Source organism: Pristiophorus japonicus, chromosome 17 (genome assembly GCF_044704955.1).
Source record: "Pristiophorus japonicus isolate sPriJap1 chromosome 17, sPriJap1.hap1, whole genome shotgun sequence".
Classification (NCBI taxonomy): Eukaryota; Metazoa; Chordata; class Chondrichthyes; family Pristiophoridae; genus Pristiophorus; species Pristiophorus japonicus.
Window position 1 is genome coordinate 84,824,522 of NC_091993.1, and position 72,089 is coordinate 84,896,610.

At 49.3% G+C, this 72,089-nt stretch overlaps 1 long non-coding RNA gene across 2 annotated transcripts; it reads right to left on the minus strand.

Moving 5' to 3' along the window:
* Positions 1 to 285: 285 nt before the first annotated feature.
* LOC139228221 (uncharacterized) lies at positions 286 to 33,274 on the minus strand. Of its 2 annotated transcripts, none has more exons than XR_011587529.1 (4): positions 33,138 to 33,274; positions 31,668 to 31,813; positions 23,226 to 23,436; positions 286 to 588 (listed from the first exon to the last, which is right to left on the minus strand). It is a non-coding gene; the product is annotated as an uncharacterized lncRNA (long non-coding RNA). The 2 variants fall into 2 exon arrangements; XR_011587528.1 differs by lacking the exon at positions 286 to 588 and adding an exon at positions 20,847 to 21,926.
* Between the last annotated feature and the right edge of the window lie 38,815 nt (positions 33,275 to 72,089).

Below are 72,089 nucleotides of genomic sequence, written 5' to 3' on the forward strand. Positions count from 1 at the left end.
AGTCCCCCTTGGGCTGCAACATGATATGAACCAGGGCAGCAAAGGGGCAAGCTGCTCGCAGAGGAAAGAAGAGGAAGCAGAAAGTAGGAGGCAAGCCAGACAGACCCTTTCTGGCCATGATATCCGATTTATCCATTTGTGGTATGTTTGAACACAACTCCAGTTACCCCTTTCAACATTTGTCCCACACCATACCTTCCCTCTGTTAAATACGATCACAACATCCTCTTGGCCACCATGTTGAAATAAAAGCCACCACAAAGCAAACTTTCCAATCTAACTTTATCCATATATGCATCCAATATTACATCAAAAAATCAACTCATCATCTTTGTGCATTCCCTTAGTGATAGTCTCATGTGTGCCTTTGCCTATCCTAGTGATGTTATGCAGTGCTACCCCAATGGCTGCAGCATGGTTGGTGGAAGGCTGCCGACTTTCATTGGAGAACACAGCAGATGGCCTTGCAGGATGACCTTAAGGGGCTGGTGACTGGGAGTGTGAAATCGAGTGACGGTGTTTCTTATTCGTCTTCACTGTCCTATCCTTGTTCAACCACTGGTTAGGCAGGCTGGAAGTCTTGGGTATCTGAAATTAAGAAGGCATGAGGGTCGGATTGTGGTGAGGCAAAAAGGGAAAACAAGAGGTGCATGCTTACACCATGTGCAGCTTGTACATCAGAAGAGACTCCCCTAAGCCTTCACATCCTTCCCAGTGTGTGGTGCCCAGAATTGGACACAATACTCCATATGGGGCCAATCCAACGTGCCCACCAAGCATGGCTGTGCAGCTGTCTGGAGGTCCCGTGCAGGCTACTTACCGGCTTTTCAATGGGAGATTGTGTGCATGCGCGAACTTTTGAATGGGCCGCATAGCCAGTTAAAGGGACCGTGCACCCAAAAAACAATTAGGGGGAACATTGGGCAGAACTAGTGTTTTATACAGGTGTAGCATAACTTCCTGGCTATTGTACTCTATCTCTCTCTTTAAAATTGGTCTCAGTTTATACACCACAAGCTGCAGTGAGTCTCAGTACCCCTGGACTAATGAGGGGGAAACATTTACACAGCGTTCCTCAGCCCACTTTACAATCCAGCGACGCTCCTGCTGGAAATGTGTGCATCAGGTAAAATGATTGGGACTCAGCTGTGATGCACTCTACAGATGAATAGTCTGATAACTCTCAGTGTTTATGAAGAAAAGTCACTTAGATGGGCTACTGCCGGGCGGCCAGTGACCATGGTAGTGCACTGCAATGACAGTCAGTTCCCTGAAGAGAGGAGAGGAGAAAAATCTAAAAACAAAGAAAACATTTTGCATTTAAGTATCATAATTCATGACCTCACTGTGTCTCAAAGTACTTTACAGCCAATGAAGTACTTCCAAAGTACAGTCACTGTTGTAATGTAGGGAAAAGCAGTGGTCAATTTGTGCACAGCAAGGTCCCACAAACAACAATGTCATAAATGACTAAATAATCTATTTTACTGATGTTGGTTGAGAGATAAATGTTGGCCAGGACACTGGGCGAACTCCCCAGCTCTATTCTTCGAATTTTGTTCTGTGATCTTTTACATCCACCCAAGAGGGCAGGCAAGAGTCTCTGTGTAACTCGTCATCTCAAGACAGCAGCTCAGACACTTCAGCGCTGAACGGTCAGACTAGATTATGTGCTCAAGTAGATTGGAGCTTGAACATAGAACTTGACTCAGAAGTGTGTGTGTTACCGAAGTGCAGGAGTTAGTTAGCGAAGTGCAGAGGTTTCTGGAGGATGTGCGGCTGCAGGAATGGATGGTCGGTAGTCTTGTGTCTGACAAGTCCCTGCAGTACAGACTTACACAAGCCACATGCTGAAGTCAAGGTCACTCAGGACCTGCACCTTTATTACACAGCTCTCGAATGCCACACTTGCCTGAGACCTGTCCTTATATACCTGTCTGGGACAGGTATCCAGTGTCTCTTGCAAGTGCACCCCTGGTAAGCTTGTGGTTACAGGTCATCTCTAGTTACAGTCATGCATAGCATGGTAAGATACAGTTATGTACAGTAGTGTGAGATACATGACATCACCCTCCCCCAAGGTCTTATTGTCTTTATAGGTTCAGTCTCTCAGGTGGTCTACGCTCCCGCGTGGAGCGTCTTAGTTGTGGTTCAGTTGTTTGCCTTGGTGCTTGTTTTTCTTTCGGTGTGATTGCTGGTATCTCGTCTGGGCTGTCTGTTTTGTTCAGTATGATTGTTGGTGTCTCGCCTGGGCTGTCTGGGATTGCCCTTTCCTCAGGTTGTTCCCTCTGTCTGTCCACCAGGTGTGGTGTGAGTTCCACATTGTAGTCTGCCTCTGGTTCAGCAGTGTTGTTGGTAAATCTACTTTTGACTTGGTCTGCATGCGTCCGGCAGGTTTGGCCATTGTCCATTTGTACAACCAATAGCCTGTTTCCTTCCTTGCCTGTTACTGTCCCTGCAAGCCATTTGGGACCCCTGCCATAGTTTAGCACAAACACTTTGTCCCCTATCTCATTCCACCTCCCCCTTGAATTTCGGTCATGGTACTCAGTTAGCTTACGGCGCTTTGTTTCAACGATTTCATGCATGTCTGGGAGGATTAATGAGAGCCTTGTCTTTAAGGTCCGTTTCATCAATAGATGCGCGGGGGGATCTCCAGTCAATGAATGTGGATGAGATCTGTATGCCAGCAGCAATCGCAACAGGCGGCTCTGCAGTGTGGGACCTTGGATTTTGAGCATGCCTTGTTTAATGATCTGCACTGCTCGCTCCGCCTGGCCATCGGAGGCCGGCTTGAACCGTGCCGTCTTAACGTGATTTATGCCATGGTCACTTATAAAATCTTGGAATTCTGCGCTGGTGAAGCACGGACCATTATCACTGACCAATATGTCAGGAATGCCGTGCGTTGTGAACATGGTTCCAAGGCTCTCCACAGTGGTGGAGGTGGTGCTCGAGTTTAAAATGGTGCATTCGATCCACTTTGAAAATGCATCGACAATTACAAGGAACATTTTGCCCATGAATGGGCCCGCATAGTCTACGTGCACCCGCGACCACGGTTTGGTGGGCCAGGGGCTCAGGGGGGCCTCCCTGGGGGCATTGGTGAGTTGGGCACAAGTGGTGCACCGCAGGACGCAGAGCTCCAAGTCTGCATCAATGCCAGGCAACCAGACGTGGGATCTGGCTATGGCCTTCATGAGAACGATTCCCGGGTGCTCGCAGTAGAGCTCCCGGACAAATGCCTCTCTGCCTCGCAGAGCCATAACTACTTGGCTGCCCCACATCAGGCAGTCTGCTTGTAGTGACAGCTCATGCATGCGCCTATGGAAAGGTTTGATCTCCTCAGGGCAGACATCGCGAGCCTCTGCCCAGTCACCAGTTAAGACACATCTTTTTACTAGGGATAACGTGGGGTCGTTGGTCGTCCAGGCTCTGATTTGGCGAGCCGTCATGGGCGAACCTGTGGACTCAAAGGCATTGATTGCCATGACTATCTCACAGTCCTGTTCGTCAGATCCGTCCGTGGTCGCCAGGGGTAGCCTGCTAAGCGCGTCGGCACAGTTGTCTGTGCCTGGTCTGTGCCTTATGGTGTAATCGTAAGACGCCAGCATGAGTGCCCACCGTTGAATGTGCGCCGAGGCATTGGCGTTTATTGCCTTGCTCTCGGATAGTAGGGACGTGAGGGGCTTGTGGTCGGTTTCTAACACGAACTTGGCCCCGAAAAGGTATTGGTGCATCTTTTTGACACGGTATCACGCATGCAAGCGCCTCCTTCTCCACCATACCGTACTCGCGCTCTGCCCGCGAAAGTGACCTGGAGGCATAAGCTATGGGTTGTAATTTACCCAAACTATTGACATGTTGTAAAACGCACCCTACCCCGTATGCTGACGCATCACATGCAAGAACTAGCTTTTTACCTGGATCAAAGAAAGCCAAAACACTGTTGGAACTTAGAAGGTTGCGTACCTTATTGAAGGCTCGTTCCTGGGCGTCCCCCCAAAATCAATCGCATCCCTTTCTGAGTAGCACGTGGTGAGGCTCCAGAAGCGTGCTTAAGTTCTGCATAAAGTTCCCAAAGTAATTGAGTAACCCGAGAAAGGCACGCAGTTCCGAGACATTCCGGGGCCTGGGTGCCAGGCGAATTGCTTCGGTTTTGGACTCTGTTGGGCCGATTCCATCAGCGGCAATCCTTCTGCCAAAAAATTCAACCTCGGGCACGAGAAACAGGTACTTGGATTTCTTAACTCTTAGGCCTACCCGATCCAACCGCTTCAGTGCTTCCTCCAAGTTGCGGAGCTGGGAGTCGGTGTCCCTGCCCGTGATAAGTATGTCATCTTGAAATACAACCGTCCCCGGGATGGACTTGAGCAGATTCTCCATGTTGCGCTGGAATATAGCAGCTGCCGACCTGATGCCGAATGGGCATCGATTGTACATGAAAATGCCTCGATGTGTGTTGATGGTGGTGAGTAGCTTAGACTCGTCGGTCAATTCTTGCGTCATATACGCAGATGTGAGATCTAGTTTTGAAAAAAGTTTTCCTCCAGCCAATGTGGCAAATAAGTCCTCCGCTCTGGGCAGCGGGTATTGGTCCTGTAGGGAGACTCTGTTTATGGTAGATTTGTAGTCCCCACAGATTCGTACGGATCCATCAGGCTTCATGACTGGGACAATAGGACTTGCCCAGTCGCTAAATTCCACGGGTGAGATGATGTCTTCCCGCAGAAGTCTGTCCGGTTCATGTTCAATCTTTTCCCTCATCACATAGGGCACAGCTCTAGCCTTGTGATGGACCGGTCTAGCATCCTGTGTATTATAGATTTTGACTTTAGCTCCTTTGAAGGTGCCCACACCTGGCTGAAAGAGATGTTCAAATCAACTTAGAACTGTTGAGCAGGAGGTCGTTCCTCTGACGACATGGCGTGAACATCATCCCATCCTCTGCGCCACTGTAAAGTCCTGTCCCTGTAGTACAGACTTACATGAGGCACATGCTGAAGTCAAGGTCACTCAGGACCTGCACCTTTATTACACAGCTCTCGAATGCCACACTTGCCTGAGACCTGTCCTTATATACCTGTCTGGGACAGGTATCCAGTGTCTCCTGCAAGTGCACACCTGGTGGTAAGGTAAGCTTGTGGTGACAGGTCATCTCTAGTTACAGTCATGTATAGCATGGTAAGATACAGTTATGTACAGTAGTGTGAGATACATGACAAGCCTGCACTTCGTTGGCACAGGAAACTAAAAGAAAGATCTGCTCCATAATAAAGGAAAATTGAAGCCTCTGCAGTTCGAGCCGATTCTACATTGAATCAAGGTTAAAAAATTCTCTGCAACCTGAATACAAAAGGGGAGCCGACCTCTTTGTGCTCGAGGAGGCAGTTTGGTCATTTAAATATTATAATCAGGCTGCCTGCCTTCATTTAAACTTATTAAATATACAATGGAATTATTTCTGGTGGTTACCCTACAGGCAAAATAGCCATCTTTCCTGGAACATTACTTTGCATTCCCATTACGTGGCACATGCAACGTTTTGCTTACAGTTCCTTTAAAGCTGCTTACATTTTGAATAAAATGTGTTACCTATGTAAAGTTCCCCGTTGCACTGTTTGATGTTGCAGTGGACAGAGCATAATTCATGGCTCTCTAATTAGATTAAAAAACTCATACAATGGGCCTGAATTCATGGTCCCTATGGGCGCGTACGAAGTGCACACGCACCCATAAGGGCCCCTGCAAGTTCCGGGTTTAGGTATACGAAGCGCTTGCACCTCAACAACAACAACAACAACTTGTATTTATATAGTGCCTTTAACGTAGTAAAAGGTCCCAAAGCGCTTCACAGCAGTGTTATAAGACAAAACAGATAAATTTGACACCAAGCCACATGAGAAGAAATTACGGCAGATGACCAAAAGCTTGATCAAAGAGGTAAGTTTTAAGGAGCATCTTAAAGGAGGAAAGAGAAGTAGAGAGGCACTGTTTATTTCACAATCCTTCAATCTGATTGGTTAAGGAGATACACAGTTGCTTCGCCTGCTCATTCAGGTTCCAGATGCCCGGTTTCCCTCACCATGACATTATCAGCTCGTACTTTCAGCAACTTGCCACGCAAAATTTTTAAAGCCTAAACTTGCAAGGGAAAGTCTATCTAATGGCAGATGCTGTTAGATGCCCTGCTACAGCAAAATCTGGGCCAATATTTTCTTGGTCATGCCAGTCACACAATTGGCCCTGCTACTTTCTCTGAAACCCAGTGGAACACTGCTCGTGAATAGACTAGGTGCTGAGTCACACACTGTATACATGCCTGTCCGTGTATTGTGGATCTCCAGGTTTTAGGGGAAATCGGTGCTTAGAGTGTGCAGCCAGAATAACCAAGCAACCCACACATCATACCGATGCACTGGTACAACAACAACAATAAATTGTATTTATATAGTACCTTTAACCTAGTGAAACGTCCCAAGGCGCTTCACATGAGTATTATGTGTTAAAAATTTGACACCGAGCTGTATAAGTAGAAATTTGCGCAGGTGACCAAAAGCTTGGTCAAAGAGGTATGTTTTAAGGAGCGTTTTGAAGGAGGAAAGAGAGGTAGAGAAGCGGAGGGAGTTCCAGAGCTTGGGCGAGTTTTGGATGAGCTCACGTTTATGTAGGGTAGAATGTGGGAGGCCAGCCAGGAGAGCATTGGAGTAGTCAAGTCTTGAGGTAACAAAGGTATGGATGAGGGTTTCAGCAGCAGATGAGCTGAGGCAGGGGCGGAAGCGGGCAATGTTACAGAGGTAGAAATAGGCGGTTTTAGTTATGCCATGGATATGTGGCTGGAAGCTCATTTCAGGGTCAAATGTGATGCCTAGGTTGCGAACAGTCTGGTTTAACCTCAGATAGATGCTAGGGAAAGGGATGTAGCCAGTGGCTAGGGAACGGAGTTTGTGGTGGGGAGCAAAGATGATGACCTCACGCTTTCCAATGGAAAACATTTCTGATTACTGGATGTCGGACAAGCATTCTGACAATTTAGAGACCATGCAGGGGTCGAGAGGTAGATCTGGGTGTCGTCAGCGTACATGTGGAAACTGGCTCTTTTTTTTCAGATATTGCCAAGGGGCAGCATATAGATGAGAAGTAGGAGAGCGCCAAGGATAGATCCTTGGAGGAGACTAGAGGTAACAATGCGGGAGTGGGAAGAGATGCCATTGTAGGAGATCTTTCTGGCTACGAATAGATAGATAAGAATGGAACCAGGCAAGTGCAGTCCCACCCAGTTGGACGATGATGAAGAGACGTTGGAGGAGAATGGAGTGGTCAACTGTGTCAAAGGCTGCAGACATGTCCAGGAGGATGAGGAGAGATAGTTTACCTTTGTCACAGTAACAAAGGATGTCATTTGTGACTTTGATGAGAGCAGTTTCGGTACTGTGGGAGGGATGGAAAACAGATTGAAGGGAAAAAATGGGCATGGATTTGGGAGGCGACAATACGTTTAAGGACTTTAAAGAGGAAACGGAGTAGGAGATGGGGCAGTAACTAGCAAGCATTAGCAAGGGTTAGTTTTTTGAGGAGAGGGGTGATGACCGCAGATTTGAAGGAGAGGGGGACAGTACCTGAGGAGAGAGAACTGTTAACAATGTCGCCTAAAATGGGGGCCAAAAAAGGAATTTGTATGGTCAGCAGTTTAGTGGAAATAGGATCAAGGGAGCAGGAAATGGGGCTCATGGACAAGATGAGCGTGGAGAGGTCAAAAGTGGAGATCAGAGAGTAACGAGAATGCGAGTTTAGGGCTCGGGCAGGAGGCAGCCTCAGAGGAAGTTTGGCCCGGTGGGCTAGGGGAAGGAAGGGAACACGCAGACACAATTGATCAGATGGCCTTAACTTTTGAGACAGAGAGTCCATGAGCTCCTCACACTTGTTGTTGGAGGTGAGTGTGGTGGAGACAGGGGAAAGGAGTTTAAGAAGACAGTTAGCGTTAGAGAATAGTAGCCGGGGGGGTATCTTTGCATTCCAGAATGATCCTGAAATAGTGAGCAGTTTTAAGAGTAGGACCTGATAATGCTCTATGTGGTCGAGTCAGATCTGGCGGTAAATGGCTAAGCCAGTTGTCTGCCACATTTGTTCAAGTCTGCGCCCCTTGAATTTGAAGGAGCAAAGATGAGGGCTGTACCAGGGGGAACGGCCAGGGTGAGAGAGAGTAATGGTTTTAATAGGGATTAGGGCATCAAAGATGGTGGTTGAGCAGATCGGTGGCTGCAGAAAAGTCACGGTGAAAGGAAGGCTAAAGGCTGGACAGTTTGGAGTTGATAAGGGCAGTTGTAAGAGAGTTTGGAGAGAGTTTTTGCCCAGGGTGGATGCAGAAGGAGGTAGGGTTGGATTGGGGAAGGGGGATGTGGGTGGAGAGCGATACTAGGAAATGGTCAGAGATGGCCTTATCTGTAATTGACATGGTAGGAATAGCAAGGCCACGAGAGATGGCAAGGTCAAAGGGGTGGCCGTGAATATGGGTTGGGGAGTTCACATGGAGGGAGAGATTAAGGGTGGACATGAGGGTAGTGAACTCAGAGGAGAGAGAGCATGATGAATTGAGATTGAGGTTGAAATCATTGAGGATGAGATGTCGCTCGGTGCAAAGGCTGAGGGAGGAAAGCAGTGAAGATATATCCGTGATAAACCCGGAACTTGCGATCTGCCAAGAATTCTCTTGACAGATCCATCGCATCCGAAAGAGCCCAATTCCTGCCCAGCGAATGCCCTTCAAATTCTTAGGCCTGGTAAAAGTAGGTGTAAGGCCTGCTTTTACTAGCGTAGAGTTTTAAAAAATAGAAAAATAAAATGTTATCACTCATTTATATATTAAAAACCCTGTCCAGTAAGGATTTTCTTTAGCCCTGTTAAAACATACAAAAAAAACCCCCAAAAATAAATGTTTGTATAAAAGATTGAATTAAATTGCATTTTAATTAATTTTAAATATGTAATGTGTTTTTTAAAATTTATTTCATGTGTTTGTGTATTTTTGGGCTATTCCCATTAATGGCAGCGCCATAGAAACGGACCTCACCAAAAGTATGAATGGGAATATCCCCACTTTGATAGGTTGGGCCGGCCCACGTGATCCCAGCGACGCGTATGAACTGCTTAAGTCCCTGGGATACATGGCCCTCTACGGAGGTGCAGAGGTCCAGGACTACAAGCCTCCGAACCTCCAGGACCACCAGGTACAGTTGTAGATATTTTTGCGGTTGGAGACATCCGCTCACGGGAGGTTTCTGACCGCAAATTCTGGGCCAATATTTCTCATAGTTGGGTCAAACGGAGGGAAAGAAATCTGTTGTTTTCCGATACAAAACTAAAACTCCAACCATGGGGGCCAATATAGGCTCTGACTCAATGTACTCCTGTTCATAACTAACATCACCCAGTGCATTTTTAACCAGAGTGTAAAAAATTAGTCCTGTACCTTCACCCCGAGCCAGAAAAACTTCAAAAGTGACGAGCACTTTGTAGACTTCTTGAAATTTATTTTAATTACGCAGGCGGCTCACCGCCACCTTCTCCAAGGCAATTAGGGATAGGCAATAAACAAACATTGGCCTTGCCATCGACGCCCACATCCTGTGAATGTATTTTTTTTAAATTCTGAACACAATGAAAGGAAATTTTTTCTTGACATTTATTTTGAAGACAAAATTCTTGGGCCAACACTTGTCGAGGATTGTGCCCCTGATGGCCTAGTTCGCTGCTGTAGCCAACTGCCGGTGCTTGTCTGCTGTGAATTTGTGCTTGACTTTGATGCCTGCAAGTGAAACCTTCAGCAACTTAACTGGCAACTGCAGAACAGCAGCTCATTATTAATACAGTGAATTATTTAAATTTAAACATACGCTATAGAGACTAATGCACTCATTTCCTAAATTAAACTATGAATTCTAGCTATAAATGGAAATATGTCATTCTGAATAAAGGGATTATATAATGGGAATACCACCATTATTTAGATGTTTAATAAAGAATTTCTTACGAGATATTTGAAGCTATCTATAATACATAGAATTTCAGTAATTTTGCATCTGAATGAGGCTCTTTGCATGCAAGCAACAGACCTTACTACTGCTGTAGCACCTTGTAGGCTCATTTGCATATCTACCGATCTAATTTGCAAACTTTGTAGATGTCAAAGCAAAGCTAAATTCATTGTGCATTCAGTGACGTGGGCCCACAAAACAAAAAAATTAGGTTTTAATTTGAATCTGTCTAGGAGCAAATCTTTCCACATCAAACTGTTACTTAAAATGCTTTGAGATGGATTTTGAGGGAGTGTTTCATTGTGCTTCAGGCCCCGAGATTCACTGAGATTAGCAATTCTGTTTATGGGAATCAATGCTAAAAGCAAAGCTTTTCCACATCTTCAGCGGTAACTGTAGCATAGTGGTTATGTTACTGGACTAGTAATCCAGAGACCTGGATTTATGATCTGGAAACATAAGTTCAAATATCACCATGGCAGTTGTGAAATTTCAATTCAGTTAATTAAATAAATCCGGAATAAAAAGCTAATGTCAGTAATGGCGACCATGAAACTATTGGATTGTTGCAAAAACTCATCTGGTTCTCTAACGTCCTTTAGGGAAGGAAATCAGCCATCCTTACCCGGTCTGGCCTGTATTTGACTCCAGACCCACAGCAATGTAGTTGACTCTTAACTGCCCCCTGAAATGGCCTAGCAAGCCACTCAGTTGTATGAAACTGCTACGAGAAACAATAAGAATAAAACTGAAGGGACCACTCGGCATCGACCTCAGCACCGGCTTCAAACATGACAACGGCACACCCAGCCCAGTCGACCTGCAAAGCCTCCTCACTGACATCTGGGGACTTGTGCCAAAATTGGGAGAGCTGTCCCATAGACTAGTCAAGCAACAGCCTGACATACTCACAGAATCATTCCTTTCAGCCAATGTCCCAAACTCCTCCATCATCAACCCTGGGTATGTCTTGTCCCACCGGCAGGACAGACCTATCAGAGGTGGTGGCACAGTGGCATACAGTCGGGAAGGAGGGGTCCTGGGAGTCCTCAACATTGACTCCGGGTGCCATGAAGACTCATGGCATCAGGTCAGACATGGGAAAGGAAACCTCCTGCTGATTACCGCCTCTGCCATCCCTCAGCATCCATGAGGCTCTGTGGGCCAGTAGCAGCAGAATTGTATACCACCACAATCTGTAACTTCATGACCCGTATTTCCCTCATTCTACCACTACCATCAAGCCAGGGGACCAACCCTGGTTCAATGAGGAATGTAGAAAAGCATGCTAGGAGCAGCACCAGATGTACAGATACTACAACATAGGATTACATGGAGGCTAAACAACAGAAGCAGCATGCTATAGGCAGAGCTAAGCGATCCCACAACCAATGGATCAGATCAAAGCTCTGCAGTCCTGCCACATCCAGTCGTGAATGGTGATAGTCAATTAAATAACAGGAGGAGGAGGCTCCATGAATATCCCGTTCATCAATAATGGCAGAGCCCAGCACGAGTGCAAAAGACAAGTCTGAAGCATTTGCAACCATCTTCAACCAGAAGAGCCGACTGAATGATTCATCTCTGCCTCCTCCTGAATTCTCTACCATTACAGAAGCCAGTCTTCAGCCAATTCAATGCACTCCACATAATATCAATAATGCTGAGCGCACTAGATACAGCAGAGGCTATGGGCCCTGACAACATCCTGGCTAACGTGCTGAAGACTGGTGCTCCAGAACAAGCTGCACCTCTAGCCAAACTGTTCCAGTGCAGCTATAACACTAATGTCTACCTAACAAAGTGGAAAATTGCGCAAATGTGTCCTGTTCACAAAGAGCAGGTCAAATTCAATCCAGCCAATTAGCCTACTATCAATCATCAGCAAAGTGATGGAAGGTGTAATCAACTGTGCTATTAAGCTGCTCACCGATGCTCAGCTTGGATTCTACAAGAGCCCAGAAGACGTGGGTATGGTTCTTAATGAATACTTTGCGTCTGTTTTTATTATGTATGTAATAACTCAATAGACTGAGTACAGTAAACTAACACAGGTATAAACCTGGCACTGCTTTATTAGGGCCCAAAGTGATTACATTACATGATGGCTTGCCTTTTATACCTGAGCTGCACACAGGTGTGTACAGCCCAATGACCTCCGACGGTGGCGCCACAAGGTGGCTAGTAACCCCAAGCATACATACATGACAATATCCCCCTTTATGATATTAGTAACAATCTTTTTACAAATTGAGACGGTCCGGAGCTTTCCGTTCCCGAGTTGATCGTCTCAGTTCAACTCCAGCCTTGGGCGAGCGTTCTGAGTCTGTTGTGACTGGGGGCTGGGTAGCCGATCTGATGGGAGTGGCAATGACCATGTCAGGGATTGAACGTCCAGATTCATTGATGACAGCGGAGTCCTCTAATGACTGAAGGTAGGTTGGTTGGTCACTGATTGTGTCTTCCTCAGACTGTTCCGGTTCATCCGTGTGCCGTAGCTTTATCTGATCAACAGGTTTCCTGCATGTTTGCCCATTCTTGAGCTTGACGATAAACACTCTGTTACCCTCCTTGGCCGTAACAGTACCGCCGATCGACTTGGGACCTTGACCATAATTTAGTACATACACAGGATCGTTAACAGAAATGTCGCATGACACAGCAGCGCGATCATGATACCACTGCTGACTTTGACGTCTGTATTCAACATGATCATTCAAGTCAGGGTGGACAAGAGAGAGCTTGGTCTTGAGACCTCTCTTCATCAATAGTTCAGCAGGGGGGACTCCGTAAGCATGTGGGGTCTTGTCCTGTAACTAAGCAATATGCATGACAAGTGAGTCTGCAGTGAACCTTGTTACACGTTTCATACTCTGCTTGATCGTTTGGACAGCACACTCTGCTTGACCATTAGACGCGGGTTTGAATGGTGCTGACCTCACATGTTTGATACATTGAGTTTCATGAACTCTTGAAACTCCAGACTAGTGAAGCAAGGTCCGTTGTCGCTTACAACGATGTCGGGCAGACCATGAGTAGCAAACATGACACGAAGGCCCTCAATGGTAGCTGTGGATGTACTGGATGACATGATTATACACTCTATCCACTTGGAACATGCATGCACCATAACTAAAAACATCTTTCTCAGGAAGGGACCTGCAAAGTCGATGTGGATCTTGGACCATGGTTTAGATGGCTACGACCACAGACTCAGCGGCAATTCCGTTGGTGCTTTACTTAGCTGCATGCAAGTGTTGCACTGATGCACACAGTATTCCAGATCAGATTCAATTTCAGGCCACCATACATGAGACCTGGCAATGGCTTTCATCATGACAATACTGGGATGAGTGCTATGTAGATCATGTACAAATTTCTCTCTGCCTTTCTTAGGCATAACAACACAATTACCCCACAGTAAACAATCTGACTGATTGTTCGTCTTTGCGACAGTTGTAAGGTTTGGTCTCATCACGCATTTGCTTGGGTATGGCAGACCAATCACCACTAAGGACACAACGTTTCACAACCGATAATATCGGGTCCTGGCTGGTCCAGGTCTTAACTTGTTGAGCCGTGACAGGGGTTCCTGCACTTTCAAAAGCATCCATAACTAACAGTAGGTCTGCAGGTTGTGGCGTCTCCACCTCCGGTGTGGGTAATGGCAGACGACTCAGTGCATCGGCACAATTCTCGGAGCCTGGTCTATGGCGAATGACATAATCATAGGCAGATAATGTCAGTGCCCACCTCTGGATGCGGGACGATGCATTGGTGTTGATGCCTTTGTTTTCCGAAAACAATGAAATGAGTGGCTTGTGATCTGTTTCCAGTTCAAACCGAAGACCAAACACATACTAATGCATCTTTTTAACCCCATACACACAGGCTAATGCTTTTTTTCTACCATGCTGTAGGCTCTTTCCGTCTTTGACAAAATTTTAGAAGCATACGCAACAGGTTGTAGTTTACCCGACTCATTAGCTTGTTGGAACACGCAACCAACTCCATATGACGAAGCATCACAGGCCAATACTAGACGCTTATACGGATCATAATGTACCAGCATCTTGTTAGAGCAAAGCAGATTAGTAGCTTTCTCAAAAGCTCTATCTTGAGACGCACCCCAAACCCAGTTGTCGCCAAACCTGGCTCTGCTTTATTAGGGCCCAAAGTGATTACATTACATGATGGCTTGCCTTTTATACCTGGGCCACACACATGTGCTTACAGCCCAATGACCTCTGACAGTGGTGCCACCTGGTGACTAGTAACCCCAAGCATACATACATGACAGTTTTCATAAAAGAGAGGGGTGATGCAGACATTGCAATCGGGGAGGAGGAGTGTGAAATATTAGATGAAATAAACATAGTGAGACAAGAAATATTAAGGGGTTTAGCAGCTTTGAAAGTGGATAAATCCCCAGGCCCAGATGAAACGTATCCCAGACTGTTAAGAGAAGCTAAAGAGGAAAGAGCAGAGTCTCTGACCATCATTTTCCAATCCCCTCTGGCTACAGGTGTGGTGCCAGAGGACTGGAAGACTGCTAACATGATACCTTTGTTTAAAAATGAAGAAAGGGATAGATCGAGTAATTACAGGCCAGTCAGCCGAACCAAAGTGGAGGGAAAATTATTGGAAATAATTCTGAGGGACAGGATAAATCTTCATTTAGAAAGACACAGATTAATCAAGGACAGTTGGCATGGATTTGTTAAGGGAAGGTTGTGTCTGACTAACTTGATTGAATTTCTTGAGGAGGTAACAAGGAGGGTCGATGAGGGTAGTGCATTTGATGTAGTGCATATGGATTTTAGCAAGACTTTTGATAAGGTCCCACATAGCAAACTGGTCACGAAAATAAAAACCCATTGCATTCAGGACAAAGTGACATGTTGGATCCAAAATTGGCTCAGAGGCAGGAAACAAAGGGTAATGCTTGATTGGTGTTTTTGTGACTGGAAGGCTGTTTCTCGTGTGGTTCCACAGGGCTCCTTACTAGATCCCTTGCTTTTTGTGGTATATATCAATTATTTAAACTTGAATGTAGAGTGTATGATTAAGAAGTGTGGTTGATAATGAAGAAAGCAGTAGAATGCAGGAAGATATCAATGAACTGGTCAGGTGGGCAGAACAGTGGCAAATGGAATTCAATCTTGAGGAATGTGAGGCAATGCATTTAGGGAGGGCTACTAAGGCAAGGGAATACACATTGGGCCTGAGTTTGGTGAAACCTAAGTTCCGCCCATGTACCATCGAAAGGACCGCTAAGATTGTGACGGTACTTTGGAGGAAGTTTGGTGGAAAAATGTGCAAAAATCCACCTGGCAGAAAAAATTCCGGGCAGCAGCAGACAGTAGATCGGATTCTGGGTGGCCAATGCAATCCTCGGCAAAGTAACGCTGAGGATAGAGTTGAGCCCAGGGAGTGGGGGAGCGGGAAAAAAAGTTTCAACAAATGGAAAAATAACTTTTCCAAATCCTTCAGAGGACCCCATCCACCAAAATCGCTGCAAAAGAAATGAAGAAAACAAGTGCACTAACCGTTTCTTGCAGGTCGTCACACTCACCGTTCAGGTAAGACCTGCCTCCATGCGAAGGTCTCTTCTGCTGCTGGTGCAGAGGACCACCCTGACCAATCTGGGGAGTGAGCGGGCGGGAGGACTATTGTTGGAATTGCATGCCAGCGCACGCCAGTGGATGCCAGCGGATGCTCCCCAGTGGTCTTCTCTCCCCGCCGACGTGAGAGCCTCACCAAACTCGCTCAGAGGGGAGAGTGCCCAGAAAACATTGAGACCGCGGAGAAAACTCGGGACCATTCAGGGGCATAGATTTAAAGTAATTGGTAGAAGGTTTAGAGGGAATTTGAGGGGAACTTTCTTTATCCAGAGGTTGGTGAGTGTCTGGAACTCACTGCCTGAAAGGGTGGTAGAAGCAGAAACCCTCAGCGCATTTAAAAAGTACTTGGATGTGCACTTGAAGTGCTGTAACCTACAGGGCTATGGACCTAGTGCTGCAGGGATTAGGCTGGATTGCTCTTTGTCGGCCGGCGCGGACACGATGGGCCAAAATGGCCTCTTTCTGTGCTGTAAATTTCTATTATTCTAAGATTTTATGACCATTCAGCTCCACACCTCATTACAGCCTTGGTCCAAACATGGACAAAACAGCTGAATTCCAGAAATGAGATGAAAGTGACTGCCCTTGACATCAAAGCAGCATTTGATCGAGTGTGGCATCAAGGAGTCCTAGTAAAATTGAAGTCAATGGGAATCATGAGGAAAACTTTCTGCTGTCTGGAGTCATACTTAGCACAAAGGAAGATAGTTGTGGTTCTTGCAGGCCAATCATCTCAGCCCCAAGACATCGCTGCAGGAGTTCCCCAGGGCAGTGTCCTAGGCCCATCCATCTTCAGCCTTCATCAATGATCTTCCCTACATCATAAGGTCAGAAGTGGGGATGTTCACTGCTAATTGCGCAGTATTTAGTTCCATTTTCAACTGCTCAGATAATGAAGCAGGCTATGCCCAGAAGCAGTAAATCCTGGACAACATTCAGGCTTGGGCTGATAAATGGCAAATAACATTCGCACCACACAAGTGCCAGGCAATGACCATCTCCAACAAGAGAGAGTATAACCACCTCCCTGTGACATTCAATCCCTGACCATCAACATCCTTGTGGTCACCATTGACCAGAATGTAACTGGACCAGCCACATAAATATTTTGGCTACAAGAGCAGGTCAGAGGCTGGGTATTCTGCAGTGAAAGATGCACCTTCTGACTCCCCAAAGACTTTCCACCATCTACAAGGCACAAGTCAGGAGTGTGATGGAATACTCTCCACTTGCCTGGATGAGTGCAGCTCCAACAATGCTCAAGAAGCTCAACACCATCCAGGACAAAGCAGCTCGCTTGATTGGCACCCCATCACCCCACCACCTTAAACATTCACTCCCTCCACCACCAGCGCACCATGGCTGCAGTGTGGACCATCTATAAGATACACTACAGCAACTCGCCAAAGCTTCTTCGACAGCACGTCCCAAACCAATGACCACTACCACCTAGAAGGACAAGGGCAACCGGCACATGGGAACACCACCACCTACAACTTTCCCTCCAAGTCACACACCATCCTGAATTGGAAATTTATCGCTGTTCCTTCATTGTCGCTGGGTCAAAATCCTGGAAGTCCCTCCCTAGCAGTATGTGGGAGTACCTTCACCACATGGTTCAAGAAGGCAGCTCAACACCATCTTCTCCAGGGCAATTAGGGTTGGGCAATAAATGTCAGCCTTGCCAACGATGTCCATATCCCATGAATGCATAAAAAACATTCTTAGTAATTGCGTTGGAATCATTACACCATTTGTTTCTATTTTGGGAAAAGCAAAATTTGCAACTAAGCTCAAAGGAAAGGGATAACATCTTATCATCATTCTTAGACTGAAGACAACCTTATATCCTGCTCGTAGTTCTGTTGGTTTTCATGTTCTCTCTGATATATAATCTCATGTTCATAGCCACTTGGTTTTCTCTGCAGTCACTGCCATTCACTCACAGTGTTAAATTCTCCCCAGTCATTTCAGAGAGCCCAGCCTTCGTGTATTCATCTAATGCTCAATTTTTTCCAAGGATTATTCATATATTACTTTAAACCAAGTATTTAAACTATAATTTGTTCAGAAAATTATGTGTGCATAGGATATTTTCAACAGAGAATCCAAGTTGGGCAACCTTATCATTGCAAGTCCCAATGCTGTTGACAAATTCCCAATTTTTCTGATGTGAATCCAACAATTTATCAGTCAAAACTATTGAAAACTTGCCATTTCTGCTTGATTTGGGAGACTTTGGTTCTACTTGGAGGTAATATTCCTTGATGAATTGATCCTTAATGAAGTCATGCCTCTGGAGTATTAGTTTAATTTCTATCTGAATCTGAACTAATCTTCCAGAAATTCTAATTACATATCAGTTGTGAGAATATTGAATGCTTCAGCAACTCAATTTTATTAAATTAAAGTTAGCAAAGTGTCTGTTATACTTAGTTAATTAATCAACATGCATTGCATGATTTCCTTCTTGAGACCTTGCTCGACAGTTTAAATTTATTCCCGGTGCCTCTGCATCTTTAACAAACTTAATTGTTGGTTAATATTCGCTGTTTTATTGTGGGTAAGGGGGAATGACATGAAAGCTGAAAGGTCAGCCTGCATACTACTGCAAATACTAAGTGGAATGCTGGAATGGGTTTTCTAAAAGCATTCATCATGTATAAAGTCAAACCAATGATGAATGATGGAAATGTGAACGACTCAGTCCGACTATACTAAAATGAAAATGGTTGCGAAAAATAAAAGAAAGAACTTGCATTTATATAGCACCTTTTTATAACCTCGGAGCGTCCCAAAGCATTTTACAGCCAATGAAGTACTTTTTGACGTGTCGTCACTGTTGTAATACAGGAAACGTGGCAGCAAATTTGCACTCAGCAAGGTCCTACAAACAGCAAAATGATAATGACCAGATAATCTATTTTTTTTAGTGAGAGGTAAATATTGGCCAGGAAACCGAAGAGTACTCCTTTGCTCTTAAGGCTTATGTGAGGAGGACTGCATAGCCTTTAGTATACTAATGAGCTTTCTCACAGAGCTGTTTAACATTGGGTTTCCCCTTGATTCTTCATGTATGAGTTCTCTATCCTAGTTGTGTAATTTGAAGCAGGGAGCCTCACAGAATGCTTGGAAAGTTGAAGGTTAACTCAGCACAAGCTACTTATCATCTCGTGGCTGCTTATAGGAAAGTGTAAAGCGATCTTGAGAACAGGTTATTTCCCCTCGTTGGGGAATGGCCATGGTGCAAGGGAGCTGAAGGGGATGCAGAAAAAAAGGAAAGTATGAAGAGTTAAGTGTGCCAGCTAAAGCCTTGTATAATCCAGTCATCATCTATCGTGACACAGAGCCATCAAAAGCATAACAAGAGGCCATGAATTTATGGCTGCACTCTGCTGCAATGATGCATTTATTTTGGTTCTTGAGCTAATCTTTCAAAGTTGGTTGATCATTTTCCCAGTAAGGATTGCCCTAACACAATTTAATTACTGCATTAATTCTAGGTTTTGTGTTACAAATGGCTGATGTTGTGTTCCAAGACATTAAACAGGAAATAAAGTGATAATCTCTCACAAGATTATCATTTTTCAGTGTAGGTTTCCAACTGTACCAAGTAAAGAATTATTGTACAGTACCAATGATTTAAGACTTACCATCCACCATACAGGCTTTAAAATCAGTTCACATTTTGTTTATCACAGGATACAATTTTATGACCAGAGAGGGGAAAGAGTTGGAATAGAATTAAATATTTTTGGTTCAGTTTTTTGACGTAGAAACTACTGAATTATACAATGACATCTAATCCCATCATCTCCATCACAGGCAAGGCCATCTCCGACCAATCCCACATATCTCTCATCATCCGCACCCCCTATCCTTTTCCAATTCCATTTCCTCCCAAGCCCAGCACTCTTCCCCCAAGTCACTTACAATTATACCCCACTGCCAATTGTCTAGTCTTTGGCCCTGCATTCACCACAATATCGCAGCTGTCAGTCTGCTCAACCACTCCCTCTCCTCTAACCTTATTTCCAGTAAAATCTTTACTCTGTCCTATCCTGGTCGTTCCCCTGGTATGGTCTCCATGTTCACTCTGTCAAGTCCAAGGAAGTCAGATTTGAGTGTATCTGGTGCCAAATATTACCAAATCTGTCTGGACCACATCAAGTGCTATTGAGCCTCACTGTCCTCTGCTAAAACCTCTCATTACTCCAGGATCATCCTGGTGAGCAAAGATAGACCCTTGCTTGTTTTCCACACAACCAACCATCTCCTCAAAACATTCTCCTCTACCCGCTCCACCCTCACCTTCAGTAACAGGTTCAACGAGCAGATGTTTCTGCTGCTTCCCCCTCCTTCACCTTGCTGGCTCAATTGTAAATGGTTCCCTTTCCACAGGTACTGGCCCTCTCCCTTTCAAACCTGCTGTCATCACCCACTCCTTAAAAAACCTACCTTTCACCATTATGTCTTTGAAAACTATTGCCCCTTCTCGAACCTCCTTTCTCTCCCCAATGTCCTTGAATGCGTCGTTGCCTCCCAAATCCATGGCCATCTTTCCTGCAATTCTATGTTTGAATGTCTCCAATCAGGTTTCTTCTCCTGCCACAGCATCAGAATGGTCCTGATCAAAGTCACAAATGAATAAAATCATCGGTAACTGATTGAATTGCCCAATCCCTCCTCGTCCTTTTTGATCTCTGTGTAGCTTTTCACGCAAGGATTCACACCATTCTCCTACTCCAACACCGATCCTCTGTTGTCCAGTGGAACTGCTCTCGCTTGGTCCGACTTTTATCTATCTGATTGTAGTCTGAGCATCTCCAGCAATGGCTTCTCTTCCTGCCCCACTCCCATACCTCCAGAGTCCCCCAAAGATCTACCCTTGATTCCCTTCTCTTCTCCATTGCCTTCAGTCGTCTGGACCTCATGCCCTGTAATTATTTTCGTAAATCCCACCCACTTCTCCACTTCTCTCTCCTTCTTTAAGACTCTCCTTAAATCCATTTCTTTGACCAAGCTATTGGTCACCCATCCTAATCCATCTCTCTTTGGCTCGTCATCCAGTTTTTGTCTGCTTGTGCTTCCGTGAATCACTTTGGGACTTTTTTTTTTAACATTAAAGACGCAACATAAATACAAGTTTTTATTGTTGTTCTGTGTGACAGAAACATTTTTCCCTTACTTTCCAAATACTTTTTAAAGGTGTTTGGTATTTATTTAATAAGACATCAAGCAAAGTATATACAGTATGATATCTGGGGGATCTCCCTTATCTTCTTTGTATATTGTAATAATCATTTATGTCGAGGGGAACAGATAGATAGGGGATCTGTTTAACATCTCATTTGAAAGATGGCACATCTGACAATACGGCAGTCCCGCTGTACTGTACTGAAGGGGTATGAGGGAAGAATTTGGGACAGAGACTGACCACGCTGCATTAGTGGAAAAAAATGCTGTTGGTAATAGAATAGATATGGGGATGTTATGTATTTATGCTTGGGGTCACCGTACATCAGGGGGCGCCACTGTCGGAGGTCATCGGGCTGTACGCGCGCATGCGTGGTCACTGGTATATAAGCACGGGTACCATGTCACGCGGGTTACTTTGGGCGCGAATAAAGTTGGATCAGGTTTACACCTGAAGCAGCTTACAGTAACAAGTCTTTTGAGCCATTACATTCAGTACAGGGGAGAAAGCTAAACTCAGGAAGTACGTTAAGATTCATCACTTCTTGACTTGGTCGGAGAGTCAGCCAGGGATGTTGAAGAAGTCAAGGCCAGAAACATGTAGGTGCTGGCAGGAGCCAGAGCGTTGCTTCAGTTTTGTCAACATTAACCTTGGGGAGCTTTTGGCCCATCCATGTCTTAATGCCCCCCACTTTAAGGGATCTATATTAAATATTAAATCTATTCATGATTTGCTATTTGTAATTGCTTCTTAAGATGTTTCAATTACGTCACATGTATTTTTTTCTAATGTCATTCATTCAGAGGTGCAAAGGCCATGTTAATTAGCAATTTGGTGCATTTCTATCAGCAAGGTTATATTTGGAGGACATATATGAAAGCTACAGGTTTTACATAAACAAATGGAAAATGGGTGCTATAATGCTACATAATCAGTAGTAGCAAGAAATAAAGCATTCTGTATTTGTGTGCGTCATTTTATGGAAATTCCAGTTCCCGTTCTTCTGATCAGCTGAACCGTAAAACCTAATGGATTGAATGACGAGACCTTTTGCCAAATGTATCCCACGACCTGGAATGAAGATAGAAGGTCACAGTTGTTACTGGTTTTACTGTAGCAACTGAAACAACCTATGCTTGAAGCTGGGTGGGAAATCATATTGAAATCCAGGTGAGTGCCTAGCCACATGATGTAGTTTCGCCCAGCAGTGGTAGCAAGGGCGTTTGCATTTTTGAGGCCTGCAGTACCAAATCTGCACCAGAATCCAAGGCCGAGAAACTCGATTGCGCCCAAAAACGGGTGGGCAATGGGAGGGGCACGCATTGCACCCAACTGTTAGCATTGTCCCAGGCAGCACGCAATATTTGTACTATCATCACTTGGGCATGCTCCCAGGGTTATTCTATGGCTGCACACCTATGTGGGGCGGCCGGATACCAGGTGCATTTAAAGGCAGCCAGCAGTCCTTGCAGGAGAGATGCACTCTGGCAGCAGACACCAGGGAAAACTTCTCAAGACAGAAATGGCTGCAGCAAGCACTGAGAGGGCACCAAGGTTCTCCAAAGCCGTCTTGGAGATCCTGGTACAGGTAGTGGACAGGAGGAAGGAGATCCTCTTCCTCCCTAGGGGCAACACCACCGCCGCCAGTGGGAAGACATCACAGAGGAAGTGAATATCATGAGCTTAGTTCCAAGGAGATGGCTGCAATGCTGAAATAAATTCAATGATATGACCGGACTGAATGGCCCACTTCTGTTCCTGTACTCCTGCTGGTGGTCACTGACCTTGTTTGTCTGTGTTGTGGCTTAGTTCCCTTATTTTCTTCTCCTGCGGAGTGGCTTTCTTGTTGGGAAGGGGAGTTGCAGTTATGCCCAGCTTTTTAAATTCAAATAATATAAAAGAAAGCTCATACTTAAATTAGCCTTGAATTAACAAAATGATTTAAGAAAAACTCCAGTGAAATGCATGTTTTGGCTGTTAACTTTGGGTACATAGGGGTAGAAATGAATTTGTGCCATCCTGCCTGTGCCTGAATGAGTAGGCTCGAGGCTCACCTGATGTTGGGCCTTGGTCTCATTTAAGTTACACTGGCGAGCTGCAGACACCTAATAGACAGCTTGCCAGGGAAGAGGATTTGAACTTTGGGCCGCTGCGATGCCAACAGTCCTCGGGTAAATGGTTAAAGAGGACCAGGTCTAGAGGAGAGTATCAGTTGGTAGCGATTGTGCTCGGGGGTGTGTGTGTGGGTGGGGGTGGGGGTGTTAGGGGGGCAGAGGCCGGGATCGAGTGGCTGGTAGGATGGGGAGCATTTATGTGACAGAATTAGACTGTATAATGCAGTTCAGAAGACTCACTGATAGATTGGCTTACCTTACTTGCGTAGCTGCCTCAACCTCTCTCAAACGTTGTCCTCAGCTCAGAATGGTACTTATATGGTCGTGGTGCATTAAAATAAGATCTTGATAAGATGTAAAGAAGCAATTCTTGAATTATTAATGGACTTCTGTTTCACTTCTGAGTAAATTCATTCAATATTGAACGCTTGTAATCATGTATTAAATGTCTGGCCTTTTTATTTTGTCTGCAGAGAAAGTGAAATGGTTCAGTATGAGACAATGTCTACATGAAGCACCTAGGGGGCTAAATTTGATAGCCAACTTGGTGCTGCCTGCTCATTTAAATGATTTTAGCATGCAGCCAGCACTAACCACGTGTTGAGTGGCTGCCTGCCTCAGCAGGGGGCCAGTATTGTGAGAGGTTAGCAGCAATTAAAGCTAGCCTGTACTACTTAAAGCCAGCCTGCACCTCTTAAAGGGGAGGTGCATTGTGGCTGGAGCAAGTGGTGGAAGTCATTGCGGAACTCATTATGATGTGGAAAAAGACTGAATAATGGCACAACATGACAGAGAGCGGGCTCCAAGATTTTACGATGCTGCACTGGAGGTCTTCGAGGAGGAGGTTAAGAGGAGGAGTGATGTACTTATTCCACAGGGGGCCAGGAGGTCTCCAGACAAACTCTTCAAAGGCAGTGGGAGCAGATAGTGGTCAATGCCAGGAGTCAAGACCCAAGGACCTGGATATAGTGCCGTAAGAAGTTCAATAACCTCACAGTGGTGGTCAAGGTCAGGTAATGTGTCTTCAAATGCCAGATTAGATGCAGGAAGAATGTTCCCGATGTTCGGGAAGTCCAGAACCAGGGGTCACAGTCTAAGGATAAGGGGTAAGCCATTTAGGACCGAGATGAGGAGAAACTTCTTCGCTCAGAATTTTCTATCACAGAAAGTTGTTGAGGCCAGTTCGTTAGATATATTCAAAAGGGAGTTAGATGTGGCCCTTACGGCTAAAGGGATCAAGGGGTATGGAGAGAAAGCAAGAATGGGGTACTGAAGTTGCATGATCAGCCATGATCATATTGAATGATGGTGCAGGCTCGAAGGGCCGAATGGCCTACTCCTGCACCTATTTTCTATGTTTCTATTACACGTAAAAAGGCAGATGGAGTACAATGTGGGAAAGTATGAAGTTATCCACGTTGGCAGAAAAAATAGAAAAGCAAATTATAAGTTAAATGGAGAAAAATTGCAAAGTGCGGCAGCACAGAGGGAGTCCTTGTGCATGAAACACAAAAAGTTAGTATGCAGGTACAGCAAGTAATCAGGAAAGCAAATGGAACGTTGGCTTTTATTGCAAGGGGGTTAGAGTATAAAAGCAGAGAAATCCTGCCACAACTGTACAGGGTGAGGCCACACCTGGAGTACTGCGTACAGTTTTGGGGGCCAAAATTCAGTGCAGCCAGAAAGCTGGTGGTGTTGAGGCCTTTTCCCCCCAATTAGCGCCGCAAAGTTTGTGGCGGCCATTGGATCCAAATTCAGCTTTTTGACCACAAAAAAGTGTTCCAGTTTTATTAGCCCTTCAAACCTGAAAGTTTACAGTCTCAATTGGGGCGTTATTCCCACGTGAAATTCACCCTTGGGGCGATGTGGCAGCTGCCACTGCAGCACTGGCACAAGGGACCGAACGTATTGGTGCTGCTTTGGATGGCCGCAGCTCTGCAAGAGTCGACGGAGAGTCTAAGTTATGTCATATCTGGTGGCTTTCAGACTGTGGCTACTCGCATGCAGTCTCAGCTGGATGCCTCTCCGAGACCTCAGTGTTGCCTGTGTGGCTGGGTCCACCACGGGTCATGGGGGACCTTCCAGTGTGACACCACAGCACCGACTGGCCTCCCTCATATTGGTGATGGTGGTATTGTGCCGCCCCTGGTGAGTTATTCAGGCTCTTCGGGCCCAGATACGGATGATGCGCTTCCTCCGGCTCGCAGCATTCCTGGCTCCAGACCTGTCACTCCACCAGTGCCTCCATGCATGGCCTCACCCGAGCCAAGTCAGATGGAACCCTCCCAGGAGGGTGTTGACCAGTCTCCAGCCGGCCCTTCCAGTCCCAAAGGGCATCCTAGAAGGACATCTGCAGCTTCCACACAGGGAACACAACAGCCTTCCCAGACCCATGAGGCAGCCACAGGGGAGATACTAAGGTGAAGTCGCAGGTTAGGCACACGTAAGATCATCATAGGCAGTCCCTCGAAATCAAGGATGACTTGCTTCCACTCTAAAAGTGTGTTCACAGGTGGCTGAACAGTCCAATGCGGGACCTACAGTCTCTGTCACAGGTGGGGCAGACAGTGGTTGAAGGAAAGGGTGGGTGGGGAGTCTGGATTGCCGCATGCTCCTTCCGCCATCTGCGCTTGGTTTCAGCATGAGACGAGTCTTGAGATGCTCAGCGTCCTCCCGGATGCTCTTCCTCCACTTAGGCTGATCTTGGGCCAGGGATTCCCAGATGCCGGTGGGGATATTGTACTTTATCAAGGAGGCTTTGAAGGTATCCTTGAAGCATTTCCTTCGCCTTGCTTGCCGTGCCGAGGCTCCGAGAAGAGCGCTTGCTTTGGGAGTCTCGTGTCAAGCCTGCGGACGTTGTGGCCCGCCCAATGGAGCTGGTCAAGCGTGGTCAATGCTTCCATGCTGCAGATGTTGGTCTGAACGAGAACACCGACGTTGGTGCGTCTGTCCTCCCAATGGATTTGCAGGACCTTGCGGAGGCAGCGCTGATGCTACTTCTCCAGCGCTTTGAGGTGTCTGCTGGAAATAGTCCACATTTCTGAGCCATATAGGAGGGCGGGTATCACTACTGCCCTGTAGACCATAAGCTTGGTGCCAGATTTGAGGTTCTGGTCTTCAAAAACTCTCTTCCTCAGGTGACCGAAGGCTGCGCTGGCACACTGGAGGTGGTGTTGGACGCTGTCATCGATGTCTGCCCTTGATGACAGTAGGCTCTCGAGGTATGGAAAATGGTCCACGTTGTCCAAGGCCTCACCATGGATTTTGATAATCGGGGTTCAGTGCTGTGTGGCGGGGTCAGGTTGTTGGAGGACATTCGTCTTATGGATGTTTAGTGTAAGGTCCATGCTTTCGTACCCCTCGGTGAAGGTGTTGACGATGATTTGGAGTTTGGCCTCCGAGTGTGCGCAGACGCATCGTCTGCATACTGTGATTCGATGACAGAGAATGGGACGACCTTAGATCTAGCCTGGAGGTGGCGGAGATGGATCAGATTCCCATTTGTTATTGCTCGGAATGCTGAGCTGAGGTGACGTTTCCAGTCTGAGCCCCTGGATTGAGATTTCTGTTTTCTCTCTGTAAATCTCACTGCCACGAGAGTTAGCAGTGACCCACACCGCTGCAAGACCTCCCGGGCCGAATCTATGTTGGGGCGGCCAGCGGAGCCCAAAGCGTCGGCCATTCGATATTGACAAATGGCCACCGCAAACGGGCAGTAACGGTCCTTCCTGGGACCGTGAATTTCGGGCCCTTGATCTTCGTATTTAAGGAAGGATATACTTGCTTTGCAGGCTGTTCAGCGAAGGTTCACTCGGTTGATTCCGGAGATGAGGGGGTTGACTTATGAGAATAGGTTGAGTAGGTTGGGCCTATACACATCGGAGTTCAGAAGAATGAGAGGTGAACTTATTGAAACATATAAGATAATGAGAGGGCTCGACAAGGTGGATGCAGAGAGGATATTTCCACTCATAGGGGAAACTAAAACTAGGGGATATAGTCTCAGAATAAGAGCTCGCCCATTTAAAACTGAGATGAGGAGGAATTTCTTTTCTGAGGGTTGTAAGTCTATGGAATTCTCTGCCCCAGAGAGCTGTGGAGGCTGGGTCATTGAATATATTTCAGGTGGAGATAGACAGATTTTTGAGCGATAAGGGAGTAAACATAGAAACATAGAAAATAGGTGCAGGAGTAGGCCATTCGGCCCTTCGAGCCTGCACCACCATTCAATAAGTTCATGGCTGATCATTTCCTCAGTACCCCTTTCCTGCTTTCTCTCCATACCCCTTGATCTCCTTAGCCGTAAGGGCCATATCTAACTCTCTCTTGAATATATCCAATGAACTGGTATCAACAATTCTCTGCGGCAGGGAATTCCACAGATTAACAACTCTCTGAGTGAAGAAGTTTCTCCTCATCTCAGTCTTAAATGGCCTATCCCTTATCCTAAGACTGTGTCCCCTGGTTCTGGACTTCCCCAACATCGGGAACATTCTACCCACATCTAACCTGTCTCGTCCCGTCAGAATCTTATATGTTTCTATGAGATCCCCTCTCATCCTTCTAAACTCCAATGTATAAAGGCCCAGTTGATCCAGTCTCTCCTCATATGTCAGTCCTGCCATCCCGGGAATCAGTCTGGTGAACCTTCGCTGCACTCCTTCAATAGCAAGAATGTCCTTCCTCAGATTAGGAGACCAAAATTGAACACAATATTCCAGGTGAGGCCTCACCAAGGCCCTGTACAACTGCAGTAAGACCTCCCTGCTCCTATACTCAAATCCCCTAGCTATGAAGGCCAACATACCATTTGCCTTCTCCACCGCCTGCTGTACCTGTATGGCAACTTTCAATGACTGATGAACCATGACACCCAGGTCTCTTTACACCTCCCCTTTTCCTAATCTGCCACCATTCAGATAATATTCTGTCTTCGCGTTTTTGCCCCCAAAGTGGATAACCTCACATTTATCCACATTATACTGCATCTGCCATGCATTTGCCCACTCACCTAACCTGTCCAAGTCACCCTGCAGCCTCCTAGTGTCCCCCTCACAGCTCACACCGCCACCCATTTTAGTGTCATCTGCAAACTTGGAGATATTACACTCAATTCCTTCATCCAAATCATTGATGTATATTGTAAATAGCTGGGGTCCCAGCACTGAGCCCTGTGGCACTCCACTAGTCACTGCCTGCCATTCTGAAAAGAACCCGTTTATCCCAACTCTCTGCTTCCTGTCTGCCAACCAGTTCTCTAGCCACGTCAGTATATTACCCCCAATACCATGTGCTTTGATTTTGCACACCAATCTCTTGTGCGGGACCTTGTCAAAAGCTCTTTGAAAGTCCAAATACACCACATCCACTGGTTCTCCCTTGTCCACTCTACTAGTTACATCCTCAAAAAATTTCAGAAGATTTGTCAAGCATGATTTCCCCTTCATAAAACCATGCTGACTTGGACCAATCCTGACACTACTTTCCAAATGCGCTGCTATTTCATCCTTAATAATTGATTCCAACATTTTCCCCACTACTGATGTCAGGCTAACCGGTCTATAATTACCCACTTTCTCCCTCCCTTTTTAAAAAGTGGTATTACATTAGCTACCCTCCAGTCCATAGGAACTGATCCAGAGTCGATAGACTATTGGAAAATGATCACCAATGCATCCACTATTTCCAGGGACACTTCCTTAAGTACTCTGGGATGCAGACTATCAGGCCCCGGGGATTTATCGGCCTTCAATCCCATCAATTTCCCTAACACAATTTCCCGCCTAATAAGGATATCCTTCAGTTCCTCCTTCTCACTAGACCCTCGGTCTCCTAGTATTTCCGGAAGGTTATTTGTGTCTTCCTTCGTGAAGGCAGAACCAAAGTATTTGTTCAATTGGTCTGCCATTTCTTTGTTCCCCATTATAAATTCACCTGAATCCGACTGCATGGGACCTACGTTTGTCTTTGCTAATCTTTTTCTTTTCACATATCTATAGAAGCTTTTGCAGTCAGTTTTTATGTTCCCTGCAAGCTTCCTCTCGTACTCTATTTTCCCCTTTTTAATTAAACCCTTTGTCCTCCTCTGCTGAATTCTAAATATCTCCCAGTCCTTGGGTTTGTTGCTTTTTCTGGCTAATTTATATGCCTCTTCCTTGGATTTAACACTATCCTTAATTTCCCTTGTTAGCCACGGTTGAGCCACCTTCTCCGTTTTATTTTTACTCCAGAAAGGGCTGTACAATTACTGAAGTTCATTCACGTGATCTTTAAATGTTTGCCATTGCATATCCACCATCAACCCTTTAAATATCATTTGCCAGTCTATTCTAGCCAATTCACGCCTCAAACCATCGAAGTTACCTTTCCTTAAGTTCAGGACCCTAGTTTCTGAATTAACTGTGTCATTCTCCATCTTAATAAAGAATTCTACCATGTTATGGTCGCTCTTCCCCAAGATGCCTCGCACAACAAGATTGCTAATTAGTCCTTTCTCATTACACATCACCCAGTCTAGGATGGCCAGCTCCCTAGTTGGTTCCTCAACATATTGGTCTAGAAAACCATCCCTAATACACTCCAAGAAATCCTCCTCCACCGCATTGCTACCAGTTTGGTTAGCCCAATCTATATGCATATTAAAGTCACCCATGATAACTGCTCTACCTTTATTGCATGCATCCTAATTTCTTGTTTGATGCCCTCCCCAACCTTACTACTACTGTTTGTTGGTCTGTACACAACTCCCACTAGCGTTTTCTGCCCCTTGGTATTCCTTAGCTCCACCCATACTGATTCCACATCATCCAAGCTAATGTTCTTTCTTATTATTGAATTAATTTCCTCTTTAATCAGCAATGCCACCCCGCCTCCTTTTCCTTTCTGTCTATCCTTCCTAAATGTTGAATATCCCTCGCTGTTGAGTTCCCAGCCTTGGTCACCCTGGAGCCATGTCTCCTTGATGCCAATTACATCATACCCGTTAACTGCTATCTATGCAGTTAATTCGTCCACCTTATTCCGAATACTCCTTGCATTGAGGCACAGAGCCTTCAGACTTGTCTTTCTAACACACTTTGTCCCTTTAGAATTTTGGTGTAATGTGGCCCTTTTTGCTTTTTGCCTTCGGTTTCTCTGCCCTCCACTTTTACTTTTCTTCTTTCTATCTTTTGCTTCTGCCCCCATTCTACTTCCCTCTGTCTCCCTGCATAAATTCCCATCCCCCTGCCATATTAGTTTAACTCCTCCCCAACAGCACTAGCAAACATTCCCCCTAGGACATTGGTTCCGGTCCTGCCCAGGTGCAGACCGTCCGGTTTGTACTGGTCCCACCTCCCCCAGAACCGGTTCCAATGTCCCAGGAATTTGAATCCCTCCCTTGTGCACCACTCCTCAAGCCATGTATTTCTGCGCTATCCTGTAAAGGGTTATGGGGGGCGGGCAGGGAAGTGGAACTGAGTCCATGATCAGATCAGCTATGATATTGAATGGCGGAGCAGGCTCGAGGGGCCAAGTGGCCTACTCCTGCTCCTATTTCTTATGTTTTTCTGTCTTTTTTGCCAAGCGTAAGAATTTCACAGGCATTTGCTGGGCAGAAGGTGGGAAAATAGCCCAACTCTTCATCCACAGAGGCCCTTTTCCTGAGGATGCGTGAAATCCGTGTTTTGGTACATGTGCAGTGCATCCCGAAACCCGGAACTTGCGCGGCCCCTACCGGCGCTTGTACACCTCGTACGCGCCCGTAGAGGCTGTATATTACGGCCCAATGTCTTTCCCAGCCTCTTCATCTCCCCTTGTTATCCATCCGTCTTTACCCAGCCCTTTGTCTTTCTGAGATTCCTGCGCCATTTTTGTTGCCTTCTTGATCCCCTTACCTTCCCCAGCACCTTCTGCACCTGTTGCAGATTCCTGATCTTCCCTCCTACTGAAGTTCTTTTCCCATTTTTCCTTCCCCTGTACCCATGTACCAGCTCTTGATTCTTTATCAGAAGGAAAGGATTTTTTTTTAATTGAAAAATCGATTGAGATTGCTTGTTAAAGGATATTATCACATGGAAAAATAAAAAATAAAACAGAAAAGTCTAATGAATACAATTGGTCAAACCAAAATCATGCAACATGGATACTTTGTGGATTTGTGTTTTATGGCAGTTGGGATATTTGTGTTGTGAACAACAACTGCACATAAGAGATAGACCAGTAATGGCAGGGCTGTACTGCAGGCATGCTGTCAAGGAATAACAATTTTACAGTTTGTGCTCCAGCATATATAAACTGTAGCTCCCTCTATGACAGCAGTCAAAAGATTAGTTGATCTCATGGGACATAATTACTATTCCTAGTAAAGGTATTACACCGGCAGCATTATTCCAAAAACATTATCATTTGTTAACAAGTCACTCATACCTTCTGTTATAATTACTTTGTTGTAAAATATATAATTACTTTTTGTTCTGATTTGAAGTTATGACATTTTAAAAATTAAATGAGATGTATTTAAATAGAGAAGCATCCAACTTTGAATGCTTTTGTCACATCAGATATTGAACAATCCCCAGATGATTTATCTTAATAATTTAATCAAGCTCCAGTCCTGCTTTCCATTGTGATGATAATTATAATGAACAAAGCTTCTGCTCGAAATCAATTTGCTAGTACTGTTTCATAATCAATATAAATGAAGAAAACAGGCACATACCATGATGGCTATTAAATGCTTACTCACTTAGGATACTAATGAGTTTTGTTGAACAGTTGGAGTTTATGTCTCATAACTTTTGTTAAATTTCAGTCGGAGCCACTCACTGAAGTTCTTTTGTACAAAAGCTTTGTGTCGCTGATCTCCTGTGTATTTAGTTGGGAACATACAGGGGAATAAAATTAAAGTGGGAGTTCCACCATCAGTTATTTATTTAGAAAGTAAATCTGTCATCTCCCTCTCCCGCATCCCTAAAGTGATTGTTTATAAAGTTCAAAGTCTGGTGTGATCAGAGGTGCTACACTATTGGATTATTTCCACTTTTCTTACTGTGGACTCTTTGGTACATGTCTTAGATCACTCTCATAGGTGAGTCCCAACTCCCTGCCTTCAGCAATGTTTTCACAAGCCTTAATGTTTGGCGAAGGTTTCAGTAGCACACCCAGAATAATGAACAGCAAAATTGTTTTGTGAACTGATTGTAGCTGACTGATTGTGACCTTCCCTTTTGGAATCCGTGCTGACTATTGTTTGTATATTTTTGGATTCTACGAGGTCGAAATTGCCCCTTTCTATTATGGGCTCAATGTTCCCCATGATTTGCGCCGTTTTTTTGAGCAAGCTGCGTTTTTTGGCCTAAGGTTCAGCCGGACCTCCAACAGGCAGCCTGGCACTCGCTCTTGGGTACCGGGGCACTTAGCCTGGCTGAAACCCTCCCTGGTGGCCCAGTGGATGCCACTAATGTGGCTGCAGAGTTCGCAGCAGCCCTCCCCTTTAATTGAAGAACACTGCCCTGACTGAAGAAAAAGGTTGAAGAGCTGAATTTTGCTCTCGTCTCTGCTCCATGACTTGGGGCAGGGAAAAATCTATTGTTTGGTCTTTGTCTCACTTATGTCTTAAATATTATCTTAAACTTTATTATGTTGTGTTCGCTATTGCCTAGATGTTCCCTTACACTTACCTTTCTTATCTGTTCTGGTTTATTTCCCACTATTAGGTCCAACAGTAATTCCTCCCTTGTTGGTCTTCTTACATACTGGGTAAGATAGGAGTCTTGTATACACTAAAAACTCTATTTCCTTTTCATTATCTTTCATTACCTCGTCTTCACAATTTATTTGCGGTTAGCTCAAATCTCCTATGATTATTATTCGGTGGGCTGGATTTTCTACTTTGCTGTTTTCGGGGCAAAAGTGGAGGCAGGGTGGGAAATTTACTGCCCGATTAATGTTTGCAATTAATGGATTAATTTTCGTTATTTAGGCTCTGCACCAGGGACGCAGCGCGAAGGGAGGCGTTGTTCGACTTTTGTGGCGCGAAGACGGGAACCTCGCCAATGGAAGTGCGGGGCTGGGAGCGCTCCAAGAGAGGCTTTGGGAGGGGAAGAAAATCACAAAAACATTCAAATAACATTGCCAACACCCTTACAACGCAAATTGGCAAAAAAAAAGAATAAAAACTAGAACTTACCTTTTTTGCAGTTTATCCACCTCACCGCCGCCGGCAGGGCTGGACTGCTGTGTTTTCCCTGGCGGTCATCACGGGGCACATTTCGGGGCGTACGGGTCGGGTGCAAGTCGAAACCCACAGCGGTGTCGCAAGGAGAGCCATTGCACACCCGATGAAGCTCGCATCAGCGGTGCCCGCCACAAAACCCGACCGGAGGATTGCAACCCGACGAAAAAGAGCTCCATCCCATTTTTCGCCGCGGAGGGTCAAAAGTTCTGAAAATCCAGCCCATATATATTCTTTCATCATTTCATAGATTTGCTTGCATATTTCATCCTCCACTTCCCTTCCACCAGTGGTCTGTAGAATACTCATATTAGTATGATCGATCCCTTCTTATCCTTTACCTCAACCCATATGGATTCTGTTTCTATTGTATTGTTAATTATGTCCCTTTTTTCTACTTTCATTGTAGGGGTACAAAGGAGGCTTCTCTCCCTCAAAGTGGACTAACTGATATAGTTAATGGACACCTGCCCGTCTGTTGGGGTTAAAAGGAAAGATTCTTTTCCCCGGGGTGGATTAACTGATATAGATAATTGAAGCCTTGCCCAGCTCCCACTGTATAACGACCACGGAAGTAAACAAACAAAACCTCAAGTTTACCGGTTTTATTACGAGCAACTCACGATAAGATTCAGCCTAAATCCTCCGAAATACAAAAGGTTTCAAGTACAATTTATACAGGTTTTGGAGAGGAGCACCCTCCTACAAAATCCTCGATAGATCTAATTTTATCAGCAAAGCTACATTGATTTGTCGACTCTTATCAAACTGTCTCTGAGTGGTATATGCAATTGTCCATCTTCTATGGTGTTGTTCCCTGACTTGCACTTTGTCACAGTATAATAGGTGCCTAAACTGGCTTCCTTATCTCTTCCTCAGAGACTTCTGATCAAGAACTGCTGATTTTGCTGTTTAAGTATTAAGAGGTTACGGATTCAGTTTAATGCGTTAAACATTTGTGCTATACCTACATAAGCAAGTGTTACATATATAGGCAATTATACAGACCCTCCTAATACTATAAGTTCACTACCTTCAGCATAATTCTGACCACCTATTTGCAACTCTTACAATTTATCCCTTACAGTCATTATGTTATTTTTAATTAGTACAGCTATCCCACTTCCTTCGTCTTTCCCTATGCTTTCTAAATATGTTAGAACATGCAATATTTAACTGCGAGTCCTGTGCTTTATGTAGCCATGTTTCAATTATCCCTACACTTGATCAGCTCCGCTGGGCAGGCCACATTGTTCGCATGCCAGACACGAGACCCCCAAAGCAAGCGCTCTACTCGGAACTCCCACAAAAACTGCCTCAAAACTGCCACCACGCTCATGGACTACAGGGCTGTAGTAATACCCGCCATCCTGTATGGCTCAGAAACATGGGCCATGTACAGCAGACACCTCAAATCGCTGGAGAAATACCACCAACGATGTCTCCGCAAGATCCTACAAATCGCCTTGGAGGACAGGTACACCAACATTAACGTCCTCATCCAGGCCAACATCCCCAGCATTGAAGCACTGACCACACTTGATCAGCTCCGCTGGGCATGCCACATAATTCGCATGCCAGACACGAGACTCCCAAAGCAAGTTCTCTACTCGGAGCTCTTTCACGGCAAACGAGCCAAAGGTGGGCAGTGGACAACGTTACAAGGACACCCTCAAAGCCTCCCTGATAAAGTGAAACATCCCCACTGACACCTGAGAGTCCCTGGCCAAAGACCGCCCTAAGTGGAGGAAGTGCATCCGGGAGGGCGCTGAACACCTCGAGTCTCGTCGCCGAGAGCATGTAGAAACTAAGCGCGTGCAGCGGAAGGAGCGTGCAGCAAACCAGTCCCACCAACCCCTTCCCTCAACGACTATCTGTCCCACCTGCGACAGAGACTGTGGTTCTCGTATTGGGACTTTTCAGCCACCTAAGAACTCATGTTAAGAGTGGAAGCAAGTCTTCCTCGATACTGAGGGACTGCCGTGATGGAATGATCACTACCACATCTGGGGCTGGATTTTCGGCTTTTGAGATTTTGGGCCGTTAATGATGGCCGGGCGGTCCTGATAACGCCTGGAAAAAGTTTGCGCCTCCGCCTGTAAAATTCGACAGAAAATGAGTTTCAATGATCTATGCTATATCAGGCATTACACACCTCTGCTTGGCCGTCCAACTGAAAATTGTGGCACTAAAAAGATCTACAGTTTGCGCATGTGCAGATGGGCTCGAAATTTCCCGAGCCCAGGTGAAACTTTAGGATGTGCTGATTTTGTTTGCGCATGCGCAGATGCACTGGCCCACTTCACTCACAGCGGAAGAGATGGCGCAGCAGGAGGGACGGCAGAGAGCACGCCACTTCTATGCAATGGCCGCTGAAGCCCTAGTTCAGGCCATTGAGAGAAGTTGGCCTGCACTGCATCTAGTGGGAGGAAGGAGGCCTGTGCCAAGGGTGATCAAAGGGAGGGAGATAGCGCTGGAGGTGTCAGCGGCAGACACGGTGGCTAGAACTGCCACCCAATGCCGCAAAACATTTAACGACCTCACGAGTGTCGTCAGGGTGAGTACCCTTTACATTAATGGACCCCTGCCATGGTTGCAAGATCACTGACTCACACAATGTTAAATCTTTGACGGAGCTGCCCCTTCTCGATGTGTTCCAGGCCATGGTTTGGGTTGTTGAAGCCACCTGAAAGCTGGAGGCTCACTTCACCAGCCATGCCCTCTGCATTCAGGTTGTACGTACCCTCTTGTCCCCTAATCATTGTGATCCCACCTCGCACTCTCCTTCCACTGTTGATATGCGTTGGCCAAACGTCACCCTGAGCCGCTATGCTAGCTGGCTCTCTCCTCCGCCCAGTTTTTCCAGATGCTCAGTCAGCAGCCACACAGGTTGTACTGAACACATTTGCAATTCCTGACAGTGGCAGCTATTCTACTATGGAAGGCACATGTGGCACAAGAGGAGCTGCACACTTTCTCAACCCTTCTTCTTGCTCTTATTGCAGGCAAAGTTCGCGCATAATCAGAGGGAGCAGTATTGGACCATAGGCGGAGAGCCTGATGTGCAGTACCTCACCAAGGTGGAGCAGCGAGTGTTGGCCGTCCTGGGCACCACAGTTCGCGCGGTGGCTGGTAGCGAGGCTGAGCCCCCTTCGGGTAGTGACGGTATGTGAATGGCATATGCGATTGCTGTGACTTCCTTGCTCCCTAATATCAAGTGACCTAGCTCATTACATATACATATCTAATGCCACCTTCCTCTTATCTACCTGCCCCCTCCCCTGCTGCCAATCAAAACATCTGTTGCTTTGTGCTTATAGATGACCAGCCAGAAACGCAGCAGCCTTCCCGTGAGCTGTCGACATCTGGGCATGAGGGATATGAAGGAGGGGACGACAGTGTGATCCCTGAGCGTGAGACTCCATCAATCCCACCATGTGGGGAAGGAGGCAGAGGGGTTTGACGACCCTGAGGCTCTTGGCCCCAATGGTCCACAGCAACGGCCAGCGGGAGGGGAAGCTCGGAGGTCAGCTCCCCAGAGGGTGAGTCTGCACAGTAGTCCTGCTCAGTAGGCGTGGACCTGGATTTGGTAGCTATGTCCAGGGAGAACACTGAAATGCACCCTGACCTCATGGGTGCATTGGGTAGAGTCCCGCTGAGCATAGACGCACTTATTGTGAGTGTGGTGGAGGCAGCCTCACGCATTGCCCTTGCATCTGAGGACTCCAGTGAGGCTTTCCTTGCCCGCTCACAGAGGCAGATGGATTCCAGCAGTGATTGTGGAGTCCTAAAGGGGATGGCGCATGTTGTGTATGCATGCCTGTTTACTGTGTGATGTCTGTAACACTGTTATGCCACATTGAATGTACCCTTATACTGTACACACCTTACCGCTTGAGACCTAGGGGTTGCCTGCACATGGCAGGTAACCCAGTATAAAAGGGAACACACAGCTTGTTGTCGTCACTCAGGACCTGCAAATAAAGGACTACAGGTCTAGACAGTTTAAGTATCATACCCTGCCTCGTGGAGTCATTACTAAAGGTGCCTACATATACCACAGCGCATGTCATGGGTGATGTGGCAGCAGCGATCACATTGCAGGCACAAGCCATGCTCCAGCTAGATGATGTTATGCGATCACTGACTGCTGCCGTGCTTTCCATGTTCCCCACTGTCCAACGGGGAAGTGACGGTGCCGACGCAGGCCAGCAAGTTGTGGTCACACATCATGCTCAGCCCCATATGAGTGGCAGTGGTCCCCAGGAAATGGAAGGTGCTTCCTCAAGATAACGGCATTCTGGCTCCCACCACTGCCGCTCCGACTTTGCACCCAACGCGGTCCACTCCCGAGCCTTCAGACTGCTGCCGCTGATGCCGAGGCAGAGGAGTCCACAGACGGGCCTTCCAGGCTCAGAGCTGTTCCAGGGCATCCTCGTAGGGTGTCTGTACTGTCTGGCCCACTAACACAGCAGCCCTCAAGCAGCCTTGCTGTAGCCACTGATGCCTCATTGAGGAGGAGCAGCAGGCATGGGAAGGGGTAAGGTAGGGTGAGGAAAAGCTCAGGGAAAGTCGGAGTAAGTTGTAGGACCACATTGTGGGGATGCACTGAAAATTGTTAATGCCGCCTGTAAATAGTTACGGTAAGTTGCTGCACTTCATTATTGCAGGACGTTGTATAGCGTATGGATTTTTTTTGGGGGGGGGGGTTATCTGTTTGTTCCAGTAAAATGTTACTTTGACTGTTTGCCATTGGTGTCTTGTGCATCATTCCAAAGTTCACTGGAGATGTGCCATTATGGTGGCACATAGCGTGTCCATTATTAGCTGCATCCCTCAGCATCCTCCATTCAAGAGAACCGACCCATTATGAGCTGCCGACGTGCGGCTCTTGGTCCGGCAGCATCTTCATGCAGCCTCCCCCGTGGATGGTGTGGCTGTCCATTCGGGGCTTCGCCAGGCTCCTCTTTGTTGCCTTCTTCCTCCTGAGATGGGGCTGCAATCCCCACTGGCAATGCCTGGCCCCTCATGATGGCCAAGTTGTGCAGCATGCAGCACACCACAATTCATTCTGAGACCTGTTGAGGGGAGTATTAGAGGCTGCATCCAGAGCTGTGCAGGCATCAGAAATGCTGCCTGAGCACCCCTGTTGTCTGTTGCATGATGTGGCAGGTGGCCGTTTGGCTCTCATTGAAGTGCTACTCCACTTTTCTGGGAGGGTTGTAGAGGGGGGTCTTGGACCAGCTGGCTAGTCCATATCCTTTGTCCCCGAGCAGCCAGCCACGCCGTTCCCTTGGTGACCGAAAGAGTTGAGAGACAGTGCTCTCACGCAGGATGAAAGCATCCCTGGATAGTGGGCATTCACTGCGAGGATGCACTGCGTGTGGTCACACACCAGCTGCATGTTTAGGGAGTGGTATCCCTTTCTGTTTATGAAAATCTCTGCATTGTTTAATGGTGCTCGCAAAGTAACTTGTGTGCAATCAATGGCTCCTTGAAGCCTCAGGAAGCCCGCAATTCTGCCAAATCCACTGCCCACTCATTCTGGCTCTCCCTGCTCATTGAGAACATTATGAAGTGCATTCTGTGGGCGTTCAGAGCCTTTGTGACCTTGCAAATGCAGCGATGTATTGAGAGGATTTGCTCCAAATCCTCGGATTCCGGAGAGGGAGCGCGATCCAGGTGCAGTGAAGAGGTCCAGGAGGTTCTTGGCACTGCGGAGAGGTCCGATAGGTGGGTCCAGGTTGTTCTCCGTGCAGGTTTGTGCTTTAGGAGGTGGGAAATGCACCCGCGATTAGGGCCAGGGGGTAAGTTAAGCTTAAACATAAACTTAAATGGCGGTGGAGGAATGGAATGGGGGAGAGAGGGTGTCGGATGGCTTTGGATGGCCATGGGTAAAGATGTTCAGCGGAGCTCCCTAGGGAGCTGCCACCCAGGCATCATCTTGGTGTCATCGTTGGAGTGGAACTAAACTATAGAACCAATGGGCACCTGGTCAACCTTCGCCACCTCCAGGCTAGAACCAAGGTCGTCCCATCCTCTGTCATTGAATTACAGTATGCGGACGATGCTTGTGTCTCTGCACACTCGGAGGCTGAACTCCAAGCCATCATCAATACCTTCACCAAGGTGTATGAAAGCATGGGCCTTACGTTAAACATCTGTAAGACAAAGGTCCTCCACCAACCTGACCCCGCCACACAGCACTGCTCCCCGGTCATCAAAATCCATGGCATCCTTGACAACATGGACCATTTTCCATATCACAGGAGCCTATTATCAGCAAGGGAAGACATCGATGACGAGGTGCAACACTGCCTCCATTATATCAGCACAGCCTTCAGTCACCTGAGGAAGAGAGCGTTTGAAGACCAGAACCTCAAATCTGGCATCAAGTTTATGGTCGATAGGGCATTAGTGATACCCGCCCTCCTATATGGCTCAGAGACGTGGACCATATATAGTAGACACCTCAAATTGCTGGAGAAATACCACCAGTGCTGCCTCCGCAAGATCTTGCAACTCCACTGGGAGGATAGATAAACCAACGTCAGTGTTCTCGATCAGGCCAACATCCCCAGCATTGAAGCACTGACCACGCTCGACCAGCTCCGTTGGGCAGGCCACATCATTCGCATGCCTGACACAAGACTCCCAAAGCAAGCGCTCTACTCTGAACTCCTACACGGCAAACGAGCCCCAGGTGGACAGAGGAAACATTTCAAGGACATCCTCAAAGCCTCCTTGATAAAGTGCAACATCCCCACCGACACCTTGTAGTCCCTGGCCAAAGACCGCCCTAAGTGGAGGAAGAGCATCCGGGAGGGCACTGAGCACCTCGTCGCCGAGAGCATGCAGAAAACAAGTGCAGGCAGCAGAAGGAACATGCGGCAAACCAGACTCCCCAACCATCCTTTCCTTCAATGATTCTCTGTCCCACCTGTGACAGAGACTGTAATTCCCATATTGGACTGTACAGCCACCTGAGAACTCACTTTTAGACTGCCTATGATGATGATGTATTGAGAGATGCTGCATATGTCCCCTGCTGCAGCCTGGAAGGAGCCGGAGTCATAGAAGGCCAGTGTCACAGTCACCTTCATTGTGACGGGCAGCGCAGTTATGTTGGCACTGAAAAGCTGTAGTTCTTCCCGTAGGAGATGGCATATCTCTGTCAGCACTTCTTTTCACAAGCGTAGCCTTCTCACACACTGCTCCTCAGAGAGCTGGAGGGATGAGTGTTGGTGCCTGTAAACCCATGGGGTGTAAGCTCTCCTTCCCAGACGTCTTCGGCCTCTCCTCATCCGTGGGCCGACATGGCCAAGAGCCATTCTTCTATCTTGACGGCGCCTATCAATAGTATGGAGCATGATACACTGGTGAACTAGTAATGTTCTCATTAATTTATTTCACTGAAGTTTTAAGGACACTGTAATGGCAGATAAACCTATCGCTTTAAAGTCTGAGCTTTATCTGGCGTGGCTTGCGCAAACGTTGCAGTCAATGTATCCAGCGATTTGCGATCGTCCTCCCTCAATTTAAAGATGCGGTAAATATCGCCTATTTGACCATGGGACTGACTGGTTTTTCAGGCATCACTTGGGGCAGACGTTTAGTGCGGCGTTAGCACCTAATTTAGCTGCTGGGGCGCTAGTGGAATGTTGCACAACAATTGATGTCATGATATTGAAACCACGGGGCGGTAAGTTTTTGCACCGCCGCAAACTCTGAGCCGAATTTGCCGACTGGGCGGTAAAAGCTGCCGCCTGCCGTTAGACACCCTTTACCACCCCTCCGGGCTCTAACAGAGGTGCAAACGAGTCAAAAATCCAGCCCCTGGTTCCTCACTATGAATTATTGCCTCTAGTTCCCATATTTTGTTTCAGATGCTGTGTTCAATGCTGTACAAGCAATTTAATTTGTTTTTATTAATCATTCCTCTTTATTTTTAATAGTTATTTTGTACTTTTGTTCTTTCACTGTATCTGGTCCCTGAACATTTGTGTTCCCTTTATTCCTTACCTTTGTCTGACCTTTACTCTTATCGCCTATTTCTTTTATCTTCAGGCTTATTCTATTTTCACCAGATCGCGACAACCCTCCCCGCCATCGCCTCCAACCCCCGTCCTATTAATTTAAAGTTTTATCCGCACCCTATTTATCCTTTCTGCTAGGATTCTGGCTCCATTCCGATTCAAGTGGAGCCCATCCTGTTGGTACAGCTCCTTCTTATCCAAGTACTGGTGCCAGTGTCCCATGAACTAGAAACCCTCCTTCCTACGCCACTCTTTCAGTCATGCGTTCATCTTCCTGATCTGTCCATTCCAATGCCAATTAGCACATGGCTCAGATAGTAATCCTGAGATTACCACCCATGGGGTCCTGTTTTTTAAATTTAGCTTCTGATACTCCCTTAGCAGGACCTCCTTGTTCTTCCCTATATCATTGTTCCCAACATGGACCATGACAACTGGATCTTCCACCTCCCTTTCCAAGTTCCTTTCCAGTTGCTCTGATTTATTCTTTACCCTTCCACCATTGTTCCAGGAAATGACCTTCCATCATTGTTCTCTGGAAGGATCTGTTTCTATTATTGCTCCATGGCCGATCTATTTCCTCCATTGCTCCATGGCAGGGCCTGTTTCCACGACTGATCCATGGCAGGGTCTGTTTCCATGATTGATCATTGGTAGGATAGATAAGAACATAAGAAATAGGAACAGGAGTAGGCCATATGGCCCCTTGAGCCTGCTCCGCCATTCAACAAGATCATGGTTGATCTGATCATGGACTCAGTTCCACTTCCCTGCCCGCTTCCCATAACCCCTTATCCCCTTATCTTTTAAGAAACTGTCTATTTCTGTCTTAAATTTATTAAATGTCCTAGCTTTCACAGCTCTCTGAGGCAGCAAATGCCACAGATTTACAACCCTCTGAGAGAAGAAATTTTTCCTCATCTCTGTTTTAAATGGGCGGCCCCTTATTCTAAGATCATGCCCCCTAGTTCTAGTCTCCCCCATCAGTGGAAACATCCTCTCTGCATCCACCTTGCCAAGCCCCCTCATAATCTCAGGATCTGTTTCTGCCATTGTTTCACCCATTTTTAATTCCCCTGAAGTTTCTGGTCTGGGTGCGAGGTGCCATTTCCTACACTCGTCCTTTCATCAATACACATACAAATAAGGTGTGTGACTTAAGGAGTTCACATTTCCAGCATTATACACAGATAAATGTGGAACAGCCTTTTGCGATCTGACCCAACCAGGGGAAGTGATATATTTACAGCAGTGAATACTATGCCCAGATCTCGTGTTTTGATTGCCAGCATGTTTTTGACCACTCCGATAATAACGGCTCAGAGCAGCAGCAAGTTAAAAACAAAAGGAATCTTTTGGTGAGAAATCACTGCAGTTGAACATTTTATGTCATAAACTGTAGTTAAAAACATACTACTCAGCTGTAGCACTCTCGCCTCTGAATCAGAAGGTTGTGGGTTCAAGTCCCACTCGAGGAACTTGAGCACAAAAATCTAGGCTGACACTTCAGTGCAGTGTTAAGGGAGCGTTACACTGTCAGAGGTGCCGTCTTTCAGATGAGATGTTAAACTGAGTTCCCGTTTGCTCTCTCAAGTGGCACTATTTTGAAGAAGAGCAGGGAAGTTATCCTCGGTGTCCTGGCCAATATTTATCCCTCAATCAACATAACAAAAAGCAGATTATCTGGTCATTATCACATTGCTGTTTGTAGGAGCTTGCTTGTGCGCAAATCGGCTGCCGCGTTTCCTATGTTACAACAGTAACTACACTCCAAAAGTACCTCATTGACTGTAAAGCGCTTTGAGATGTCTGATGGTCGTGAAAGGTGCTATATAAATGGGAACACCATCGCCTCCACGTTTCCCTCCATGTCTCACCATCCTGACTTGGACAGAAATCGCCGTTTCTTCATCGTCAAAGGGACAAAATCCTGGAACTTCCTCTGCAAGAGCACCTCACCACACGGACTGTACCTCACTCACCACACGGACTGCACCTCACTCACCACACGGACTGCACCTCACCACACGGACTGCACCTCACTCACCACACGGACTGCACCTCACCACACGGACTGCACCTCACTCACCACACGGACTGCACCTCACCACACGGACTGCACCTCACTCACCACACGGACTGCACCTCACTCATCACACGGACTGCACCTCACTCACCACACGGACTGCACCTCACTAACCACACGGACTGCACCTCACTCACCACACGGACTGCACCTCACTCACCACACGGACTGCACCTCACTCACCACACGGGCTGCACCTTACCACACGGACTGCACCTCACTCACCACACGGGCTGCACCTCACTCACCACACGGGCTGCACCTCACTCACCACACGGGCTGCACCTCACTCACCACACGGACTGCACCTCACTCACCACACGGGCTGCACCTCACTCACCACACGGGCTGCACCTCACTCACCACACGGACTGCACCTCACTCACCACACGGGCTGCACCTCACTCACCACACGGGCTGCACCTCACTTACCACACGGACTGCACCTCACTCACCACACGGACTGCACCTCACTCACCACACGGGCTGCACCTCACTCACCACACGGACTGCACCTCACTCACCACACGGACTGCACCTCACTCACCACATGGACTGCACCTCACCACACGGACTGCACCTCACTCACCACACGGACTGCACCTCACTCACCACACGGACTGCACCTCACTCACCACACGGGCTGCACCTCACTCACCACACGGACTGCACCTCACTCACCACACGGACTGCACCTCACTCACCACACGGACTGCACCTCACTCACCACACGGACTGCACCTCACCACACGGACTGCACCTCACTCACCACACGGACTGCACCTCACCACACGGACTGCACCTCACTCACCACATGGACTGCACCTCACCACACGGACTGCACCTCACTCACCACACGGACTGCACCTCACTCACCACACGGGCTGCACCTCACTCACCACACGGGCTGCACCTCACTCACCACACGGACTGCACCTCACTCACCACACGGGCTGCACCTCACTCACCACACGGACTGCACCTCACTCACCACACGGGCTGCACCTCACTCACCACACGGGCTGCACCTCACTCACCACACGGGCTGCACCTCACTCACCACATGGACTGCACCTCACTCACCACACGGGCTGCACCTCACCACACGGACTGCAGCTCACTCACCACACGGACTGCACCTCACCACACGGACTGCACCTCACTCACCACACGGACTGCACCTCACTCACCACACGGGCTGCACATCACCACACAGACTGCACCTCACTCACCACACGGGCTGCACCTCACTCACCACACGGACTGCACCTCACTCACCACACGGGCTGCACCTCACTCACCACACGGGCTGCACCTCACTCACCACACGGGCTGCACCTCACTCACCACACGGGCTGCACCTCACTCACCACACGGGCTGCACCTCACTCACCACACGGGCTGCACCTCACTCACCACACGGACTGCACCTCACTCACCACACGGGCTGCACCTCACCACACGGACAACACCTCACTCACCACACGGAATGCACCTCACTCACCACACGGATTGCACCTCACTCACCATACGGACTGCACCTCACTCACCACACGGGCTGCACCTCACCACACAGACTGCACCTCACTCACCACACGGGCTGCACCTCACTCACCACACGGACTGCACCTCACTCACCACATGGGCTGCACCCCACCACACGGACTGCACCTCACTCACCACACGGGCTGCACCTCACCACACGGACTGCACCTCACTCACCACACGGGCTGCACCTCACTCACCACACGGACTGCACCTCACTCACCACACGGGCTGCACCCCACCACACGGACTGCACCTCACTCACCACACGGGCCGCACCACACCACACGGACTGCACCTCACTCACCACACGGACGCACTTCACTCACCACACGGGCTGCACCTCACCACACGGGCTGCACCTCACTCTCCACACGGACTGCACCTCACTCACCACACGGGCTGCACCTCACCACACGGACTGCACCTCACTCACCACATGGACTGCACCTCACTCACCACACGGGCTGCACCTCTCTCACCACACGGGCTGCACCTCACTCACCACACAGATTGCACCTCACTCACCACACGGACTGCACCTCACTCACCACACGGACTGCACCTCACCACACGGACTGCACCTCACTCACCACACGGACTGCACCTCACCACACGGACTGCACCTCACTCACCACACGGACTGCACCTCACTCACCACACGGGCTGCACCTCACCACACGGATTGCACCTCACTCACCACACGGACTGCACCTCACTCACCACACGGGCTGCACCTCACCACACGGACTGCACCTCACTCACCACACGGGCTGCACCTCACTCACCACATGGACTGCACCTCACTCACCACACGGGCTGCACCTCACCACACGGACTGCAGCTCACTCACCACACGGATTGCACCTCACCACACGGACTGCACCTCACTCACCACACGGACTGCACCTCACTCACCACACGGACTGCACCTCACTCACCACACGGACTGCACCTCACTCACCACACGGGCTGCACCTCACCACACGGACAACACCTCACTCACCACACGGAATGCACCTCACTCACCACACGGATTGCACCTCACTCACCATACGGACTGCACCTCACTCACCACAAAGGCTGCACATCACCACACAGACTGCACCTCACTCACCACACGGGCTGTACCTCACTCACCACACGGACTGCACCTCACTCACCACACGGGCTGCACCTCACTCACCACACGGACTGCACCTCACTCACCACATGGACTGCACCTCACCACACGGACTGCACCTCACTCACCACACGGACTGCACCTCACTCACCACACGGACTGCACCTCACCACACGGACTGCACCTCACTCACCACACGGGCTGCACCTCACTCACCACACGGGCTGCACCTCACTCACCACACGGACTGCACCTCACTCACCACACGGGCTGCACCTCACTCACCACACGGACTGCACCTCACTCACCACACGGGCTGCACCTCACTCACCACACGGGCTGCACCTCACTCACCACACGGGCTGCACCTCACTCACCACATGGACTGCACCTCACTCACCACACGGGCTGCACCTCACCACACGGACTGCAGCTCACTCACCACACGGACTGCACCTCACCACACGGACTGCACCTCACTCACCACACGGACTGCACCTCACCACACGGACTGCACCTCACTCACCACACGGACTGCACCTCACTCACCACACGGACTGCACCTCACTCACCACACGGACTGCACCTCACTCACCACACGGGCTGCACCTCACCACACGGACAACACCTCACTCACCACACGGAATGCACCTCACTCACCACACGGATTGCACCTCACTCACCACACGGACTGCACCTCACTCACCACACGGGCTGCACCTCACCACACAGACTGCACCTCACTCACCACACGGGCTGCACCTCACTCACCACACGGACTGCACCTCACTCACCACACGGGCTGCACCCCACCACACGGACTGCACCTCACTCACCACACGGGCTGCACCTTACCACACGGACTGCACCTCACTCACCATACGGGCTGCACCTCACTCACCACACGGACTGCACCTCACTCACCACACGGGCTGCACCCCACCACACGGACTGCACCTCACTCACCACACGGGCCGCACCTCACCACACGGACTGCACCTCACTCACCACACGGACGCACTTCACTCACCACACGGGCTGCACCTCACCACACGGGCTGCACCTCACTCACCACACGGACTGCACCTCACTCACCACACGGGCTGCACCTCACCACACGGACTGCACCTCACTCACCACACGGACTGCACCTCACTCACCACACGGACTGCACCTCACCACACGGACTGCACCTCACTCACCACACGGACTGCACCTCACTCACCACACGGACTGCACCTCACTCACCACACGGACTGCACCTCACTCACCACACGGGCTGCACCTCACCACACGGACTGCACCTCACTCACCACACGGACTGCACCTCACTCACCACATGGACTGCACCTCACCACACGGACTGCACCTCACTCACCACACGGACTGCACCTCACTCACCACACAGACTGCACCTCACTCACCACACGGACTGCACCTCACCACACGGACTGCACCTCACTCACCACACGGACTGCACCTCACCACACGGACTGCACCTCACTCACCACACGGACTGCACCTCACTCACCACACGGACTGCACCTCACTCACCACACGGACTGCACCTCACCACACGGACTGCACCTCACTCACCACACGGGCTGCACCTCACTCACCACACGGGCTGCACCTCACTCACCACACGGGCTGCACCTCACTCACCACACGGGCTGCACCTCACTCACCACACGGACTGCACCTCACTCACCACACGGGCTGCACCTCACTCACCACACGGGCTGCACCTCACTCACCACACGGGCTGCACCTCACTCACCACACGGGCTGCACCTCACTCACCACACGGACTGCACCTCACTCACCACACGGGCTGCACCTCACTCACCACACGGACTGCAGCTCACTCACCACACGGACTGCACCTCACCACACGGACTGCACCTCACTCACCACACGGACTGCACCTCACCACACGGACTGCACCTCACTCACCACACGGAATGCACCTCACTCACCACACGGATTGCACCTCACTCACCACACGGACTGCACCTCACTCACCACACGGGCTGCACCTCACTCACCACACGGACTGCACCTCACTCACCACACGGGCTGCACCCCACCACACGGACTGCACCTCACTCACCACACGGGCTGCACCTCACCACACGGACTGCACCTCACTCACCACACGGGCTGCACCTCACTCACCACACGGACTGCACCTCACTCACCACACGGGCTGCACCCCACCACACGGACTGCACCTCACTCACCACACGGACTGCACCTCACTCACCACACGGACGCACTTCACTCACCACACGGGCTGCACCTCACTCACCACACGGGCTGCACCTCACTCACCACACGGGCTGCACCTCACTCACCACACGGGCTGCACCTCACCACACGGACTGCACCTCACTCACCACATGGACTGCACCTCACTCACCACACGGGCTGCACCTCACTCACCACACGGACTGCACCTCACCACACGGACTGCACCTCACTCACCACACGGACTGCACCTCACCACACGGACTGCACCTCACTCACCACACGGACTGCACCTCACTCACCACACGGACTGCACCTCACTCACCACACGGGCTGCACCTCACCACACGGACTGCACCTCACTCACCACACGGACTGCACCTCACTCACCACACAGATTGCACCTCACTCACCACACGGACTGCACCTCACTCACCACACGGACTGCACCTCACTCACCACACGGGCTGCACCTCACCACACGGACTGCACCTCACTCACCACACGGGCTGCACCTCACTCACCACACGGACTGCACCTCACTCACCACACGGGCTGCACCTCACTCACCACATGGACTGCACCTCACTCACCACACGGGCTGCACCTCACCACACGGACTGCACCTCACTCACCACACGGACTGCACCTCACTCACCACATAAACTGCACGTCACTCACCACATGGACTGTACCTCACTCACCACACGGACTGCACCTCACTCACCACATGGACTTTACCTCACTCACCACATGGACTGCACCTCACTCACCACATAGACTGCACCTCACTCACCACATGGACTGCACCTCACTCACCACACGGACTGCACCTCACTCACCACACGGACTGCACCTCACTCACCACACGGACTGTACCTCACTCACCACACGGGCTGCACCTCACTCACCACACGGTCTGCACCTCACTCACCACACGGACTGCACCTCACTCACCACACGGACTGTACCTCACTCACCACACGGGCTGCACCTCACTCACCACACGGACTGCACCTCACTCACCACACGGGCTGCACCTCACTCACCACACGGACTGCACCTCACTCACCACATGGACTGCACCTCACCACACGGACTGCACCTCACTCACCACACGGACTGCACCTCACCACACGGACTGCACCTCACTCACCACACGGACTGCACCTCACTCACCACATGGACTGCACCTCACCACACGGACTACACCTCACTCACCACATGGACTGCACCTCACCACACGGACTGCACCTCACTCACCACATGGACTGCACCTCACCACACGGACTGCACCTCACTCACCACACGGACTGCACCTCACTCACCACATGGACTGCACCTCACCACACGGACTGCACCTCACTCACCACACGGACTGCACCTCACTCACCACACGGACTGCACCTCACCACACGGACTGCACCTCACTCACCACACGGGCTGCACCTCACTCACCACACGGGCTGCACCTCACTCACCACACGGGCTGCACCTCACTCACCACACGGACTGCACCTCACTCACCACACGGGCTGCACCTCACTCACCACAAGGACTGCACCTCACTCACCACACGGGCTGCACCTCACCACACGGACTGCAGCTCACTCACCACACGGACTGCACCTCACCACACGGACTGCACCTCACTCACCACACGGACTGCACCTCACTCACCACACGGGCTGCACCTCACCACACGGACAACACCTCACTCACCACACGGAATGCACCTCACTCACCACACGGATTGCACCTCACTCACCATACGGACTGCACCTCACTCACCACACGGGCTGCACCTCACCACACAGACTGCACCTCACTGACCACACGGGCTGCACCTCACTCACCACACGGACTGCACCTCACTCACCACACGGGCTGCACCCCACCACACGGACTGCACCTCACTCACCACACGGGCTGCACCTCACCACACGGACTGCACCTCACTCACCACACGGGCTGCACCTCACTCACCACACGGACTGCACCTCACTCACCACACGGGCTGCACCCCACCACACGGACTGCACCTCACTCACCACACGGGCCGCACCTCACCACACGGACTGCACCTCACTCACCACACGGACGCTCTTCACTCACCACACGGGCTGCACCTCACCACACGGGCTGCACCTCACTCACCACACGGACTGCACCTCACTCACCACACGGGCTGCACCTCACCACACGGACTGCACCTCACTCACCACATGGACTGCACCTCACTCACCACACGGGCTGCACCTCACTCACCACACGGGCTGCACCTCACTCACCACACAGATTGCACCTCACTCACCACACGGACTGCACCTCACTCACCACACAGACTGCACCTCACCACACGGACTGCACCTCACTCACCACACGGACTGCACCACACCACACGGACTGCACCTCACTCACCACACGGACTGCACCTCACTCACCACACGGACTGCACCTCACTCACCACACGGGCTGCACCTCACCACACGGACTGCACCTCACTCACCACACGGACTGCACCTCACTCACCACACAGATTGCACCTCACTCACCACACGGACTGCACCTCACTCACCACACGGGCTGCACCTCACCACACGGACTGCACCTCACTCACCACACGGGCTGCACCTCACTCACCACACGGACTGCACCTTACTCACCACACGGGCTGCACCTCACTCACCACACGGACTGCACCTTACTCACCACACGGACTGCACCTCACTCACCACACGGGCTGCACCTCACCACACGGACTGCACCTCACTCACCACACAGATTGCACCTCACTCACCACACGGACTGCACCTCACTCACCACACGGGCTGCACCTCACTCACCACACGGACTGCACCTCACTCACCACACGGGCTGCACCTCACCACACGGACTGCACCTCACTCACCACACGGGCTGCACCTCACCACACGGACTGCACCTCACTCACCACACGGACTGCACCTCACTCACCACATAAACTGCACGTCACTCACCACATGGACTGTACCTCACTCTCCACACGGGCTGTACCTCACTCACCACATAGACTGCACCTCACTCACCACACGGGCTGCACCTCACCACACGGACTGCACCTCACTCACCACACGGACTGCACCTCACTCACCACATAAACTGCACGTCACTCACCACACGGACTGCACCTCACTCACCACACGGGCTGAACCTCACTCACCACACGGACTGCACCTCACTCACCACACGGGCTGCACCTCACCACACGGACTGCACCTCACTCACCACACGGGCTGCACCTCACCACACGGACTGCACCTCACTCACCACACGGACTGCACCTCACTCACCACACGGGCTGCACCTCACTCACCACACGGGCTGCACCTCACTCACCACACGGGCTGAACCTCACCACACGGGCTGCACCTCACTCACCACACGGGCTGCACCTCACCACACGGGCTGCACCTCACTCACCACACGGGCTGCACCTCACTCACCACACGGGCTGCACCTCACTCACCACACGGACTGCACCTCACTCACCACACGGGCTGAACCTCACCACACGGGCTGTACCTCACTCACCACACGGGCTGCACCTCAGTCACCACACGGGCTGCACCTCACTCATCACACGGGCTGCACCTCACCACACGGGCTGTACCTCACTCACCACACGGGCTGCACCTCACTCACCACACGGGCAGCACCTCACCACACGGGCTGCACCTCAGTCACCACATGGACTGCACCTCACTCACCACACGGGCTGCACCTCACCACACGGACTGCACCTCACTCACCACACGGACTGCACCTCACTCACCACATAAACTGCACGTCACTCACCACACGGACTGTACCTCACTCACCACACGGGCTGCACCTCACCACACGGACTGCACCTCACTCACCACACGGACTGCACCTCACTCACCACATAAACTGCACGTCACTCACCACACGGTCTGCACGTCACTCACCACATGGACTTTACCTCACTCACCACATGGACTGCACCTCACTCACCACATAGACTGCACCTCACTCACCACATGGACTGCACCTCACTCACCACACGGACTGCACCTCACTCACCACACGGACTGCACCTCACTCACCACACGGACTGTACCTCACTCACCACACGGGCTGCACCTCACTCACCACACGGGCTGCACCTCACTCACCACACGGACTGCACCTCACTCACCACACGGACTGTACCTCACTCACCACACGGGCTGCACCTCACTCACCACACGGGCTATACCTCACTCATCACACGGGCTGCACCTCACTCACCACACGGACTGCACCTCACTCACCACACGGGCTGCACCTCACTCACCACACGGACTGCACCTCACTCACCACATGGACTGCACCTCACCACACGGACTGCACCTCACTCACCACACGGACTGCACCTCACTCACCACACGGACTGCACCTCACCACACGGACTGCACCTCACTCACCACACGGGCTGCACCTCACTCACCACACGGGCTGCACCTCACTCACCACACGGGCTGCACCTCACTCACCACACGGACTGCACCTCACTCACCACACGGGCTGCACCTCACTCACCACAAGGACTGCACCTCACTCACCACACGGGCTGCACCTCACCACACGGACTGCAGCTCACTCACCACACGGACTGCACCTCACCACACGGACTGCACCTCACTCACCACACGGACTGCACCTCACCACACGGACTGCACCTCACTCACCACACGGACTGCACCTCACTCACCACACGGACTGCACCTCACTCACCACACGGACTGCACCTCACTCACCACACAGATTGCACCTCACTCACCACACGGACTGCACCTCACTCACCACACGGACTGCACCTCACCACACGGACTGCACCTCACCACACGGACTGCACCTCACTCACCACACGGACTGCACCTCACTCACCACACGGACTGCACCTCACTCACCACACGGGCTGCACCTCACCACACGGACTGCACCTCACTCACCACACGGACTGCAGCTCACTCACCACACGGGCTGCACCTCACCACACGGACTGCACCTCACTCACCACACGGGCTGCACCTCACTCACCACACGGACTGCACCTCACTCACCACACGGGCTGCACCTCACTCACCACACGGACTGCACCTCACTCACCACACGGACTGCACCTCACTCACCACACGGGCTGCACCTCACCACACGGACAACACCTCACTCACCACACGGAATGCACCTCACTCACCACACGGATTGCACCTCACTCACCATACGGACTGCACCTCACTCACCACACGGGCTGCACCTCACCACACAGACTGCACCTCACTCACCACACGGGCTGCACCTCACTCACCACACGGACTGCACCTCACTCACCACACGGGCTGCACCCCACCACACGGACTGCACCTCACTCACCACACGGGCTGCACCTCACCACAGGGACTGCACCTCACTCACCACACGGGCTGCACCTCACTCACCACACGGACTGCACCTCACTCACCACACGGGCTGCACCCCACCACACGGACTGCACCTCACTCACCACACGGGCCGCACCTCACCACACGGACTGCACCTCACTCACCACACGGACGCACTTCACTCACCACACGGGCTGCACCTCACCACACGGGCTGCACCTCACTCACCACACGGACTGCACCTCACTCACCACACGGGCTGCACCTCACCACACGGACTGCACCTCACTCACCACATGGACTGCACCTCACTCACCACACGGGCTGCACCTCACTCACCACACGGGCTGCACCTCACTCACCACACAGATTGCACCTCACTCACCACACGGACTGCACCTCACTCACCACACGGACTGCACCTCACCACACGGACTGCACCTCACTCACCACACGGACTGCACCTCACTCACCACACGGACTGCACCTCACTCACCACACGGGCTGCACCTCACCACACGGACTGCACCTCACTCACCACACGGACTGCACCTCACTCACCACACGGACTGCACCTCACTCACCACACGGGCTGCACCTCACCACACGGACTGCACCTCACTCACCACACGGGCTGCACCTCACTCACCACACGGACTGCACCTTACTCACCACACGGGCTGCACCTCACCACACGGACTGCACCTCACTCACCACACGGGCTGCACCTCATTCACCACACGGACTGCACCTCACTCACCACACGGGCTGCACCTCACCACACGGACTGCACCTCACTCACCACACGGGCTGCACCTCACCACACGGACTGCACCTCACTCACCACACGGACTGCACCTCACTCACCACACGGGCTGCACCTCACCACACGGACTGCACCTCACTCACCACACGGGCTGCACCTCACTCACCACACGGACTGCACCTCACTCACCACACGGGCTGCACCTCACCACACGGACTGCACCTCACTCACCACACGGGCTGCACCTCACCACACGGACTGCACCTCACTCACCACACGGACTGCACCTCACTCACCACACGGACTGCACCTCACTCACCACATAAACTGCACGTCACTCACCACATGGACTGTACCTCACTCTCCACACGGGCTGTACCTCACTCACCACATAAACTGCACGTCACTCACCACACGGACTGCACCTCACTCACCACACGGGCTGCACCTCACTCACCACACGGACTGCACCTCACTCACCACATAAACTGCACGTCACTCACCACACGGACTGCACCTCACTCACCACACGGGCTGAACCTCACTCACCACACGGACTGCACCTCACTCACCACACGGGCTGCACCTCACCACACGGACTGCACCTCACTCACCACACGGGCTGCACCTCACTCACCACACGGGCTGAACCTCACCACACGGGCTGCACCTCACTCACCACACGGGCTGCACCTCACCACACGGGCTGCACCTCACTCACCACACGGGCTGCACCTCACTCACCACACGGGCTGCACCTCACTCACCACACGGACTGCACCTCACTCACCACACGGGCTGAACCTCACCACACGGGCTGTACCTCACTCACCACACGGGCTGCACCTCAGTCACCACACGGGCTGCACCTCACTCACCACACGGGCTGCACCTCACCACACGGGCTGTACCTCACTCACCACACGGGCTGCACCTCACTCACCACACGGGCAGCACCTCACCACACGGGCTGTACCTCACTCACCACACGGGCTGTACCTCACCACACGGGCTGTACCTCACTCACCACACGGGCTGTACCTCACCACACGGGCTGTACCTCACTCACCACACGGGCTGTACCTCACCACACGGGCTGTACCTCACTCACCACACGGGCTGTACCTCACCACACGGGCTGCACCTCACTCACCACACGGACTGTACCTCACCACACAGGCTGCACCTCACCACACGCCCTGCACCTCACCACACGGGCTGCACCTCACTCACCACACGGACTGTACCTCACCACACAGGCTGCACCTCACCACACGCGCTGCACCTCACCACACAGGCTGCACCTCACTCACCACACGGGCTGCACCTCACTCACCACACGGGCTGCACCTCACCACACAGGCTGCACCTCACCACACGGACTGCACCTCACTCACCACACAGACTGCACCTCACCACACGGACTGTACCTCACCACACGGGCTGTACCTCACCACACGGACTGCACCTCACTCACCACACGGGCTGCACCTCACCACATGGGCTGCACCTCACTCACCACACGGGCTGTACCTCACCACATGGCCTGCACCTCACTCACCACACGGGCTGTACCTCACCACATGGACTGTACCTCACCACACGGGCTGTACCTCACCACACGGGCTGTACCTCACCACACGGACTGCACCTCACCACACGGACTGTATCTCACCACACGGACTATACCTCACCACACGGACTGTACCTCACCACACGGACTGCACCTCACCACACGGACTGTACCTCACCACACGGACTGTACCTCACCACACGGGCTGCACCTCACCACATGGGCTGTACCTCACCACACGGGCTGTACCTCACCACACGGACTGTACCTCACCACACGGACTGTACCTCACCACACGGACTGTACCTCACCACACGGGCTGTACCTCACCACACGGGCTGTACCTCACCACACGGACTGCACCTCACTCACCACACGGACTGTACCTCACCACACGGACTGCACCTCACTCACCACACGGGCCGTACCTCACCACACGGACTGCACCTCACTCACCACATGGACTGTACCTCACCACACGGGCTGTACCTCACCACACGGACTGCACCTCACTCACCACACGGGCTGTACCTCACCACACGGGCTGCACCCCTCACCACACGGGCTGCACCTCACCACACGGACTGCACCTCACCACACGAGCTGCACCTCACTCACCACACGAGCTGCACCTCACTCACCACACGGGCTGCACCTCACTCACCACACGAGCTGCACCTCACCACACGGGCTGCACCTCACCACACGAGCTGCACCCCACTCACCACACGGGCTGCACCTCACTCACTACACGAGCTGCACCTCACCACACGGGCTGCACCTCACCACACAAGCTGCACCTCACTCACCACACGGGCTGCACCTCACTCACCACACGAGCTGCACCTCACCACACGGGCTGCACCTCACCACACGAGCTGCACCTCACTCACCACACGGGCTGCACCTCACCACACGGGCTGCACCTCACCACACGGGCTGCACCTCACCACACGGGCTGCACCTCACCACACGGGCTGCACCTCACCACACGGACTGCACCTCACCACACGGACTGTACCTCACCACACGGACTGCACCTCACCACACGGACTGTACCTCACCACACGGATTGTACCTCACTACACGGACTGTACCTCACCACACGGACTGCACCTCACCACACGAGCTGCACCTCACCACACGGACTGCACCTCACCACACGGACTGCACCTCACCACACGGACTGCACCTCACCACACGGACTGCACCTCACCACACGGACTGTACCTCACCACACGGACTGTACCTCACCACACGGACTGCACCTCACCACACGGACTGTACCTCACCACACGGACTGCACCTCACCACACGGACTGTACCTCACCACACGGACTGTACCTCACCACACGGACTGCACCTCACCACACGGACTGTACCTCACCACACGGACTGCACCTCACCACACGGACTGCAGTGGTCTTGGATGATAGCTCACCATCACCTTCTCAAGGGGAACTAGGGATGAGAAAATAAATACTGGTCTTGCTAGCCCAAGAATGAATGCAAAAAAACTACCTGCTTTTCCTCCAGGATGTGACTGCCACTTTTAAGTTGCTACAGGCTTTTAATTACTAATCCTGATTGAATGGATAAAGGCCCTCTGCTGGCTGATGGACTCTTAGATGAAATTAGTTTGGGTGGTCTCAAAGAATCATAGAATAGTTACAGCACAGAAGAAGGCCGTTTGGCCCGTTAAACCTATGCTGGCTCTCTGCACGAGCACCTTAGCTAGTCTCACCCCCCCACCCTTTCCCTCGTAGCCCTGCCATTTTTTTTCCTTCAGGTACTTACCCTTTTGAAAGCCACGATTTAGTCTGCCTCCACCTCTTTTTCAGGCAGTGCATTCTAGATCCTAACCACTTGCTGTATAAAAAAGTTTTTCTTCATGTTGCCTTTGGTTTTTTTGCCAATTACATTAAATCTGTGTCCTCTGATTCTTGACCCTTCTGCCAATGGGAACAGTTTCTCTCTATCTACTCTGTCCAGACCCCTTGTGATTTTAAACACTATCAAATCTCCTCTTCACCTTGTCTGTTCTAAGGAGAACAACCCCAGCTTCTCTAGTCTATCTACGTAACTGAAGTCCCTCATCTCTGGAATTATTCTAGTAAATGTTTTCCGCAACCTTTCTAAGGCCTACACATAGTTCCTAAAGTGCGGTGCCCAGAATACTCCAGTTGAGGCCGAACCAGTGTTTCAACCAGCTTTTAGTGAATTTAGGCCCATTACACAAAAATGAAGCCATGGGCTCAATTTTCCCCAGTTATCTGCGACGCTTTTTTGGCGTAAATTAAAATATCCAAGTTTCCCCAAAGTTTCTGCACCAGTGTAACTCAGTTAGTTATGATTTTTTTAGGTAAGTTTTTTTGCATCATAGGTAACCTGCTGTCTGCGCCAGTTTTTCAGATTTATGCAAGTTTGGCCAACTTACCTTTTTTCTAGAACGGCGTATGTAACCACTTCCAAAAAACCTTCTGGGTACTTAAAAAAAAAACCAGTGCACATTAAAAAATTGCCGCAGAAAGATGCCATTGTTTTTATGCAAAATTTTGGAGGGAGTCAAGAAGACAAAGAATATGCATCATGAAGCTTAATTTTTTCAAACTCAAAACAAAGAAAATAAGTCCAATGCAATTCTTTAATTTTGGATTTTTTTTCAAAATGCCATGCTACCACCGGACGTCTCCTTACTGGGCTCAAGGGTCGGAGCGTCGGCCAGCAGAATCACTTACTCGCCCAGACGCAGGGGCTCGGGGCTCGGCTTCAAAAGAAGCCGGGTGGGGGGTGGAAGTTGAACTGAAGGGATGAGAAGCCTTACACTATACAGTAGCTTCGAAAGAAGCCTGGGGTGGGGGAAGTGGGTGTTTGCCGAGCCCCTGTGCCCAGGCGAGGGAGTGATTCTGCCAGCCAACCCTCGAGCCCGGTGAGGAGACATTCGGTTGGTGGTGGGGAGGTACTTTGAAAAAATCTAAAATTAAAGAATTGCATGAGACTTCGTTGCCCCAAATGTCCTCATTGAATGCCTAGCTTCCCGTTCTAAGCAAGCCTATTGCGCATGCGCAGACCAGGGTGTGGTCCATACTAGGGTGTCGGCCTTGCAGAGAGAGAAAGGAAAGAAGCTTTAAGTCCTTGTCCTGCTGTTTTGAGGTTCTTGCAAAGGTACAATTTAATTATGGGGGCAATATTGACAATGCCATACCTCTTGCATGCCTCCTGCATGATAATGCTGCGGAGGACACGATTGATTCAACATCATCGAATGAGGTACTTCTGAGCACGTAGGGATGGGCAGGAGGCCTTACCCATTCCGGGTATATCGAGACAGGTGTTCATATCTATACCTGAGTGCTGCAGACTGTGTGAGAAGGCTGCATTTCTGCAAAGAAGTTGTAACCGAGAGCTGTGAGTTAATAAAAGCAGCCTTGAAGCATCAGGAGGACTGCTTTGTCAGTTGAAGTGAAGGTTACAGCTGCACTTTCATTTTATGCATCTGGATCATTTCAAGCTACAACTGGGTATGTGTGCGCCATTTCTCAGCATGCAACACATATCTGCATTTGGCAGGTGACTGCTGCACTATATGCCCAGATGAATGACTACATAAAGTTCCCCATGACTGCCCAGGCAATGTGTGACAGGTTGCAGGCTGCATTGCTTGTAGCCACATCACCTTGCAAGCATCTTTGGAGGATTCCGAGATGTACAGGAACAGAAAAGGCTTCCACTCCATGAATGTCCAGCTCATGTGTGACGACATGCATCGCATCATGTCAGTTGATGCGAGATACCCTGGGAGCACCCATGATGCGTTCATCCTATGCGAGAGCGCTATATCTGCCATGTTTCAGCAGCAGCCAGAAGGGCAGAACTGGCTACTGGGAGTCAAAGGGTACGACCTCGCCACCTGGGTCATGAAGATCCTACACGTAACCCGGACGGAAGCTGACTGGGAATACAACATGTCGCACATTGCAATGCGCAGTATAATAAAAAGGACCATTGGCATCTTGAAGCAATGTTTCTGATGCCTGGACTATTCCAGAGGCTACTTGCAATACTCCCGGTATTGTCGGTCAGTTCACTGTTGTGTGCTGCATGCTGCATAACTTAGCCATCATGAGGCAGCAGCAGATGAAATGATAGTGGCTGATGATGATGACGAAGATGCAGATGACGAGCAGGAGGATGAGGATGAGGACAAGGAAGCCATGCAACTACCTGAACCCGGAGCACGACGGCGGAGGAGGGCGGGCCATCGTGTCCCTTTAATGATTGCTCGAGCCTTGGGCCAGCAGCTCATCCGTGAACGCTTTGCTGCCTGAAGACTCAGCGGCAACTATTCCAAATGGACCATGTTTACTGTGTGGACCTATTCTGTAATGCTGTGTTGTGTTAAGGGTTCCCAAACATTCCCATGATTCCCATGAATTCCTCTCCCTGAAAATTAAAGAAAAGCCCCTCTTGGACTGTTAAAAATGAGCTTTGGATTTTTCAAGTGGAGAGCTAAGTTTTAAAAGGTAAAAGGCAAAAGGAGAATTCAAAATTGACCTAAATTACAGAAGCCTGAACATGTATGGGAAGGAACATATCAATTTTAAGATTCCACAACATTTTAGCTGCGAAAAAGAGTTACCGAATACAAGAGGTGGGGCTAACCTCTGTGAAGCAAGCGTATTAAGGATCCAAGACTGTCTGGGGGAACTATGCAGTACCAATTCACCCCTTAAGAGATAATCAAATTACCAGCCATTATCTAAACTACAGAACTCATCCAAAATATGCAAGAAGCCAACTACCCAATCAACCACTATGGAAATCATGGGCCCAACTAGATGGCCAGGAAACTGGACAATCCTAAAACAATGCAAAACCAGTGATAGCACATTATCACACCCTAATCAAGTTACTGCTGACTAGCCCACCAAAAACACTGACAAAAGAGACATTTGAAAATCAATGAACAGAACAGTTTAAACAAAGCCCAAGAACTAATTTGGCGCGAAGATAAGGAAGCCTGTTTTAGTATAATTGAAGGCCTGTTCTGGCAGTTAGGGGTGCTTCTAGAGACACTATTAAGGTAGCAGTCTCGTGGCATAAGTTTAACACCAGCCTTGAAAAGTGGGACCCCGAAACATCGGCAAAAGGAATCTCTAAAACCCAGAAGGACAGCACCACGACAGCAAACAGGCTTTCAAAACGACTATCGGAAAGTTTCAGACCATCGTGACCAATCAAACAGTCAACTGGAACCAACCTGACAAAACCGAAGGAAAACCGAAGATTTTTCCACTCTACAAGCTGGTCCTATGCTACCAAGGGGTAAAACATTACCGAACAGAACTTTTAAGTCTACCCTGACCAAAGAAAAGTGAATACTCACCCCACGTCCAATACGCACCTTACCGCATCATCGGACTCAGCCCAACTGAAGAAGTGACGCAGGTTGAAGTCCCCAATGGGGTCCGGGGTACAGACTACAGAACCCGGACAACTAAGGTGAACCCCAGAGTTTGGAGCAGGACCAGGACAACTAAGGCGAACCCCGGAGTTGGAACTATCAAAAGGGAATTGGTGAGCATGGTCCCTGAAACCCCAGAGTTCTAACCTAGCTAGATAATGGGTCTGGGAGGTTGGGTTTTTCTTACTGTTCCTACCTGTTGATGTTCTTGTGTGTTTTCCCCTTCCAGGTTTGGTGCATAAGTACTTTGGGAGGTGGGAGGACTGTGTTCTTTTAATCTGTTATATGTGTTATGTGTTCTTCCCAAATATAGAGCATTTGAGTTGCCATTTCTCCCTATTTGTTCCTGATTACTGAGGTGGAGTCAACAAGACCAAGTGCAGCGGGTGGTCTCAGAATAAGGTGGAGGAGAGATGGGTGCAGCCTTTCTTTGCTGCTGTTGTTGTGTTGTTATTATTGTTGTTACTGTTGTAACTGTTGTTTTCAAATTAAAAGTTTTTTGTAAGTTATGTAAATTTACAAGTTTAAAAGTTTGTAAGTGATCTTAAAGTTTTTAAGTAATCTTAGAGTTTGTAACTGATCATAAAGTTTGTAAATCATTAAAAACGTGCCTTTTTACTCTGTTTGAACACAATAAAACCAGTTTTGCATCCTACCCAACTAACTCTGTCTCAGTTTCTCACAACCCCCAAAGCAGTCCACAGTCTAGAATCCAGGGCATGGGGTGCCTCTAAAACGCCAAGGAGTCAGAGAAACCTGACCAGAACACCACCCCCTACACAAGTAATGGAAATGATTCTTCTTTACTTCAAAAAGTTGTGTTAATAATGGAACAAATAATGGAAATGATTCAGTTATAATTTAAAATATATTTTATTCAAAAGTTTAACACTTGTTTGTACTTAACTTAACTTTAATAAAAATATTCTTGTATCAAACTTTAAAATTTTCAGTTAAGAACACTTACAAACTTTATGATCAGTTACAAACTCTAAGATTACTTAAAAACTTTAAGATCACTTACAAACTTTTAAACTTGTAAATTTACATAACTTACAAAAAACTTTTAATTTGAAAACAACAGTTACAACAGTAACAACAATAATAACAACACAACAACAACAGCAGCAAAGAAAGGCTGCACCCATCTCTCCTCCACCTTATTCTAAGACCACCCGCTGCACTTGGTCTTGTTGACTCCACCTCTGCCCGCAGCGTTTCTCAGGTCGGTACCAAGCTTATTCTTTTGAACATCTTGGGTAATGCGCACTTTTCGATGGGTGGGGGGTTGGGGGGGTGGTGTTAGGCAGCCGGTAATGTAGAAGGCCTGGCTTGGCCCTCTTCAGAGGCTGGTCTGGGGATTGGAGTGGGACTGCCAGTTGATTCTGTCAATAGGCTTGAGGTCTTGGCGTGTTCCCTTACAGCAGCTAACTTCAACACTCCCTCCCTCATGTGCCCTGATAGTACATCAGCTACCTGCAACATTCCCTCCCTCATGTTCACTGACAGTGTATCAGCTACCTGTGACATTCCCTCCCTCATGTGCCTGGAAAGTGTTCCCATTTCTCGTGAGAGTGTTGTTACTTCTCCTGACAGTCCCGAAACCTCATCACCCAACCCACTGATGGTGTCCAGGAGTGACCGCATATGATCAATGCTCTCCGTACTCATTGCTATCATCTGAAACACATCTGTTAGATCCTGCACCTCAGGAGAGTGCTGTCGAGCTCTCCTTCCCCTCCTCACCCTGGGTGTGGCTCGCTGCATCCCACTGGGACCCTCAGCCTTGGATGGTGGGGCCCTGGGTGTGCCTCACTGCAGCCCACTGGAATCCCCAGCCTCGGACTGTGTGAAAGCATGGAATGTTCCAACACACGTACCACTCAGGAAAGGGCCTGGCACCTCAATGGGCGGCACCTGCACCTCCTCCAGAGTGAGTACAACAATGGGGGCTTCATCCATCCCCTCCCACTGCCCCTCCATCTCCCCATCCCCCTCACCCCTATGCTCTTGGTCTGGAAGGTGGGATTGGAAGGTGTTCTCCTTTTGAAGCTCGTTCTTCTGCATCAGCCTCAAGTTCTGCAAAAGGATTGGCCTCAAGTTCTGCAAAATTTAACAGAATAGACAAATGGTTAGCAGCAGAGGAGGGGGCAGGGTGGCATGAGTAGGCTCACACAGCACAAGCAGCAGGCTCATTTGAAGGACCATGATGAATGATAGCCATTGCATCAACAGAAACGTAGCTGACGGAGACATCCCCATGAACCGAATCATGGCTAGCCTGTGCAGTGCTTAACATTTAGCAAAGCCAGACTGTGGAATTTGCAGGACTTACCCTCTCCCTTGAGTATGAATCCAGCTTGTGCAATGACGGTTGCTTTTCTCCAGGCAGGATCAATCAAAGCAGCCACCTTCCTCTGCAAAGATGAAAATCTAACTTTTTGGAGAGGGTGTCTTTCTGCTGGGTGGGACAGAAACAGATTGTCACCTTTACAATTGCAATTCCAGTGAATAAATGAAAATATTACTTACACTAACTACTTGACCAAGGTCCTGCCACTTTTTGCACTGGCCTCCAGACCTCGGGGTGGTCACCATTGCACAGTAATCTTCTGCAAGTTGGTTCTAGCTTTTTTTCATTTCTTTTGGTGAAATATTTATGTGACCTCTGCTGGTGTCCAGCTCATGCCATCTGGCCTCAATTACAGTAACTAGTGCCTCCACTTCATCCTGTGAGAAATTCATGGTCTTTGAGCCGCGTTGCATATTGTATTGCAGCTCTGATTTTTCCACTGAGAATTAAAGTTCTCACACACAACTGGCTCTTTAAAAATGGCTGAATGCAGACCGGGAGCTGTACTGGGCATGCGCGCCCATAGCAATCACGTAAAAAAATTATTTTCTTTTCTCGCGCATGCGCAGAAGGGAGTGGTGCATCGTTTTTTCGACGCAGACATTAGGCTCCACCCACGAAGCTAAAGGGCAGGCCGCGCGGCGCCAATTTCAAAAATTAGAATGGGGATACTTGCTAGTTTTTTTTTGGAGTCGTTGCGGCCAAAAAAAACGGGCGTAACTCTTGCAATACGGCAAAAGACGGCATTGGGGAAAATTGAGCCCTAAATGACAACAGGATAGCCATTCCGGGAAATCGCTGATGAGCTCGAGAAGCAAATATTAGATACAGTTACTGCAATTTTCTAATCGTTTGTGCATCTGTTTCTCACAGTGATAAAATGAGTATGATAATATTATTGAAAGTGACACAAATGATTTAGGCAACCATTTGTGTGCAGTGCTGTTTCCTCTCTCCGCTCCTTTAAGACGCTCTTTAAAACTATCTCTTTTACCAAGTTATGTGGCTCGGTGTTAAATATTGTTTGATAGCCTGTGAAGCACCTTGGGATGGTTTACTACATTACAATAAATAAATGTCAATATATAAATGTAAGTTGTTGCTGCTGAGGTGAGCAGGTATTGGAGATGAAAGCTTTGAATGAAGGAAAGTAATCCAGGGAGTGTAGGAAAAATAGCTGTATTGTCACAGGAAGGCTGAATTAAATGGAAATTTATGGCTTGGTCTCCCCCAGAGAGCAACACAATAATTGGTGCATAATATTGCTTCATTTTGTAATCAACCTCGGTCTGAAGAGTTTGCGAACTAGCTGATGAGCAATCAGGCAAATTACCTCTATTGCTGCCTGACCTGCTGAGTGTTTCCAGTACCTTCTCTTTTTATTTCAGATTTGCAGCATCTGCAGTATTTTGCTTTTGTAATTACTTCTGTTGTTCACAACATTCACAGTTGGTATTCTGTTTCTAACTCATTCGTGGGTCCAATCCCTAGAAATTGGTGATCTTGAATGCTTCAGAATTTAATTGCGCATCCCTGGTGAGGGATAGGGAATTACTTCCCAGTGATGTATCAATGATGCATTACCTGTGCAGCACAATGAATATTAGATGAATCAAGCTGTATTATTATATTTTTGCTGTGAATATCTGCTTTGCATTTTTGAAGCTTATTAGATTTAGATTAGATTAGATTTTTAAATATTCTGTTTGTAAGGAAACACAATAGTTCTCCAGTTGTTCATCAAAATCCAGGTCACGAAATATTGTTTTGGATTATCAGAATCCAGAGAGACCCCATTCCTAACCTAGCCAACAGTATTTAGTGTCAAGCATTGCATATGAAATGTTTTATTATAAACTAATTCATTGTTCATCCCTCCCATAACTAGATTCCTGAATTAATTGCTTTTTTCCCTCTCTCCAATTTGTGCTGCCAATTGCTGGGATATGATTCTGCTGCTGACAGATTCCCACAGGCACCTTGCCAAGTGACCATTGCTCATGAGTAATGAGTATTTTAACAGTGGTCATCAGCGGGCCACTCCACCCTGGGGTGGGGAGGGAGAGGCAATCGCAGCTGAGACTAATCCCATTCCCACCCAACAGCCCCAAACCTAGGTTGTTGCTGGTTTACATGGCTGAGCTACTCACTATGCAAAGCCACAGACCTGTCCGAGCCACAATAAATACAGTTTCCTAATGCATAGCGATCTCACTATTGATCGCCCCTCTCCCGTCCTTCACAGGTGTCCAATTCTGCAATGCCCAAGTCGTTACTTGTTGATTACAAACTCTGAATCACTTTCTGTGCAAACTGCACCAATAGTTACAGAGACAGGATTCCATTCTAATACCAAAGGAACGACTGGTAGTAGGAATGACGATTATACGAGTATCCCTCTCTTTATCTGGGTCAAGTAATCAAAAAGGGATTAAACTTTGCACTTATTGCTGGAAATTGTGCTGTGTATGTGCTTCACATATTTTTTTAAAGTCGTCAATAACCTTGCAAGGTTATTACAACAGACTGATATTTTAGATTAAGAGCAACCTGTAGTTTAGCAGGACAGCGATTCAATATTTGCAGTAGTTTGTGATAGCCCAACTGAATTTCAATATCGCGTCAATTGTTAGTTCAGTGCTCTCAGAGTTGTTTGTGAATTTATCCTCTGGCAGCTCGCTGGCGAAGAGGATTTCAATTTTGAATCGCTGATGTTAGCTCTCGGGCAAGTCCTGGTAGTGGTGGGAGAGGAGGGGGGTGCGGTCAGGGGCTGGCAGTGGTGCAGTGGAGTTGGGAGGAGCACTCCTGCACTTTCCTGCTCCACACTCGGAAGGGGGGGGGGGCCAGTTACCTTGTTAATTGTCCCTCTAAGGACCACTGGTTAGGCCGCATGTAGGCCAAGTTTCCCTGAACGCAACTGACCAATTTTACGTGGGGGTCTCAAACAGGCATTAGACCCCATATTGAGTTATGCAAACAGTCTAACACCTGTATCAGGCGAAGCCCCAAAAGTCTCTTTTTCTGCCTTCACTAATATGGTGGGCTATGCACCTTCAGCGAATAATGCGTGCACTCCAACAATATTGGATATTATGCACCAATTTTACACTTGAAAAATGGTAGTGGTGCCATCTAATTTCGAGACCATTTACTTCAATAGGAGCAATAAATTGGTCGAGGTATAAAACAGGCAACCAATTACAATTTGCCTCATTCACGACGGGTGGAATACGTTAAAAGTGGGGCTAGAAACGCAAAACAATTGAGAAAATGAACTGAATAACAGTTCATACGTGGCAAAGCACTGTAAAGCTTGATATCAACTGAAAAAAGGCTTTAATTGATTAATATTATGTTCACTTTGTGTTATTTTTCTTGTAATGTACTTTCAGTTGTTTCCAATCGGGAACTACACTCTCTGGCATCAACGCTCATACCTCCAGCTCTCCGAGGAGCAGTGTGTGAGAAGGCTGCGCTTGTGAAGGGAAGTACTGACAGAAATATGCCATCTCCTACAGGCAGATCGACAGCCTTACAGTGCCAACACCACTGCGCTGCCCGTCGCAGTGAAGGTGACTGTGGCTCTGGCCTTCTATACCTCCGGCTCCTTCCGGGCTGAGCAGCGGACATATGCAGCATCTCTCAATACATCATCATCATTATAGGCAGTGCCTCGAAATCGAGGAAGACTTGCTTCAACTCTAAAAGTGAGTCCTCAGGTGGCTGTACAGTCCAATGCGGGAATTGCAGTCTCTGTCACAGGTGGAGCAGACAGTGGTTGAATGAAAGGGTGGGTGGGGAGTCTGGTTTGCCGCACGCTCCTTCCGCTGCTTGTGCTTGTTTTCTGCATGCTCTCAGCGACAAGACTCGAGGTGCACAGCGCCCTTCCGGATGCTCTTCCTCCATTTTGGGCAGTCTTGGGCCAGGGATAGCCAGGTGACGGTGGGGATGTTGCACGTTATCAAGGAGGCTTTGAGGGTGTCCTTGAAATGTTTCCTCTGCCCACCTGGGGCTCGCTAGCCATGTAGGAGTTCCGAGTAGAGCGCTTGCTTAGAGAATCTCGTGTTGGGTATGTGGATGATGTGGCCTGCCCAACAGAGCTGGTCGAGCGTGGTCAATGCTTCGATGCTGGGGATGTTGGCCTGAGCGAGAACACTGATGTCCATCCTCCCAGTAGATTTGCAGGATCTTGCAGAGGCAGTGTTGGTGGTACACATTGTTGGAGATCAGTTTGAGCCCTATGAGTTTTGATCTTTGGGAATTTTTCGAGCTTTGCTCTTGCAGTTTAGGACATTATTACTGTTATATATGTGGACTTGTATTTACTCTGTACAGCCACCAGAGGGCTCATCCCCTAGAGTCCCAAGGGATCCCATAATCCCTTGGGAGCACAGGTATTTAAGGAGGCTTCACAGGCTGGAGAGGCACTCTGGAGATCTGCAATAAAAGACTAAGGTTACACTTTACTTTGAGCTCACAGTGTTCAGTCTGACTCTTTCTCCATGCACAAAACTAGTGACGAGATACAGATGGCGAACCCAAAGATGCACAGAACAGTAGGCATCCTGGAGAAACTTTTGGAGGGAGATGATTGGGAAACTTTTGTGGAGCAACTCGACCAATACTTCGTGGCCAACGAGCTAGATGGGGAAGAGAGCATTGCCAAATGAAGGGCGATCCTCCTCACTGTCTGTGGGGCACCAATGTATGACCTCATGAAGAATCTACTCACTCCAGCGAAACCCACAGAGAAATCATACGACGATTTGTGCACACTGGTCCGAGAGCATTTGAACCCGAAGGAAAGCGTTCTAATGGCGAGGTACCGGTTCGACACCTACAAAAGGGCTGAAGCCAAAAAGTGGCGAGTTATGTCACCGAGCTAAGATGCCTTGCAGGACATTGCGAATTTGAAGGACATTTTGGAACACATGCTCAGAGACTTTTTTGTACTTGGCATTGCCCATGAAACCATACTTCGCAAACTTTTGACTGTAGAGACCCCGACCTTGAGTAAGGCCATAGCGATAGACCAGGCGTTCATTGCCACCAGTGACAATATGAAGCAAATCTCTCAGCACACAAGTGCTGTTACAAGTACTGTGAAGAAAGTGATGTTGTTTTCGAATTATAACATACAGGGCAGGTCACACATACCTGCAGCTGCACATCCGCAGATGACTTAGAGTCCACCATCAAGGGTGATGAATGCAAGGTCATTAACACGTTGTCGGTGCCATTCATACCAATTCAAAGGGTACGTTTGCAAGGGCTGTGGAACAATGGGACACCTCCAACGAGTGTGCAGGTGAGCTGATAAGCCTGTTAAACCTGCAAACCACCATGTTGCAGCGGAGGACAGATCCACGGAGGATCACGACGAACCAGAGCCTCAGTTAGAGGAGGCAGAGGTACATGGGGTGCATACATTCACCACGATTTGTCCTCTAATATTGAACTAAGTGGACTCCTATTGTCAATGGAGCTGGGCATGGGCACGAGCCAGTCCATCATGGACAAAAAGACTTTTGAAAGGTTGTGGTGCAACAAGGCCTCAAGGTCAGTCTTAACTCCAGTTCACGTGAAACTAAGAACTTACACGAAAGAACTGATTCCTGTAATCGGCAGTGCTACCGTAAAGGTCTCCTACGATGGAGCGGTGCACAAACTACCACTCTGGGTGGTACCGGGCGATGGTCCCACGCTGCTCGGTAGGAGCTGGCTGGGAAAGATACGCTGGAACTGGGACGACGTCCGAGTGCTATCGCCCGCTGACGACACTTCGTGTGCCCAGGTCTTAAGCAAATTTCCTTTGCTGTTCGAACTAGGCATTGGGAAATTCCAAGGAGCAAAAGTGCAGATCCACCTAATTCCGGGGGCGCGACCCATCCATCACAAGGCGAGAGCCGTACCGTACATGATGAGAGAAAAGATAGAGATCGAGCTCGACCAGCTGCAAAGAGAGGGCATCATTTTCACCGATCGAGTTCAGCGAGTGGGCCAGTGCTATTGTCCCAGTCCTCAAGGGAGACGGCACCGTCAGAATCTGTGGCGATTACAAAGTAACTATCAATCGTTTCTCCCTGCAGGATCAATACCCACTACCAAAGGCCAATGACCTTTTGCAACGCTGGCAGGAGGAAAGACATTCCCGAAGTTGGATCTGACTTCAGCCTACATGACGCAGGAACTGGAGGAAACATCGAAGACTCTCACCTGCATCAACACGCACAAGGGCCTTTTTGTTTAAAGCAGATGCCCATTTGGAATCCGATCAGTGGCGGCGATATTCCAGAGAAACATGGAAAGGTTACTGAAGTCAGTACCGCACATTGCGGTTTCCTGGCACCTGAAGTGGAGTTCCTGGGAAGGAGGATTGCGGCGGACGGTATCAGGCCCACCAACGCGAAGACGGAGGCAATCGAGAATGCACCGAGGCCACAGAACGTGACAGAGCTGCAGTCGTTTCTGGGACTCTTAAACTACTTTGATAACTTCTTACCGGGTCTCAGCACCCTGCTAGAACCACTACATGTCTTACTATGAAAAGGGGGCAAATGGGTTTGGGGCAAAAGCCAAGAAAATTCCTTTGTAAAAGTGAGAAAATTGTTATGCTCAAACAAATTGCTTGTGTTGTATGATCCATGTAAGCATTTGGTACTAGCATGTGATGCGTCGTCATATGGCGTCGGGTGTGTATTGCAACAAGCTAATGATTTCGGGAAACTGCAACCGGTTGCTTATGCATCCAGGAGTCTGTCTAAGGCTGAGAGAGCCTACAGCATGATTGAAAAAGAAGCGTTAGCGTGTGTCTATGGGGTAAAGAAAATGCATCAATACCTGTTTGGGCTAAAATTCGAATTGGAAACTGACCATAAGCCACATATATCCCTGTTTTCCGAGAGTAAAGGGATAAATACCAACGCATCGGCTTGCATCCAGAGATGGGCGCTCACGTTGTCCGCATACAACTATGCCATCCTCCACAGGCCAGGCATAGAAAACTGTATCGATGCTCTCAGTAGGCTGCCGTTGCCCAACACAGGGGTGGAAATGGTGCAGCCCGCAGATCGAGTCATGGTTATGGAAGCATTTGAGAGCGAGCAATCACCCATCACTGCCCGACAGATCAAAACCTGGACAAGCCAGGGCCCCTTATTATATCTAGTCAAAAGCTGTGTGCTTCACGGGAGCTGGTCCAGTGTCCCAGTGGAAATGCAGGAAGAGATAAAGCCATTCCAGCAGCGCAAAGATGAAATGTCTATACAGGCAGACTGCCTTCTGTGGGTTAATCGAGTAGTGGTCTCCAAGAAGGGCAGAGACACTTTCATCAATGACCTCCACAGTACCCACCCAGGCATCGTAATGATGAAAGCGATAGCCAGATCCCACGTGTGGTGGCCCGGTATTAATGCGGACTTAAGAGTCCTGCATTCACAAATGTAATACATGCTCGCAGTTAAGTAATGTACCCAGGGAGGCGCCGCTAAGTTTATGGTCTTGGCCCTCCAAACCGTGGTCTAGGGTACACATCGACTATGCAGGGTCGTTCTTGGGTAAAATGTTCCTTGTGGTTGTAGGCGTGTACTCCAAGTGGATTGAATGTGAGATAATGTCGGCTAGCACGTCCGCTGCCACTACTGAAAGCCTGCGGGCTATGTTTGCCACATATGGCTTACACAACATCCTGGTGAGTGACAACAGGCCATGTTTTACCAGTGCTGAATTCAAAGAATTCATGACCCATAACAGGATCAAACATGTCATATCTGACCCATTTAAACCAGCATCCTATGGTCAGGCAGAGAGAGCAGTGCAAACCATCAAGCAAGGCTTGAAGAGGGTAACTGAAGGCTCACTGCAGACTTGCCTATCCCGAGTCCTGCTTAGCTACCGCATGAGACCCCACTCACTCACTGGGATCCCACCTGCTGAACTGCTCAGGAAAAGAGCACTTAAGACAAGGCTCTCGTTAGTTCACCCTGATCTACATGAACAGGTAGAGAGCAGGCGGCTTCAACAAAGTGCATACCACGATAGCACAAATGCATCACGAGAGATTGAAACCAATGATCCTGTATTTGTATTAAATTATGGATAAGGTCCCAAGTGGGTTCCCGGCATTGTCGTGGCCAAAGAGGGGAGCAGGATGTTTCGGGTCAAACTTTCAAATGGACTCATTCACCGGAAGCACTTAGACCAAATCAAACTCAGATTCAAGGACTATCCAGAGCAACCCACCTTGGACCCTACCTTTTTTGATCCCCCAACATACACACCAGTGG